We start from the raw sequence: 72,089 nt of genomic DNA, 5'->3' as shown, positions 1-72,089 counted from the left end.
TTGGTTGCCTTCAACTCATGCATTCCAAAACATTTTGGGTGTTGCCAGGTTGAGGAAAGTTAGTCTATGGATTTACCAGTCACCACAGTTTGACTTTTCAGTCCAGATTTGTACATTCTTTTCCATTCTGATTATGTACAGCCCAAATTTACTGTTAAGACTTAGCAGCAATCTCAGGCAAGTTTAATAGAATGGGATCCTGGCAGCTTACTTTAGGTGGCAAAGAACTTCCTACAAAAAAGTTGTGCCTGACCTACAACACAATGGCAATAGAACACTGCTGCTCTGCCATTATTTTAGAAATGCAGAACTCTCCTGTAGGTCTCCTAGTCCCTTTATATAGCCAGAACATGAGCCCACACTGGGCTCCCACTTGGGACATAGCCATACAGTGACCTGATCTGCAAGATACCATAGCCCAGAAAGGGTTAATTTACCCTTGAGAAGTTGCAGTCACAATTATAAATACACAACCCCTGAATGAGGGTTGTTGGGATATGTGAAGTGGACAACAGCCCTTGTATAACCCGAATTCTAGTGTAGGGTTATGTAAAGGTTGTTTAGCGTCAAATAACCACTGCCAGCCAAGTTTTTATGACATGACAACCCCAGGCAGGGGTTGCATATTCATAAGGGTGGCCAGTGCATACTTCTCAAATGAACCCATGATGGGCTATCATGCCATGCAGATTGAACCATTAGATTAACAAGGTGGCTTGCAGTGATATAATTTTATTTAAAAGCATCTGGAGGGTACCAGGAAGGCTGGTCTGTGCTATAACCCCCCCCCCTTTTTTTTTATCCCTTGCACACAGGGGTACCATTTTATTTATTTATTTTTTTAAAATTGAGGCTAAAATAGATGATACATTCTGGGTTTTCCAAAACGGCATAGGTGTTGACCCATATTCCAACTGTTGTGACTCTGAATTCTCACAACCTCTCCTAAATTCTCCAGGCAGGTATTTGAAAAGTACCCCCTCAGGCTTCCAATCTCCAGGCTAAACACATCCAATTCCTTCACCTGGGCTGTAAGATATCAGTCTCAAAGCAGGTTACTTGAAGACCCCCCTGCCATGTTCCTTTTCTGAGAAACACCTACATTCCTAATTTTCTATATTTTTCCTGCAGGACAGAGCCAAGCTAACAGCCATATGAAGAACAGAGAATTTCTTTTCCAATGGGAACTGAAAGGAAATGACCCAGCCTCCTGTGTTCCCAGCAGGATAGAAGTATCATTCTCTCCCTGATTTCTTCCTTTCTGAGAGAAGATGGGGTGGATATACAGGGAAGTAGACTGATGGTGCTGAAACCCTGGCAGGTTTGCATTTTGTCCCGTGTATAAGGAAGCAAGCGGTATAAAAAATGGTGAGTCACGATAGTGTTTAGTAACATGTTTCATGTGGCAGAGATTCCTTGTGGTTCAAACTGTCCATGTTTTAACTAATATAAAGAGAGTTACTAACTAGCAGAAAACAATGTCCAGAGAGCGCATGTTTGCTGAAGGCTGCTGCCTGAAATGGGATGTTAATGTGGAATGGAGTGTCTGAGTCAAGTGGGAAGCAGCTTCTTGGCCAATGTAGGCATGTTCAGTGGTTGCACAAAGGCAGTACATGAGAACAAAAGGTAGTGCTAAAAGACTAGCTTGCAATCTCATTGAATTTGGTGTCCTCTAGGAGCGATTTTTCTTTCATTACAATTGTTGCAGTGACTTCTAGAACCACTTGAGATAAATGCATTTTTAGATGTCTACGTAATATTTTGTTTATATCTGAATGAATTCAGTCAAGCAGGCAATTGGGAATCTCTGTATGGCATGAGAGAATTAATGCTTTAGCAACCTTGTCCTGATAGAAAAAGCAAAACTTTCAGTTGTGCAGAATCTAGCTTGCACATCTGTACTTTTTGTTGCTGCACAAAAGAGACCCCAAGAACTTCCCTTAAACTTCTGCTGTGCATAGCCAGAAGCCAAGGTTAAGGCTGCAGCACAGCTGGTATGAAAAAATGTAGTTACCCTCCAGGCATAGGTGCTAATGGTTTCTTGTCAGTTTTCTCCCTGCACACAGTGTAGATGGATGCTAATAAAAGCTACAAATACATCCTGGGGGTGTGCTATCAATTTGTGATACATTAGCAGGTGAGAGGCCTAGAGACAGCCTGGGGATATTAAATATGTGGAAGTAATGCCCTTAGGATGGGACTGTGATAAAGGCAGCTGCAGATTTGGAGCGAAATTTTAAGGCTTGGTCAAGCAGGAATGTTTGGAAGGTGCATAGAAGCTGGGAACTCTAGACAACAGGTGCTTGTGAACCTGAGAGGGGGAGCTAATGTAATAAGAAACTTCAATTAGGGATATCAGGTAACACCCAGCACCTGATGGGAACCTACACTGAGCAGGACCGTTAGTCTCCTTGTTTCCAGATATAACACTGAGAATGATGCCTACTGAGCTTTTGTGAACATGTCTGTTCATAACAGAAATGGGTCAGAAAAAATTCCATCCTTGCCCAATTATTGTCAAGCTGTTCAGAACAGCAATTGCTATCTCCTGGTTCCAAAATGTTTAACTAAGCCCATCTAGCCAAGACCTGTTTTACTCCTTGGTGACATGGATTATGGTGAAATTTCACTAAACCCTCCCAAGTATGAGGTGGTCCAGATATCTAAACAGAATTCCTTCATCAGCTTTTGGTAATTTACTTTTAATAATCTTCTGCAACTAGCTACTAGAGTCAGCAGGACAGGGTAAAGTAACTATGATTCTTCTTTTCTAGCACAGGCTAGTGTTGATCTACAGAATACCAAATCATGGCTAATTCATCAGCATTTTATGTTGAGCTCCTGAAGGTAAAACAGTCAACATCCATAGATTCTTGGCCTGGGTACAGCTGAACCATTTATACCTAAGAGTAAATTGGTGCCTGGCTGTGACAATGGACTTGGCTGAAGTTCAGTCCAGGCAAGAGTGAGATACTATTGGGGGATGGCTCTTCTGAATGGCTGGAGGGCATTCGACCTATTCTGAAAGGGGTTGCATTTCCCCTAAAAAGCAGGTTTGTGGCTTGGAGGTTCTTCCTGATCTTTGTTATTTGAGGCTGAGGTGGCCTCCAATGTCTTCTACTGGCATCTGCTGGGAGCCCAGCTTTGCTCCCATCTGGACAGGGATTGCCTGATTTCAGCATCTAGTAATCTCCAAATTAGATTAGTAAAATGCAGTCTATGAGGTGCTGAAGACTGTTCAGAAGCTAGAGCTTGGGAAAAATGTAGCCATCAGATTCATAACTGGGACTGGATGGTCCAAACATATAACCTGTTTGGACTCACTTGCTTTGGCTGCCTATATGCTTCTGAGCCCATTAAGGTGCTGGGTTTAACCTATAAAGCCCTACATTGTTTGAGACTACAATACCTGACAGAGCTCCTTTCCTGAGCTCAATATACCAAGACAAAACACCCTTCATCTGAGGCCATCCTCTGACTTCTACCTCCAAGGGAGGCCTGGAAAAAGTACACTAGGAGGAGGGACTTCTCAGCAGTGGCCCCTCAGCTGGAATGATCTCAGAGCCTGGCACCAACATTATCATCTTTCTGGCATCAAGTTAAAACTGCCCTCTACTCCCAGGCATTTAATGGCATATTATGGATATCTCAGCTGTTGTAACAGATCTAGTTTTGGAATTTCACACTATATTTTATTGTATCCATATTTTACTGTAACCATTATTGTTGTACTTACGAAAAATTGGTTTGAGCCACCCAAAGATATTTGGCCATTAAGTAATATAGAAGTGAGGAGGAGGAGGAGGAGGAGAAGAAGAAAGGATAGGGACGAGGCAATTTAGGAAAGTGCTTCTAATCCTGGAAGCCAGATCTCCCAGGTTTCTGTGGTTCCTGAGAAGGCCTCACGTTCTTTCCCCAGACACCAATTGTTTGGTGGACTCTCCAGTTTTTTCACATTTCCCCCCATTCTAAAATGCATTTTCTAAGGATTAGTTGCTAGCAATAACAGCTTTTTACCACACCCCCTTTTGGAGCATGGCTGTAGAGAGCTTTTCTGGGATAGAATTCAGCCTGAAGGCTCAAAGAGGTTCTGTACCCCGGCTCTAATCTGTTTCCATTTTTTCCGTGGCTGCCTTAGAACAGCTGGCAGTGCAAAGAGGTATAAAGCTAAAACCAAGAAGACCCAGATAGATTCTATAAAGCTTATGGGTCAGCATTTTTAGCTACCAAGCATCTGATCTTAGGATGGTGCCAGTTTTCTATTTACAGTCAAAGAGAGCAAATTCCAGTTACATCCAAAATGGTACCCTAAAGACTGTGAAGCATCTGGGCATTGCACTGGTGGAGCTTCAACATCACAGTTCTACATCATGAGTTGAATATTTTCTGCTGTAATATTTATATGGTGCTATATTTAATATATTTAATATTTATTTATTTAAAACATTTCTATGCCGCCCCCATCGCAACAAAGCCTATATATTTATATAGTGCTACCAATGTACTACTGCTCACATTGCAGTTTAGAGACAAAATATATGTCAATAACAGTTTTCTATATGAACTAAGCTGAAGACTGCCCAGTGTCTCTCAAATACAGCACATCCATCAACCGCATGCTCAGCTAACAAGCTTTTAGATAAACGATGCTTCTCTGTACACCCCATAGGATCTAATTAATTCTTTGCACCTTGCTTATGCTAGGAGGGAGGTACTGACATTCAAGTGTGAAATAAAAGCCATTATTAAAACTACACAACAAAACTGTATCATAGAAGCTAAAGCTAGATCCTTACTTGAAATGGTGCTGTCTCGGTAGAAGTGCCCCACAAACACAGCACAACAATTTGAAATAGAATTGTATACTATGTTATGATTCTCAGCAGTCACATGATGCTGGCTTGTCCCATGAGAATATTACAGGCCTAACACCTGTACCGTGAGATCAGCACAGCAGGTTGACTGGCAGCATACAAAAGATACACACATCCCTGCCAAGGCTGGCTCCATTCCAACAAATGCAGTGCGATGCCATGGACTACCTGGCTGAATGAACAGCCCACTGAGATATGAATACAACCCTTGGATGACAAAATAAGGATGCAGGAAAAGGAGAAGAGAATTGTCCACAACCTACCTCTCTGGAGGGGTTGCAGAGAGCATCAGCCACTGCCAGGGAAGCACGTTCCAGCACCTGTCAAGTGCGTAGCAGAGTGGCCTGCCTGGCTCACTTACAGGATGCCAGTTGCCTGGGAAGGAACTATACTGGATTCTTCTCTTTCTTTCTCAGCCTGTGCACATTGGAAGGAAGGTCATAGCAGATGGGGAGGGGGGGGTAAAGATCAGCCCAGAGATTAGAGAGGCATTTTTAGCCAGCCAATCGCTGGCTAGGCTCTGAGTAATGACTCGCTGACAGCACAAGGTGAAAACATTACTGCAAAGAAAGCAGAAAATAAGCTCAAGGGTTGTTTGTGCTCTCTCTTTCCCAGGATTCCCCGCTCTTCTACTTCTTATGGCTTTTCCCCTTGCACGTGCTATTTTATCTTCTCTATGTCTTTTCGCATGCTGGCTTCAGTATGCTGTCATCTTTCCCTGCACTCCTCAGATCTTCTCCAGTCTCTTCCCTCTCCTCTTTATCCTTTCTTCTCTGATTCCTCATTTTTTTTCCATTGGTTTTTTCCCTTTTTCCTTTCTTTCATGAGCCAAAGTAACTGGGGCAAAGGGCCAATTTGCCCATGCTTCCAGACCAAGTGTGAGCAAATGGAGGCCCTTCATGTATTCTGGCCAGGAATCTTCCTCATCCCAAACCATTAGCTATGGTGGCTAGAGCTGATAGGAACCGAAGGCCAAAGATCTGAGGGGCCTCAACTTGCCCACCCCTGTCCCGGATCACAGTCCCATTTCAACTCTCCTCCCCATGCACTAGTAAAGTGGTCTTTTTTAATCCATAGAAGGTCTAAAAACATGAATAGTGTGAGGTATACTTTGGTCCTCAGACCTCTGGCTGCTCTCTTGCCCACTGACTACAGTAAAAACAAAGTACTTGTGTATAAAAGGATATTTAGAAGGTCTGTATTTTGTTACAGATTCCTAGTGTTAACCATGCACTTCAAAATATCACTGCTAGATGTATATATGTTTGTTTATTTATTTTAATATCCTGCCTGTTTTAATTCCAAGGAACTCAAGGCAGCTTACATAATTCTCCTTTCAATCTTATCCCCACAAGAAGAACCCTGTGAGGTAGGTTGGGCTGAGAGTCTATGCCTGGCCCAAAGTCGCCCAGCAAGCTCCACGGCTGAATGGAGACTAGAACCAGATCTCCTGAGTCCCAGTCCAGCCATCTCAACCACTACATCACACTGGGTCTCTTGTGATGAGGACAGGTATGTACATCTGTGAAGATGTCAATGATTAATGGATGGGCTCTACATGAGTAGTGCAGCATGGATAGAAATCATGCTTGGGTTACCCTGTGTGTTTTCATAATCTGTGCAAACATGGGTTCCATAGGACACAGTCTGGGAGAGCACACTATTATTAGTGAACAAAAGAAACTGGGATCCACTGACGAAAATCTGCTCTGAAAGAATCAGGCCATAAGTACGCCCTCTTGTGGTAATTTTTTAATAGAGGAAATGCTTTCCTTGATACAATCTAAACTGGAATGGTATTAGGACACTTTTTGAAAGAACCAACTAATAATTCCAGAGTAGAGTTGAACCATATTTTATATTGTATCATGCCCTTGTAAATTTGGTGTGATATTGTTCCTGCATGGATTTTTTCATCTTCTAATGCTGCTTCAGTTTTCTTTTCTTGTCATAGTGAGCTCAGGATAATCCTGAACTCCTGGGAATACATCTCAAGCTTTGACTGGATAACATTTTCCTCTTAGGCATGCTGCTTTTAAATGTAGAATAATCAAAGTGCAGTCAGAGGAATTTGTTATGTAATATAACTGAAAAACAGCAATAACCTCTAGATGATAAGAAAATGTATTCTTGAATTCAGGACAAATGGGATGTATGAACAATTTCCCTTCTGAAAAGTGCTAGGACATCACAAATATGCATTTATTTACAGCCCCCAGAAATGTAGCACCTCAACAATATTTGTCCATGCCTTTGCATTGTGCGCAGCATGCAAAGGTTAAAGATGTAATTCAACCATTTCCCCTTTCAAGGATGATTTAACATTAGCTTGGCAAGTAAGGAAATGGTTATTGTTTATTCAGTCCAATGCTTATTGTATCAATTCTGAAATTGTAGTAGGATGTTCCTCAGAATAAGTATTTCTCTTTCCCCCTCCCTCCCATTCTGTGTGTGTGTGTGTGTGTGTGTGTGTGTACAACCCCCCCCCCAAAAAAAAACCTTGGTCCCCATTTGTATCCTGTAGAAGGTTCTGGTTCCTGGCATCTCCAGGTAGGGCTAGAAACCTTCCAGCCTGGAGCTCTGGAGAGCCACTGCTCGTCATTGTTAACAGTAAAGAGCTGGATGGACCAATAATCTCACTGATCCTAAGGCAGCTCCCTATGTTCCTATGGCTTGTGCCATGCAGAGAGGGTTTATTTGGGGAAGAAAATCCACCAGTCTGATAGTTCATGAGACAAAGCAAAATATTGGGGTGGGGAGTGGAGGAGACATCTTGATCTTTATTGAATCAAAGCTAGGGAAAATGTCCTTGCTATTTATGGTCGACCACCTATGTTCCAAACAAGAACAAGCCTGTTTAATTTGTGAGTTGTGGCTGCAGCTCTTGACAGAAATAGCCCGCCTACCCAGCAGGAAACATCTTTCTATGGCATCTACTTATTATCATAGTCCATCTGTGCAATAGCTGATGTGTAGTTTGCAGTTGAAGTGAACGACAATTTTTCAGTGCCTGCCTCTCTTTCTGACAGCTCCTGTATAGGATGAATGGAATGGGATTCTGTCTTTTCTGGCAACATGTACATAGAGAAGTCCTCTCCTTTCAATCCAGTCAGGAATTGGGCTGTGGAATGTACTAGAAGCCAGGTAAAAAAAATGCCTCTGTATCACAGCTGAAAGTCCTATGGGACACTTTCCATTGTGGAAGCCTTGAGATACCATTATGTGGAGTATGGCAGTAGCTGTGCATTAGTATGTTGATTCTAATTAACTGCCTAGACTAGCAACAATTAGCTGGGAGCAGGGTTCCAATACCCTCAATGTGTTGATGATTTGCAGGTTGATTCAAATAACTTCTTGCTCTCAAAATACTATGATGGGAAGTACTCTAAATGTGCCCTGCTGAAGAGGGTCTGGGAAGCTTTGATGCAAGTTTGGGGAGGGACTATAGCTCAGCAGTAGATGGCATGGCTTGCACGTATTCAGTCCCAAGTTTTATACCTGGCATCTCCAACTTGAAATGATCAGGGAGCAGGTGATGGGAAAGACCTTTGCTGAATGTTCTAAAAAGTTGCTCTCCATCAGAGCCGACCAGGGGAAAGCACTCTCTTAAAGGAGAACATCTCTGCAGGAAAAGGACTGCATGTTTGGGACACATATATTTACTAGTATGGCTGGTTGAATCATTCTGGGAGTTGTTGAACTTAAAAGAAATCTAACCATTTTTAGGATTGTGCTCTAAACACATGATGCATGTGGGGAGGCACTTTTTGGTTACTGCAGACATCACTTCAGTTGTACAGTTCACATTTTACTTTTTGTTCCATCACCAACATTCTATACTTTACACTGCTTTTTCATTTCTAATATTTTAGAGCAACATTAAAAAAAAACTATTTGCCAGTCCCAATGAAAAATACTCAGAGCATGTGCTGTTTTGTATTCTGAACTCACTTAAATTGTACCACCATCATGACTACAGGAATAAAATGTAGTTTGCTTCTACAAAAAAGCATTTCCTTGGGAATAAACATCACTCTGTTGTAGAAAAGGATAATATATTTTGAAACTAAAAAGAAGAAAAATAGCATCTATAAACATGTCCATGTTTGGCCGGCTGCTCTCCTAACTATAATTTTGAAATATGAGGAAGAGATTCCATGGCAACCAGTGTCAAGCCCTGGGGTGCTTTGGAATGAGCGCTGACCTCCATCATCTGCCATTCTCCAAGTGGACATTGGGGCAGGGGGATGGGCTACTGCCCTGCAGATTGCATAGTCATAAAAAGGCAGGGGAAGTAAAACAACGTTCATATCTTCCTTGCAGTTTAGCATGGCACATATACACAGAGACTACAAATTCAACCTGTCTGTATTCTCAGAGCTGCCTTTGTCACTGATTTAAGAAGTTTCAAACATCCCTTCCTTCACACTCAGCATTTAGTTGTGACATCGTGTTAGCTTGATAGTATGTGTACACCCTAGAAATAAGAGCATGGTTATTTGAGCTGGGACTTGCCGAAAGTCCCCTGGGAAAGCTATTTCCCTCTGCCTGCTCAAGCTAATCTGACGGCTTCCTTTATTATTCATTCTCCTTTGCACAGTCCCTGGCTGGTACTACTGAAAGGGCCCTGAGAATGAATATGATATGTTAAATTGGTGCATAGTTATGAAGAGACCAGGCTGATGAAGGAAGCATCCCCTTTCTTCACCCTCAGATTCAAATCTTTAGGGCATAATTGTATACATGATTGTGCATACAAGTTCCAGCATTCCCGTCCCCTTTCTTCACCCTCAGATTCAAATCTTTAGGGCATAATTGTATACATGATTGTGCATACAAGTTCCAGCATTCCCCTGCCAACATGAGGAATATTGGGAATTTCCTTTTAGAAAGGCCTTTTCCTTTCTAAACATGTGTAATATTGTACCTTTAGCAAGAACAGTAATGCAGCATTTAAATCAGTATTAGCTCAACCTTTAATTTGCCCCCTTGAGAACCTTACATTGTGCTTGATGGATTGTTCTGCTCATGTTATGCTTTGAGTAGAATCTGATGGATGAGACATTTATCTGCTTGTCCATTTTTAAAAACAATATAGGTACTTTGGTGACCAAACAGCTGAATATTTCTATCTTAAAACTTAATTTCATTTCCAGAAGCACAAAGTTATTTTTCTTCTTTCATTTTAAGGAAACAAATTGGCAGTGTTTCAGGGAGGCATGATGTTGTCATTATGGGGGACTTCAATTACCCTGATATCTGTTGGGAGTCAAACTCTGCCAAACATGGCCCCACTAAGAGATTCCTAAGATGCATCACTGATAATTTCCTCCAGCAGAAAGTAGGTACGAGATGTATGGTTTTACTCGACCTGATCCTAACAACAATGAAACCTACTACTTGAGGAAGTTGTGAGCATTTCCTCACTAGAGGCATTCAAAAAGCATCTGATTGGGATGGGATATAGGGGGTTGGACCTGATAGCCTTTTGGGTCCTTCCAACTCTACTATCCTATGATTTTATGAGTTTATAAACTTTCTGAAGCTCTGTCATCTCTGATTCCATGCTTTGATCCAGAAATCCATCATGCAAACTTCACTTCAGCTGAGAGACCTGATCACATTAATTATTTGATTCATTAATAATTAAACACCTGTACAAATGAGTAAATAATAACAAGCCCTGTCTCCAGGCTTATATAAACATTGGATCTTCTCTTTGAAAAATAGTTTAGGAACTTAGCAGCTCAACATAGTTATTTACATGTTACATCCATTCATACTCTCAAATACACTCGTCCCAACCTGGTGATCCCCAGATAGTTTATCTAATAAAAGTGCTAAACTTATATTAAGCAGAACAATAGAAGCTGATAGAATAGGAACAAACAAATGGCATGAGTTAAGGGCTTACAAGAAGTCCAGTGATGGATATTCCATTAAAAATGTTGGAAATCTTAATTTCAAGTTTGTTTTTTCATATGCATCACACATTTTTACATTTAGATACCAGAAATTTGTCTAAACCCCAACTTCATGAAAACTGCGGTATTTATTGTAAAAGCAGACCAAAAGCATCGCTACAGGGATGGGAACCTGTGGTTTTTGTCCCAATCAATGATGAGGAATCATGGGAGTTGGAGGGCACTGCAAGTTGCCCACCTCTGCTTATCTTGTACACCTTCAGTACCCAGAGAAAGAAATGTATAGAAAATGAGCATTGCACGTATTTAATAGGAACAGATGTAACTTTCATTTGTTTAATAGATGCTGTGCCTCTTTCTCTCTCTATGCTATCCACACTAGTTGTTCATGTGTGTGAAGATAAATGAACAACAAACAAAATAGCCATCCATCCATCCATCCATCCAATGCTGTCCAGGACTGAGAAGACAATTTCAGAGTTTTTATTTTCTAAGGGTATAAATATTCATTCTTGCTCTTGAGCCTCATTCTTTTTGGAGAGGTGGGGAAATGTTTTCATGTTGCTAAACCTACTGCTACACCATTTTAGGCCATGCAACAAACATGTATATGATTGGGCTCCCTTTTATAAAATGTACAAAATTCTGTCAAGACTCACTGATAAGGCTGAAGTAATGTTTAAACGTTGTTTAATTAATCTGCTTATCCCAAATAAAATATCAAAGAGGGCAGCATGCTTCCAACAAAATGAGATGCTCCTTATATGTTCTTCATACAAATTAAACAGATGGGGGAGATAAAGTACAACCTTGTTTGATGCCTTTACCTATAGGACCACCATTCTGTGTCCCCATATTCTGCTCTAACTGTAGTTGCTTGTCCATGATCTAGGCTATGCATCAGAACAATCACATGCTGAGACCCACCCATTCCTTTCAGGAGCATCCATAGCTTCTCACAATCCACACAGTCAAAGGCTTGGTTGTAGTCTATAAAGCATAGCTTGATTTTCCTCTGAAATTATTTGGTCCTTTCCAGTTACCAAAGTATACTTGAAATACGATCTCAAGTGCCTAATCCTTTTTGAAATCCATCTTGAACATCAGGCATTTCTTGCTCCATATAGGATAAAATTCTTTCTTGTAACACCTTTAACATAACTTGGCTTGCATGGGAAATTAGTGCAATGGTCCCATAGTTGCTGCACTCTTGCCTTTCCTTTCTTGGTGACTGGAATGTATATTGAATATTTCCAGTCTGTGGGTCAAAACAAGTAGGCACAAATCTGGCATGCAAACACATATTACTAGGAACCACTGGGTAAACATTTCCATCATCTGAAACAATCTACTGCTTATGAAAGTGGTCATTCTTTACTAAAGAAAGTTCAAAGGGAGACACTTTGTAATTCTGCTGGCTTAAAAAGTTATCAGGAAATTTGATTTTGGCCCAGATTAAGACAATGGTTTCATTTCTCAATACCACCATTAAAAATAGCAAAGCTAAATGTTTGTGTTACCATCAATTCTAATTCTTGCTCTTATGAACTGACAATGTTTATATTTTAATTATCACAACTTGAGACCAGACTACCTGAAAACTGTTTTCCCTTATAGGTCCACTTGGATTTTAAGACCTTCGGTAGAGGTCTTTCTTTTGGCCCCACAATCATCAGGACAAAAGAATTTTGGGAACAAAAGAAGTCCTTTTTGTAGCTGCTCTGGAACTTGCTCCTTAGAATTGCTAGGTTCACTCCCTCCCTGCTGTCCATTTGCCAGCAGGCACATTCATTCATACAGGCTTCAGCATGTTAGCTGGTCTGTTGCTTAAAGTGTTCTGCTGTCTATTTCTTTTGCTGTGCTTTTGTTTTACTGTTCAATTATATGTTGCATTATAATTCAGACTTTGTTTTAATCTATTTTATTATTGCTAAGCACCTGAGTGCTGGTTTTGCAGCTTTGTGTAAATAAACTGAATAAATAAAGGTATGGTGAAGAAACAAAGAGAAAACGATCAGAATATGTTATAAGGGCCTCCCTGATTTGAAATAATCAGGTTCTCAGTCTTCCTTGAAAACAAGCGAAGAGGCTAAAAATGAACCTTCCCAAGAAAATAAAGCTATGGCTGGTGCAATTAAGTAGCGATCTGAGCAGCAGCTTTCACCAGGCATCTTTCCTAGCACACAGCCAAATACCTGCCAAGTTGCTTTTCAGGCACTGTGACAGGCGCCTCTTGAAATACAAGGGACCACGCGAGGCAGGAAGTGATCGCACTGCGCATGTCTCTTCCTTTCCTGCGCTTGAGCTTGCTGCGACCGCCACGGTAAGGCCTTGCTCCAAGTTTTATATCTCTTTCGTATCGTCGCCATCCGACGAGTGTCCGGTCGACTTCCCCTCCTTGCTGCTCCTGACCACTTAGCCCTTTGCTTCTGCTGGGCTCTTTTAGGTCTAAGGGGGCGTGGGGGCCGCTAAACAGGGTGGGAGATGCCCTAGGCAACTGGTTGGAAGGCGCCAATTTATTAAGCCAGGCCATTGCTTCTGTGAAGTGGGGAACAAATGTGAATTTGAGTGACCGGTTTGAATGGTAACACATGAATCATAGCGTTTCCCGGGGAACACCGTGCATAGACCTTTCTGATAAATGGAAGTTGTGCTTCTCTGGGTGCATTTTACAAAGAGGAGGATGAAAGCAAAAGCCGATTGCGAAGATGGGTACTTCCCATGGAAACCTAGATCCTGAAACTGTATTGTGATTTTAGGCATTTTACTTAGAGGTAATTCCTACTAGGCAGGGCTTCCCCAAATAAGCCTGAGTAGGATAGGAATGTGGAAAGTTCACCTTAGCATTAGATATTTCTTCGTGATTGTTAACAGGACCTTTGTTAAACATTTCTTGTATGCCTCATCCTGTATTTGTTATGTGATGTTTCTAGGGGGTAGCAACCGTAGCCTCAAACAGAAGATCTTAGATAAGTTCCATCCTTTCCACTTGAGAGGAACAGGAGGAAGGTGATGAGAAAGACCTTCCAAAGAACCCCACCTAGTCAGTCAGAGCAGATACAGTGAGCTAGGTGGACAACTTGTCCGATCAGATATAAATCAGCTTATTAAAATAAGGCTTCTTTATTATTACATTGCGTTTATATCTTGCCTTCTTTCCCCTTGTGAGGAACCCAGGGTGGCTTACATTAGCTCTATTTCAACCCTGTGAGGTAGCTTCTCCTGAGTCTTGAGTTGTTGAGTACTTTGTGGCTCTCTTTGCTGTTGTGCTTAGCCTCTTTGCAGAGTAATAAAAGTACAGTTCTTGACAAACTTGGGAGTTGGTATTATATTGACCTGGAGAAGAAACTGCTGTTGACAATTCAATCTATGTTACTTGCAGATGTTGATGCCTAAAAAAAACCGTATTGCCATCTACGAACTCCTTTTTAAGGAGGGAGTGATGGTAGCCAAGAAGGATGTTCACATGCCTAAACACCCAGAACTGGCAGACAAAAATGTACCCAACCTCCATGTCATGAAAGCAATGCAGGTAAGGTGCTGTTCTTTAACAAATTGCACTTTGACCTTAAGCAGGTTGCAACAGTGGTTTTCATTTTTTTAAGTAGGGGAAGGGGTATGGAGAGAATTACCAGAAGCAAAGTAGGACATGGCCTCTATGCTCTTAGTAGTAATGGAATAGATTTCAGGAGGTAAAGCTTTTCATACCACTCCATGGTAAACTGTCTTGTATTTAATTGTACTTTCTACATATTTATTTAAAATTATTTTTAGGTTGCTTTTAAGGGTAGAACCCTTTCAAGGCAGTGAACCTAACTGTACAATAAGTGCAAAGATTTGTCTGTTGTTACACCTTGCTACCTTATAGAGAAAAAGAGAAATAGGTATAGCAAATAATTTTAAATTCGGTTGCCTATTGTGGATTGGTGTTACAAGTGGATCTTTGGTCTGAAAAAGTTGAAGCTAGGCATGGTAGTTGTAGTCTGTTTCTAATGGTCTGATTAACATGGAGAAAGAGTGATGTAAATCATCACCTTTCAGGATAATTAAATAATTTGTAATTGTTTTATACAATTTGTTTGTCCTTCTAATATCAGCCATAATCTTCTTGCCTCCTTCTTTCCCTTTTGACTTGCTGTCTGTGGTGGGTTTCACATTTTATCATTCATGTATAATAACACAGGCAGAGTTCAAGGTATAAATTTAGATTTGTTGGAATTAATAGTGATTTCTAAGACTTGCTGTGATTATGTAAGTCATAAAGTTTGTGAATATCTGCAATGGGATTAACTAGTGTGTTATTCCAGTCGCTGAAATCTCGTGGCTATGTAAAGGAACAGTTTGCATGGAGGCATTTCTACTGGTATTTGACCAATGAAGGCATTCAGTATCTGCGGGACTATCTTCATCTGCCTCCTGAAATTGTGCCTGCCACTTTGCGCCGCAGCCGTCCTGAAACAGGCAGACCCCGACCCAAAGGTAAGCCTTGGCTGGAAGAAATACCATTTTGCTCCAGAATTGTTGATGTAAAAGCAAAATTCACATTCCTTGCCTAAATTTTCTGTGAATCTAGCCTCTAGATCAGCTTTTATTGCTAAAGGAAGACATTTATACTTTGCCTTCTCAGAAAATTAACAGTTGAAAATATCATTTAACACAACATGGTATTCAGTGGTAAGATAAATAAACATTAGGGAGATTTTTTGCTGGAAATCTGTAAAAGTTGCACCCAAACATATTAATACTTACAGTGGGATGTACCTGCAGACAAGCGGCTATGCTGTCACAAAATGGTAGGAGTATTTGATGGTGAAGCTACAGGTTCATTTCCTTTCAGCCTACAGCAAGGAACTTAGATTTGAAGCAAACTTGTGCTCTTGCACAACTTAGCTGGTTGATCAACTGTATTTTCCAAACCTGGGTTGGTTCCAGATACAGACCCTATTTGCATGAAATAGCAACAAACTCTGGGTTAAATAATTAGCCAGTGGGTTAGTAATTGTGCGCTATGTGTATGCTGCTTCTTTGAATGTGTGTCATTCAATAGTTTGTTGTTGCATGATGTATAAACCCAGACAACATGTAAGGATGGTATGTAAGCTGCCCAGAGAGCCTGTGGCTAATTGGGAGGCATATAAATCAAATAAATAAATATGGGTAATTTCTGGGTTAAACAATCCAAAGCTAACCTAATTGTTGCATTGTTGAATTAGAGGCTGCCTATTCAAAGCAGCAGTTGCATGTGTACCATGATTTGCCATTGTCATATATGAGCTTTGTCACTGTCAGACGTAGAGTAGACCAACTGAAATCAATGGGACATGATTATGTGCTTTTAATTTCAGTGGGTCTACTGTTTTAAGTATTGCTAAATCCAGATCCAGTACTATGTTTTTCTCAAAACACTGAAAATTTTACCACTATTTTGCATCCTCTAAAATAGCTGAATTTCACTGAAGCTGGAACCAATGAATAAGTGTACAGACAAAATTAGTTGAAATGCATTTAACTATAAGAATAAATGTTTTTCCTGCTGTGAATTCTTGTATCATGGTAGCAGAGCACTCTTGCATCATTGAGCATTCAAACTTGGACACAATTTTTTAAACATCAAGAAGGATACAGCTACCATGTGGAGGCTCTTTCACACTGGGAGTGGTAGCTGATTCTTGTGACAAGCTGTTTAGTGTGGCTTCCAAATTTGACCTGACTGATCTGTCACTGCTAGGAATGTGGGACCATGAAGTGATAGCGCTGAACATTGGTCTTGACCTATATAAATGGGCAGATAATTATGGCCAAAGTTGATTCTTTCATGTATTATATGTAGGACTTTACTCATTCTATTCCCATCTTCTCTTCAAGTATGGTTTTAAAATGGAGAGGGATCTATTCAGGACTGCTTATGTTGCTTATGTTAGTTTGAAGAATGGATCTCTTTTGAGCTAATAAAGAGGAATTCTTTATTACAACTGCCATAGTGACCTTATTCACACTAATAGCCATTGCAGTTAGTCTGTGCCTTGTTGTTGGGTTCACGAGTCATGCTTCACAGCCTATGAAGTAGCTGATTGAGGGTTGTGCAGTAAAGTAGTGGACAAACTGCCAGTGGTGTACCACTCATGCATGTCAGCTCATCAGTTATTAAACCAATGGATTGTCATTACATGCAGATGGGGCCAGTGAAAATTTTTGAAATAGGTAAGACTGGCATGCATGCAGTTTTTGTAGAAGTTGCGGATTCTGGTTCTGTAGACTGAAACAGAATTTTAGCCCTTTTAATACAGTTGGTAAAAAGATTAGATGTTGTGTGACAAGGTAGATTTATATTTCTTGGTGGGCCTGACAATGCCTGCATTCTGCTATTAATTTTACTTACAGGTGTCTCCCATTGGGTTAGTAGTTGGCAATTATCTGTGTGATAAGAGTGTATGTGTGCAGCTGTCATCACAGTGTACTGTTTCTGAAACTAGAAACAGCAAGGGGCTCTCCTGGCTTTTACAAAGCTGTAAGGTTCATTTAGAATGCAAAAAGAACCCAGATAAAATGACTTTGGGCCACATTAGACATTGACACTGGGTGAGTGCTCTGAAAGAAATAAGTTTGGCCTCGAGACAACATGTTTTATATTAGACTCTAATGTATAGTGGATATTATCTGCTGTTGAGGAACATGAAGACAAGAAGGTTCACATTTAACTATGTTGTGGCATAAGCTTTAATCAGGCAATTGACTTTATGAAGGAATTATATTGTCGCCCAATTTTTTAAAGTACTGAGATCAATTTTAAATACTCCTTGAAGTATAATTTACCACCTTAAATAATTTACCACCTGCTTAGCTGAAGACTCTTTGACCTTTTTATTCAACCAGCATTTTAATGTTTAAAAGATTTTAATTATGTTTTACTTCAGTCGTGGGTTATTAGTCTTACTATTGTTTGGGGTATTATACGATCTTTTATACTGTTGTATTTATTGAATTTTGTTTTTAAGCTGTCCGGAGATGCATAGTGATTGGACAGGTTAGAAATATCCCAAATAAATAAATACATTTGTACTGTTTGATCTTTTTCAGGATTGGAGGGTGAGCGTCCTGCTCGCCTTACACGAGGAGAGGCTGACAGGGACACCTACAGACGTAGTGCTGCTCCTCGTAAGTGTTAAAATTTGGTCAGGTTTTAATCAGCCTCAGTTTTAGTTCCCCTGACTAGCTTTTTATTGATTAAAAATGCCAGTGCTGAAGATTGGCGGAAGTGTAGTGACTCTTACTGGGCCTTATTGGCTAGCCAAAAATTGGTTGCCAGGACTTGGCCCATTTCCTGGTAGGAAAAAGACGGTGGTTTTCTGTGTGTGAATATGATTGTATTGGAAACATAGCGCAGCACAGATAAGCCCCAGTCGTAGCTGTTACACTTTTTTGAGGCAGGGACCATCCCCATAGTTGCCCTGTATTTTGGAAATGTTCTGAGCTTAGAAGCAAAGTGGGACTCTGGAAAAATATTCAGACCAAAAACTATACATTGGGGTAGATGGGCCTTGTTATAACTTGCCAGATCAGAAGAGGATCCGTGCCAAGATTCAGTCATTTGTGGATCAATGGCATTAAATGTCTGTACTAGCAGCAATTGCATACTAATGAAATGCATTTAAAGATCATAGAAATGTCCCTAATAAAGCTGGTTTTTATGTTGAATAATACTTTTTTTTATCCCAGCTGGTGCTGACAAGAAAGCAGAGGCAGGTGCTGGGTCAGCTACTGAATTTCAGTTTGTAAGTATTGTGTAGAATATTTGATTTAACTGAAGGCTTTAAAAATATATGCAAGTTTTTCTGGAGGAATGGCACACTTATTGAGCTTGATTGTTGTTAGCTAGTAAAGTTATTGTAGGAGCAATTATAGATTGAAGGCTTCTTTGTATTTCCTGTTCGGTAATATTGAAAGTATATGCTAATAAAGTTATGGTTCAAGAATATAATTCCATAACAAGCAGAGGGACATGATGATGAGACTCCAGACATACTGGAGACAAGGACAACTCGTTACACATTCCTGTTACGTCCACTTAGTTTATCAAGGTTTACAAAAACATTGCCAATGCAAATATTGTATTTGATTTGTACCCTGCCTTTCTACTAAGAAAACTGGCATTCATGCTGGCTTATAGGAATAGATATAAGATTAAAACAATAATGAAATAAATGCATTAACATGTGGTTAATTCAGTAACCAAATGAATACAGCACTATGTACATACTGGAGGCCTGCTTGAATGAAAAGGTCTGTGTGCACTGGCTTGACTGAAGAGGTCTTTGTCTGCTGACATATGGACAGCATAGAAGAGTGAACTTAGCCTTCCTTGAGCCTGGGGGCAGTAACCAAGGAAGCCGTCTTTGTATTGCTACATAAGTGTAGGCAATATGCAGAAGTTACTTGCTTGATCATTGATCACAAAGAATTGCATTATGGTCAAGAATTGTACCTTAAAATGTTTAAGCTGAAAGTCAGCAATCATAACTCAATCTTCAAGCCTTGTTTCCTAGAGTAATGCATTTAAATACCCTTTGCTGTAGACAAAGCTCAGCATTTTGTTGTAGCATTAGGACTCCCAATTTCTATACTAGATTTTGGGTTCCTCTGCTCTTTCTCTTACATTTCAAATAGTAAAGAGGCAAAAGTAGCCATAGGAGAAATTTGGTGGCGCAGATGCACTAAAAATGTTCTTTCTTTTTAATTTGCAGAGAGGTGGATTCGGACGTGGACGTGGTCAGCCACCTCAGTAGAAATCTCTTGCTGTTTGGTTGCAACTTGTGTATAATAAATAGGTGAAAATTCCACTATTTGTATCCCTGAATCATTTATCTGAAGTACTGAAGTGTTGAAGAATTTGGTCACTGCTAGCTTGCAGTACTTGTTTCTGATGTAGGAGATAACACTAAAACACATAACAAGGAAGAGTAAGTTGGCTTAATGGGATAACTTGGCTGTCTGTTTTAGAAGGCAAGTATCAAATCCTTTTGATTTCCACAGATAAGATGCAGATTGAAAAGAACTTCTAGGTGTCGGGGCTGTTAACTAGTTGCTTGCAGATTTTTCAACCCTATGCTATGGCTGTTTTCCCCTGATCCTACTGTCCATCTAACACCAGTCTCCATGTCCTGCTCTTATTATCCTAGTCACTGAAAAAAATGTGACTTGGCTCCTGAAGTTGGAGTAAATTGTGTAAATTCCTTAGCTCATAACTTTGGAAGTTAGCATATCACTTACAGCAGGTCTAATACCTGGCCTTCCTAGTCCTACAAAAAGCAGTTATTCAACACTCCTTTGTCTGATTAAAACCCTGATTTTATACATATTTGTATATATAAGTCCAACTGAACTTCATAAGATTTAATGCCAAGTAAATGTGCATAGGCTTTCAGCCTTTGCTGGATAGCTGAAAAAACTGACAAGCATTTAGTTCATTTACCAGAGCATATTCAAACTACTGCCAAAGGATTGTGACCTTAATAGTTGAGTCTTCAATCAATGATACTCATTTTTGTCCATTCATCTTCATAAGAACAGAATGGCACCAGGTCATAATCTCCACTTTACTGATAGAAAACTGAAACAGAAGTTATTACATGAACAAAGATACCCAATGGACCATGCATTTGCTGGTGACTGCATCTGTCCATCTGTGGCTATACCATTGGAGAGAATTGGAAGAATTAGTGAGTAGCAAACATACAAAGATTTCTCTATTCATGAAATCAGTAATGTAAGATAGTAAAATGGAAAGTTCTTAAATGAGCTTGTCAGTGATTTAGATGCAATACATAGCTTTTGCCACCAGATGTTGCACTGATAGGAAAGTAGGATTTGAGTCCTTTGTTAATGCACATGGCTAGATTACAGTAATTTAAAAGCCTAGGCATGCTGGATTTGAACTGGTAATACCCATTTTACAAGAGAGGTGATGTAACATCCTAAAGTTAGAACTGCTTGGCCTTCTAATACTGAGCAGTGCTTTGCCTACTTTTCAGCCTTCCACATTTATTTTGAGAGTAGAGAGATCATCACTGCAAATGGATCTGGCAGCAAGCATTGCTTTTGCTGTGGATGGTGATGGTGTCTCTACAGGTGCTGCTGTGCACATTGGGTCCTTAGTACCTGGGAAAATGCCTGGGAATTCATTCTTTTTTGGTTTGACAATGCTTGGTTTGATGTTTAGCCTATGAACAGGTGGTAAGGAAGTCTGTATTAGATGATCGAAAGATACATTTTTAGACTGTATAGTTAGGCGTACACACACGGGCAATATCCAGAATTGTGAAGTAGGAATACTTTGTCTACATGCAATGAGGCATTGAGAACAGAATGTCTGATTTCCTTTCTCAGAGCAGAAGAAACAAAGAGCCGCCGCCTTCCCACCCCCAAAAAAACATACAAGTGTCTAGTCATAATCTTTAAAACTTGTATGATTTCCAGTAGACAAGGAGTAAGATTTAGATGTTCTTCAAACGTCATATTTTCTCAAAACTACACAAGCATCTAAATGTGCACAATATATACAGGTCATATGCTAAGTGTTTTTTTTCTCATTTTAAATTTATTTTCACAAGATGCAATAAGAAAGGAAAGGGATGAAGGAAAGGTGCCAAGTGTCAGTCCACAGATAATAGCATGTGACATTAACATTTAAACATTCCTTTAAAAATCGCAATGGCTATAATCCCATCAAAACAATTCAATTCTCAGTCAGACAATTTGTCCAATCTAATGCTTTAACTTTAAAACAGTAATTACATTTATAAAGGCTATATTTTCTTTAATGGTTCATCATTTAATTAAATTGCTCATAAATTGCTTTCCATCTTTGAGTAAATTCTTTGGCCTTCTGTTAATGTAGGTAGTTAATACTGCCATTATTACATAGTCCACTAACTTGTTTTTCCAATTCTCGACAGTTGGACGGTCTCCAGCTTTCCACTTTGAAGCAATTATCAGTCTTGACATTGTTACCATGTATTTAAATAATTCTGTCATAATCTTTGGGATCGTCTCTGGTACAATACTCAATAGCACATTCTTGGTGTTCTTTGGAAAGTCCAATTTAGGTATTTTCTGCATTTCCATATGTATCTGCTTCCAAAATCTTTTAGTTCTATCACATGACGACCACATATGGTAGAATGTCTTTATCTTTCTCCTTACATTTCCAAAGATATACAATTCTGTCTTTCAGGGAAATATACCACTGAAAATCCACCTTATAACAGTTTTCTCTTAACATTTGACTTGCAGTGAAATTTATATCTTTCATCCATTAGGCTTTCCATTGATGTGATTGTATTTCTTCTTCAAAGCTCTGCAACTAGCTCTTCATCGATATTTTAAACTTGTTGAGCTTCAGCATCATGTTTAAGCAATATTCATCTTAGGAGATACTCTTTTTGAAGTTTAATTATAGTTTCAAAATCAGTAAGATTCCTTATACTTTTTCCTGTTTGAGTTTCTTTTTTTAACCTTGAGACCAAGTGATAATAAACCGTCTATATTTTTCCCTTCATCTTTTCATTCTTGCCATAACTTGGTCAACCATATCTCCCTATGTAATTGAATCATTATTTTTCCACAAATGTTTCTTCATAGTATGCTTTTATTGGGAGACATCAAAGGAGAGATTGAATGACTAATTCTTCTCATAAGATACTAAATTTTTATTAGACCATCCCTAAATACATGATTATTGTTTAGGATTGGTGCTTTTTAAAAAGAGTCTTTGGTCCATAATAGATTATGTATTCCTTCTTCAAGATCTGCTCTCTCCAATTTTGCTAATACTTCATTGAAATTAAAGATCTAATCTGTGATCTAGACTAGACCAACTGCAGAATAATATAGCTTAATATTTGGTACTGCTAAACTTTCTCTTTTTTCATCCTGTAAAACTATAAATCTAATCCTTAGCTTTTTTCCTTTCCATATAAAAGCTTTCAATTGTCTTTGATTGTCTTTGCCAGTTTTGTAAAGTTTTTCCCTTTACTGAAATTGGTAACATCTGAAATTAAATAACCTTGGCAGTACATTCATTTTATGATAGAAATTCTTCGCAACCATGAAGCTTTCAGTTTTGACCATCTCTGTAAATCCTTTTAGATCTTTATCCATGTTGTTTTGTAATTATCTTGAAATAATGTATCATTCTGTCCTGTCAGATTTATTTCCAGATTAGAAGTTATTTTGCATCCTGAAATTTTAAAAATATGTTCCTCTTCTTCCTCCATTAAACATTTTGGTTTGATTTATTTATTAACCAGGGTAAAGTCCGTTTTTTATTTTATCTATTTGTATTGATAAATGTGAATTTAAGATGGTCAGCACTACATCAGCTGTATAACTTTCATTTTGTATTCTTTGTTTTTAGGTCATTTATGTCTAAGTCTCTTCTAATTTTTCTAGCTAGAACTTCTAATGCAAGTATACATAGAAGTGGAGGTTATGAGCATGCTTGTTGGAAATCAAGTGTTTCTTCATCTCTTCCTTCGCTTTCTTCTTTACACAGAGCACTTTTACTTAGCCTATTGTCTTCAGACATTTTGAACTACAGCTGCCTAGAGAACTTTGGCTGCAGGGTGGTATAGAAATGAAATGAATAAATAATAACTCCCAGCAGTTTTCACCCCTGACTGTGCTGGCAGGATTGATGGGAGCTAAAGGTGAACATGTGGAGGGCACTAAACTGGGAAAGTGTGGCATATGGCATAACAATCTGAGTTAACTTTCTCTAGTTGGCAGCTGATGCTATGCAACAGTTCTACAACCTTTGAGTCTTTTCAAACAGATTCTGAATTTCAGTTTAAAACAACATATTAATACAGGACAGTAACAAGAAGTGCAAATGTATTAGCCACAAATGTTTATACTTCTCTGTGCCTTTTGTAGTTGGGTTGTGCAGGCTTGTGACCTAGCTGGTATTGCTGCAACAGTGGTTTTCAAATGTCTTTGTGTTGCCAGCTTTTAAAATACTAACTCTCCTTAGTTTGGACAAGCTGGCATATTTTCTAGCTCTACTTAATGATGTTGGATGTCCAGAGGGCATTTCTTTGCTCTTATGTCAGTGATATGCTTGTGTTTTTAAGACAGAAAAGTCTCTATACACTTTGCATTTAGTTTCTTGTGCTCATTGAATGTATCTACTGAATCAATATTAACAAAGCACAGCACATTAGTAATAACTGATTTTGAAATATGCTGGTGAGAAATGGCCAGTTCAGGGCAACTGAAAAGAGCCTTTGGGTGCAAAGTTGGCACCCAAATTAAGTATCTTTTCTGCTACCAGTAGTGACCTCTTCTGCTACCAGTAGTGACCTCTTCTGCGTTATAACTGGCATTTTGAAGCTTAACTAAGCACTGCCTGTGATTGTCTGTGTAAGACCAGACCATCTTGTTGATTGTCAAATTAAGGAGTTTCCCCTCCATACATAATGGAGGGTTGGCTAATTTGAGTCTTGGTGCTCTATGTATTTGTATCCAGTGGCCGAATATTTCTATATTTGTATTATGAATGAGAATCTTTCAGTGTTGTTGGGGTGTGTTGCTCCAGAAGAGGAAATTGATGGAACTATTTTAAAAAGTAGGAAAACATTAGTAGTAGGGAGAAACAGTGACAGAATTCAGTTCTGACTCTGGGAATTGTGGTGCTGGCCCGTTCCTTGAGGTATGTTACAAAAAATGAGTGCTTGTTATACATACAAAGTAGAAGTATATGTTATCCATTTGGTGAATAAAAAGATGAAAGGATATTCTACAGTCTTATAGTTTTATTTTTGATTACTTCCAAAAGTGGATACAGATTGTTTTTAGATATCTTCCTACAGATCATATCTTTCTACATTAATTAAAAGTGCAGTCCTTTACTCATTTACTTGAGACTAAGCCTCACTGAACTTAATGGCACCTACATCTAAGGAGACATACATGGATTGAAGTATATGATGTGCATAGTATGTTCTCTGTACGCACTGATATATTTGTGTAAAATATCTCAATCGGCAGCCAATATAAGAACATAAAAACAGCATATAGAGCAGTATCACAAGAACTTCTACATACCAGTTGCTAAAAGATGTAACTAGTTTCTTCATCCTGACCACATCTGGTCTTACATGGTCTTCAAATTAGTTGTAACAATTGTCTGAATTTAACCCCTGGCTTCCACATTTGGGAGTTCATGAGCCTGTCTTCAAAATTTCAAATTTTGGCAGCTTTCATTTGTTGCAACTGCAGGCCAATAAATCATGCATCATCATAAATCTATTAGGTGCTGTTAGGTGCCTTTTATCCAGTGTGTGGGTATACCATTTGGGGTGTTCCAAAGCTTATTTTATACAAGGTCTGAAAAATCCCATGCACTTAGTACGCTAGATCATTAATTCTGAGGCTGGTTCCTAGGAAATGAGGAAAAATTAAATCATTCTTGTTCATGGCTGATGTCTAAAACCTAACTAAGATATTCAGCCATTTCAGTTAAAATATTTATGTAGATTTATACATATGTGTACTATGGTAACATAACACTTCATGGATGTTTGCCTTAAACCCTTAATGGAGAGACAGGAAAAGAACTTGCTGGAAAATCTGAAAATGACATCAAATGACCTTTTGGTTAATCAGCAAACTTCATTCTAATTTCCGTTATTTGCTGGTAAATGTTGAGGCACTTTTATAAAGCAAGTCTAGTGTCATTTCTAACTGAAATACTGCCCTAGTCCCTCCAGCAATTGACAGATTCTGTATTTTCAGCTTAACATCTGTAACTGCAGCAGTCACTGACACTCAGCCTAACCTACCTCAGAGGGTTCTAGTGAAGACAAAATGGAGAACAGAAAGACCATATAAACCATATTAGGTTTCTTGCAAGAGAGATAAAATTCAGGATATAAATGTAATATCAGTAAATACATTGGCCTGAAAAATCTTAATCTTGTTTTACGTCATCTTAAATCTTTGAATTCTTTTGTTGAGTGCTATTCATAGAATGTAGTGGCCTTTCTGAGGAAAGGTTAAGGATTATCTCTCCCCACCACCTGATGATGTTGGACTGCAATTCTCATCACCTCCCAGCTCCTAGCTCTAATATCCAAAGTGACAGATAATGATAGTTGCTAACTGAAGAGCCCCTGACCTAGGGATAGGGTACTGTGAGTTACACCAGTAATTTAGAGGTTGAACTAACTTCTTACTGGTTTTGTCTGGTAATTCCAGGTGAATTAGTGGGTCCAAGAAGAACTTTTTTCTACAGCATGACCAGTGGCTTGCATTGAGCCTTTTTATCAGGGACTGCCTATCATAATTATTTTTCACATCATTTCCTCAGATTGTCAGTTCAACCTGTGGACCCCAAGCCCTTTCTGTGCAGCCCTCCTACCTGCTTGTTTACTGTTACCACCCTCAGGGCATTTTCCCTCGGACCCACTTCTTCCTATCTCAAGCGGCATCATTACTGCTGTTTTTCCTGTCTCCCCCTTTTTTCTTTTTTACAAAAAACAACATTGTTTCTTCTGGTCCCCATGCTTCCTTCTGTCAGCCCCTTCTTGGTCTTACCCTCCATACTAGCATTTTGGCCATTCTGGATGCTTTCCCAGCCAGCAGGGCTTAAGTACCCATGCCACTCAGGTTTTTCACATCCCCCCTTCCATGCATTACCATGTTGAAGGCTCTATATGTGTGTAAGGAACATAAAGCAGCTGTGGAGATGGGTATAGAAGATGTCTGGCCTGCTTTTGCAAAAAAAGGCAGGAAAAGGACAGTACAAGGCCTCGTATTTTTGCAAAAAGGATAAAAAGTGTTTTGCATACAGAACATTGCTAGAGGCTCCACCCATCCAGGATCCTCCAATTGTCTTCCAAGGTTACTGGTGTGGTGGTTGCTGCAGGCAAAAGTATTCAGAAGTATTCCTTAACAAGAACTGGTTGCTCTGATTTTTTTTAATTTTTTGCCTTGCTTTCTTTTGTCTCATACCCCACTCACTCCAGCTAGGATTCTTCTCATGCATCTGTGATTATAGGAGCCAGTGAGTGACCCCTTGGGTTGAGAGGGAAGGAGTTCTCTCTTAGGGAAGCTTATGGGATTCTCCTTCCCACATCTCCAGCCAAGTTCCCTTTCCCCTGGCTGCCATTTTGCTTCTCATGATTGAGGCTTGGCTGTGATGTGTATGTGCACCCTGCATATAATTTGAAGCCAACTTAATAGCATATCCTCTGCTCCAGCTGGAAGGCTACCCTTTCATTTGCTCTCTCTCTACCTGCTCTTTTTTGGAGGGCCCCCATTTTTTCAAGTATTAGCATGCATAGATTTAAATCTCAAGGCACTGTGTTTCTTAAGAAATAAATCTCATAGTATTCAATGCATTTAGGATTACAAGTCTGCCATTTGATAGGTCAGATTAAAACATTTTTAAAAATTCTTCCTACTGTGTGCATCGGGTCCATTATTCTTTAGAACTGTAGAGACAGGGTTTTCTTCTTTGCCATAATCAATGAGAATCCCCAGCTAACAGTAGCCAGAATGGGGTGGATTTGATGGGAAAGGGAAGTGCTAGACCCTCTAAAACTATACTTCTCATAGTTTTATTTATTCAAGGATAATATTGAAACTGCAACTGCTGTTCTGCTAAAAATTCTGTAAGAGGATATCTACAAAAGAAAGTGCTGTTTCAAAGAAACAAAATATTGCAGATGAGCACTATGTCTTTAATGACAAATGGACTACTGAGTACTTTGTTTTAAACAAGGTAAAGCAGCTTGACTGATACCTCTTGAAACTGGCTCAGTGTTAAAAGAGTACAATGTTAAAAGGCGCTTTGAATCTTGTCACAAGAGTTACTTAATATATCAAGGAGAGGTGTGAGTGAACAAGATAAGTTCTAGTAGAAAAAAATATGTTTTTGCAGCAAAATAGTTTCAGAAAGCAAGATGAGGAGAACCTGTTGACCATGAAGGCCAGCTATCCTGTTGCTAAATGCATTGCTGAGAGTGCTGGCCATTCACTGATGGTGAATTTGTTAAGAAGTACGAATACATGGTTAAAGTAATGAAGTAAATGTGTCCTGATAAAGTATCTTGTGTTGTGTCAGTTTATCTACAATTACCGGGCATTTAGAAAAAATAGGAGAAAAGCTACATATGCCATGATTGTCAAGGCAAAAAGCTTTGATTCTTTTCATTTGGCACTGGATGAGAACAATGACATTATAGACACTGCTCTACTAGTAATATTTAGTGGGGGATAGATTACAACTTCAGAATTACAGAGGAAATGTGTGCACTGCAGAGTTTGAAAGGCACTACAACTGCAGAAAACATATTCTTGAAGGTGTGTGAATCAGTAGAAAACCTTGTTCTGAGTTGGGATAAATTGACATCTTCAGTCTTCATCATCATCATCATATGCATTTGTGTACAAACTTTCCAAGATGAAAATTGTGAAATCCAAGTGTAGGCTAGCTTACAGAAGAACATTTACATGTCATTTTAAGGGTGTCTGTCACAAACCTTGACCTGGACATTAATGCCTTGGATGACAGTAAACAGCCACAAAAATCTCACTGATTAGGTAAGCATGTGCAGCTGGATAAAATGTTTCCACAGTAAAATATCGTTCCAAAATGGATTGCATTCAGGTTAACACTTCTTCGTTGACCACGGTTTACTTTTGATCTAAATTGGTAGGTTAAAAATTTTGTTACATTTTGATTTAATATGTGGCCCTCTTTAGGTATTTGCCTCCCATGTTCCAGAAGGTTGCAGGTCACTGACCTAGATGGATATAATGAATTGTACACATCTGGTGAGATACAGGATGATAGATAGTATGAAGGTTGTTAATAAAGCTCGTATGACTGTTTATAACAAGCTTTACTTACAGTATTAGGTAAGGTTTCTTCATGTCATTAAGTCCAGTTGTGTCTGACTCTAGGGGGTGGTGTTCATCTCCATTTCTTAGCCAAGGGAGCCAGCGTTTGTCCACAGATAGTTTCCATGGTCATGTGGCCAATATGACTAAATGCTGAGGCTCACAGAAAGCTGTTAGTTTCCCACCAAAGTGGTACCTATTTATCTACTTGTATTTGCATGTTTTTGAACTGCTAGGTTGACAGGAGCTGGAACAAAACAATGGGAGATTACCCCATTGTACAGATTTGAATTGCTGACCTTTTGATCAACGAATACTTACAATATTAGTTTGAGACAATTATGATCTATCGACTGGCACAGCATTGCAAAGAGATGCACTGCTAGCTTAACTACCTCAGTATTTATTATTTAATTCCATTTCTATGCTGGTCCATAACCCAAAGTTTCTCTCAACGAATAACAAACTCTACAGAAGTGATTTCCTATCTGGTGCATTGTTTTAAGCTAGCCAGGACACTTGGAATGTGTTGTAATGAACTATTTCGCAAATAAAATACACAGAGAAACTTCAGTTTCCCACAAACTTGGCATAAAGAGGTACTGAACCTTGTAGAAACCAGCAAAGTAATGTGGGAAACAATCATAAATACAATGATACAAATGTAATCTACAGAAATTTCAATATGAAGTTTTCATTTGCTTCATTAATTTTATTTTCAATTTTGCTTTGGGGGAATTTTCAGCAGAGCCTGGAAAGAAGTTATTTTGCCAGCTGCGTATCTTAGCATAAAGCAGGGATCTCAAACTCAACTTACCTGGGGGCTGCTAGAAGTAGAGTCTGGATGAGGCTGGGCCGCATCAAGTATTCCACCACCATGGTGGTGGTGGGCCGCTTATCCCACAGCCGGCCCGGGCGCCGCTGGCGCTTTGAAGGCCGCAGGGCCCCTCCCCCGTGCCCCGCCTGTCCCGGCAATTGGCCTGCGGGCCGCAAGTTTGAGACCCCTGGCATAAAGGTTCATCAGAGTGATTCTGCTCCATTCTGGATGTTTCTGAACTGTACTAAATAAACCCACACTTACTATGTTCTGAGTCTAGCGGATGAAACTTGCTGCAGTAGAGACCCCCAGCAGATCATAAATAAACAGATCATAGACTGGTATCTAGGAGTTCCCTACTAACAGTAGTGCCCAAAAACACAAGGTGAAAGGGGCACTACTTGTGAACATTACTAGTCTACATCTCACCCTGGAAAATACTTCTGTCACAGGTTTTCAGCAGTAAGATTGAGCAAAAAAGAGGACTATTTACTTGAATGCAGAGACTAAACCTGCAACAAAACTGGAATCCCAATTTTTTTCTCCAAACCTGTTTTAACAATATTGCAAGTGATGTTTGCTTGTTAGCTAAGATATTCATTGGAGGCTCTAAGGATTCCCATCTTCAGAAAGGTAAAGACAGGACCTTCTTTGTACTCCCAATACTATAAGCATATTTGCCTGGCACCAAGCTAAATCTTTGTAGAAGAGGTAGCAACTAAAACCATCCCAAAGAAAAAGGAGTGCAAGAAAGCAAAATGGCTGTCTGAGGAAGCTTTACAAATAGCTGAGGAAAGAAGGGAAGTGAAAAGCAAGGGAGAAAGAGAAAGATACACCCAACTGCAGAATTCCAGAGAATAGCTAGAAGAGATAAGAATGCCTTCTTCAATGAACAGTGCAAAGAAATAGAAGAAAACAATAGAATAGGGAGGACCAGAGATCTCTTCAAGAAAATTGGAGATAGGAAGGGAACCTTTCAGGCAAAGATGGGCATGATAAAGGACCAAAATAGCAGCGACCTAACAGAGGCAGAAGTGATTATGAAGATTACACAGAAGAACTATACAAGAAAGAGCTTAACGTCTCTGATAACCATGATGGGGTGGTCACTGACCTCAAGGCAGACACCCTGGAATGTGAAGTCAAATGGGCCTTAGGAAGTCTGAACAACAACAAAGCTAGTGGAGGTGACAGCATTCCAGCTGAGCTATTCAAAATCTTAAAAGACGATGCAGTAAAAGTGCTACACTCAATATGCCAGCAAATTTGGAAAACTCAACAGTGGCCACAGGATTGGAAAAGGTCAATTTACATTCCGATCCCAAAGAGGGCAATGCCAAAGAATGTTCAAACTACCGCATCATTGCACTCATTTCACATGCTAGCAAAGTTATGCTTAAAATCCTACAAGCTAAGCTCCAGCAGTATGTGGACAGACAGGATTTCGAAGAGGGAGAGGAACTAGAGATCAAATTGCCAACATACGCTGGATCATGGAGAAAGCTAGGGAGGTCCAGAAAAACATCTATTTCTGCTTCATTGACTACGCTAAAGCCTTTGATTGTGTGGATCACAACAAATTGTGGCAAGTTCTTAAAGAGATGGGAGTACCAGACCATCTTATTTGTCTCTTGAGAAACCTATATGAGGGTCAAGAAGCAACAGTGAGGACTAGACACGGAACCACTGATTGGTTCAAAATTGAGAAAGGAGTTCGGCAAGGCTGTATACTGTCGCCCTGCCTATTTAACTTATATGCAGAACACATCATGAGAAAGGTGGGGCTAGATGAATCACCAGTTGGAATTAAGATTGCTGGGAGAAATATTAAACACCTCGGATATGCAGATGATACCACTCTAATGGCAGAAAGTGAAGAGGAACTAAAGAGTCTTTTGATGTGGGTGAAGGAAGAGAGTGCAAAAGTTGGCTTGAAACTCAACATTAAGAAAACTAAGATCATGGCACCCGGTCCTCTCACTTCCTGGCAAATAGATGGGGAAGAAATGGAGGTAGTGACAGAATTTATTTTCCTGGGCTCCAAGATCACTGCAGACGGGGACTGCAGCCAAGAAATTAAAAGACGCTCCTGGGGAGGGAAGCTATGGCAAATCTAGACAGCATACTAAAAACCAGAGACATCACCCTGCCAACAAAAGTGTGTATAGTTAAGGCTATGGTTTTCCCAGTTGCAATGTATGGCTGTGAAAGCTGGACCATAAGGAAGGCTGAGCGCTGAAGGATTGAGGCCTTTGAATTGTGGTGCTGGAGGAGACTCCTGCGAGTCCCTTGGACCACAAGATGATCAAACTGGTCAGTCCTAGAGGAGATCAACCCTGACTGCTCTTTAGAAGGCCAGATACTGAAGATGAAACTCAAATACTTTGGCCACCTAATGAGAAGGAAGGACTCCCTGGAGAAGAGTCTAATGCTGGGAACAATAGATGGCAAAAGGAGGAGGGGACGGCAGAGAATGAGGTGGTTAGATGGAGTCACTGAAGCAGTTGGTATGAGCTTGAGTGGACTCCAGGGGATGGTGGAGGACAGGAAGGCCTGGAGGAATGTTGTCCATAGGGTCGCGATGGGTTGGACACGACTTTGCAACTAACAACAGCAACAACAAGCTAAATCTATTTGCTTAATCTTTTAACTGCAATTAATATTAACCTGCTTTTAGTTGTCTCCCATTTATTTAGGTTGGTGACCCTTTTTCCCTTGCTATTGAATTCATTTTATTGTTGGCATTACATACAGTTTTAAATGATGCCTTGATGCTGCACTGAGTTTCCATCTAGTAGAAAGGTGGGATGCATATTTTTGAATGTATTATAGCATTACCTTCCTATCCTCCAGTGTGATACACTGCATCATCTAACATTACTGCCCTTTTCTAACTAGACAGAGTTCAGAAAACAGTGGCAAGATATTTCAGTCTGTTAACAACCTGTTGTTGATCACAATGTTACTATATTCATTAGACCTAAAACTGAAGAAGTCTAGTGAAACAATAAGAATCCAGTGATACCTTAAACATCAACAAATTTATTATGGCATAAGCTTTGTATCTCCTTAAGTGCCTGATCCTGCCTAATCTTGGAAGCTAAGCAGGGTTGGGTCTGCTTGAAATCTGGATGGGTGACTTAATGTTGTGAATCCACAACCCAGAGAGCGTCAGTTACAGGCAGACTAGAAATGTAAATAATAATAAGCATGTTCAAGCAAGGCAGTACACTCAGACATTCCATATTAAACAGTTGGAAAACCACTACTCAGTATGGAAACAAAAAAGTGAGAATTGTATTTCCATCTAGGTTTTTTCATGGGTTATGGTAGTTTTTGGGTTAATGTCTATGCAAGGCAGAGGATGGTTTGTCTGTGAGCCTGATGAGTGCCAAATAAGGAGGTGCCTCTTTTTATCATGCTGTGTAGGGCTGCCAGAGTTTAAAACAACAAGCTGCCTTGTAGAGTTGGTGTAATTCAAAATAAGTGATGTTCCTCCAAATGCAGGAATGAAATGGGAAATGTCCATTGCAATCTTACATGCCACAGAAAAATGCATCCCTAAGTTCAATGGAGGTTACTCTTGCTGCTAGGTCTGTACAATGAATTTTATATTGATACAGCACATTCTCATACTTATTCCTAGGAAAGCTTGCAGTAGACTGCAGCCTTAAAATGGAAAAAGTATAGACAAAAAACCCTCTCCCCCCCAATTCATGCTCCTCAGATGTAGACAATTTCACATGACTAACTGGTCAGGACACATTTTAAGGTGGTCATTTCACAGATGTGAGTGGACCCCTTGCATTCAAAATTATTTCTGGTAGTTAAGTTAACCTTAGCTTGAGTCTTAGTTCACCTAAACAAATCAAGGACATCTCTCATGGTATAATTAAAAAATACCAGGATGAGGATAGAAGAGTAGTGGGAAAGCTATTTTTTTAATGAGGGCTTTTAGGTGAAAGCTTATATATATTGATCTTGTTACTAGTTTATTCTTCTTGGGGAAGACTAGTTCTGAGGCCTCTAAGAAACGCATTCAACAAAGCAACTTAATATTCTTCGTGGTAGCTAGGAGCCAGTGACAGGAACTATTATCTGACCCTGTGTAATACAAAGCAGTGCGTTCACTTCTCAGCAGTGAAATTCGTTTGTAGTAGACATTTTGCAGTCAGACTTGGATCTCCTGTCTCTGAAGTAAGCTGTTCTCTGTCCCCATCATCTATGTCGCTTACCTAGCAGGAAGACAATGATGGGATGAGCCTCTGAGGTAGGGTGCGGGCAAAGGAGACAACTTAGCTCAGTCGCTTAGGACCACCCTCCACAGAATACTCGCTATCGTAGTATGTGTGCCAGCGGGGGGAGGTACACCACACCGCAGCTTCAGTGCTGGGGAAATGTGATTTCCAAACAAAAGGGTCACGAAAGGGCCAGTAGTTTTAATTCCTCGCCAGTGGGTTCCAAGTAATCGTTCCTATGGCTTAATGCGCAGGTGCGACTTTCCCCATTCTCCTGTCTCCACAGAAGGGAGACACCTTTTTTTCTAGCCTATCTGAAACCACCCTTCCAGCCCCCCCCCCCCCCCCGCTTTATTTCACGCTTAAGCCTGCTAGAAGACTTCTTTTTTGCTACGCTTTTGGCGTGCTGCTCCTCCTCACGAGATGGGCATTGTTTCTCTAGCGGTGCGCAGTTTACGCAGTCCTGTCAGGCCGGCAGCCATGAGCAAAACGCTACGCCAGATGAATGGAATGGTTCGCTGTGGTTTTCGCGTACGGAGATACCGCAAGTGTGCGATGGGAGCAGAACGCGTAAAACACGCCCTCCCTCTTATTCTCCACACCGTTGTACTAAGTGTGGCTGGGCGAAAGCCTCGCGCTGGGAGACGCTCTTTAACGAGTGTCCGGAGTGGTGATTCCCGATCCTTGGTTACGCTTCTTGCGCAGCAGTCGGAGGAGGAGAAGTACCAGCCAGTTCCTTTCTCCGCCGACTGTCTCTGCGCCGTTGGCGTAACATGCCCCAAGATGGCGTCGCGGTCGTCGTCGGTGGCGGCGGTGGCCGGAGCGCTGGCAGAAGCTGCAGTGCCGACGTGGGAAGAGCTGAGAGGGGAAATGAGGCGGCGGGTGGAGGGTGGCAGCATTAGTAGCGAGTAGCAGCTTCAGAGAGGGTCTCCCCTCCCTCGGCCAGTGTGTGAGGCAGAGGCTCTCGGGAATAGCGGGTCCCCCGCCCCCTCAGGCAGGGAGACCCCGACCTTCCCCTGCGTGGAGCCGACACCCTTTTTTCGGCCTGTCCCGCTGCTGCCTCTCTGGTGGGTTCTCCCACCGCTTCCCCAGAGCGGAGGATGATGAAGCTCAAATCCAACCAGACTCGCACGTACGACGGGGACGGATACAAGAAACGGGCAGCTTGTCTCTGCTTCCGCAACGAGAGCGAGGAAGAGGTTGGTGAGAAGCAGATGGGCTGGGATTGACCGGGGCGGTAGGGGGTGGGGGGCCGGCGGCTCCTGAAGGGGCGAGCGGGAAAGGTGGCCCTTGAAGCTGGGGCGGGGGGGGGGCGAGGAAGAGGCGAGGAGTACTAAAAGGGGCTAAGTAATGGGACACTCGACATGCGAGAGAGGAGGTGTGGCAAATCGGAGGCTCTCAAGGGGAGAGAGATGGGGGAGGCTGCTGAATGGTGCTGAAAGAGGGACAGAGGATGAGGAGAGGGGTGGAGCTTGTGAGCTTGTTGAAGAATTCGTGTGTAGGGTGGTGGACAGGAAGCAGTTTTTAAGAATGGTGCCCCTTTGATACGATCTTGCTTAGACATTCCTTTTTGCCGATACAGTAGTTATAATGCATGCTGCCGTCAGTAAGAGCGTGAGGGAAGGGCTTCCTTCGTGGATAGTAGCGTGAGAACATGATAAAATATTGTTACTAGGCGAGAAATTGTCCCCCTCCCATGCGGTTCTGCTGTTTGTAAAGCTTTTGTGCTAGGGAGATGACAATACTTTTCGAACAAGAGAACCTGTTTTCCACTTTAAGGGATGTGCGCGCGCGCTTCTTACTCTCTGAATTAGAGAATACCTTCAATGGAAGCAGTATTAATTTAAAAGAGTAAGTTACTGGCTAAACGAAGGGAGTCAGTAACGAAGGTGGATAGAGAGCCCTGAATTCTTTCGCATATAAATATATTTACATATATAATTCAGAGTTTTCAGAAGCACAAAAGAAGTAAGATTAGTAAAGTGCAATAGGAAGGAAGGAACTATGTTGACCAGAACTTTGTAAATTTATCTCACACAAGTGGGGATGGTTCAGGGCAATCTTTTGTATGAGAATCCCAGTGTTCAATAAGGTTTATCCTCAAGTAAGTGTGTAAGATTGTAGCCTGAAGGGTGCTGATGCACACAAAGAAATTATGGATAAAGGAGCATAATGTATTTTGTTGGTTATTGCAATTGCTAAAACAAGTTGTAGTATCTCCTTTATATAAGACTGCAACAAGTAAATTGCTTGCTTAGATTGCAAGCTCTTTGGTGTCAGGGAGGAACCCTCTTTTTCTGCTTATAAAATATTGTGAAGTGCCATGTGAATTGTAGACCTAATATTTAATAATGAGTGTAAAAACCTTTTGCAATCCTTCCTTAAAAATTAGAAGCATGAGCAAGCAGAATCTACTTTGGAATAGAGTAAGTGTAATATTTTAGTATGAGAATAGCAGGGGAAATAAAATGATTGAAATCACCATTTGGTTTGTAGAATTTTTACATGTAGTAATAGTTTTTTCAAAGCATAATTAGAAAATGAGAGCTCTGCATAGTGATGGAAAATAACTCCTCTTTCTCTGAATGAGGAAAGCATGCAGAAAGAAAGATTTGTAACAATGAAAGGTGACACAAACTGGTGTGGCATAGTATGTTATGGGATTTGGCAGTGGTCAGCTGTTGCCATGCTCAGTTGAGCACATCATATGACATGGCAGAAGGAAATTTGATTCTGAATTTATAAAAAGAAACTGGGATAAAAGGGGCTGGTTACCTGCCAGAATTTGCCATTAGGGTACTTTAGAGGAAAGTGGGATCGATTTAGGTTTGTTTATACTGACTATTATCTTGAATACTGTGTTTTAATTCAAACTAAATATAATTTCAGTAAAGACTGTGCAGCTGAGGAAATTGAGGTATGTATACATGGCATGTACAATGTCTTAATGTATGTAAAACACTCTGTACACTCCTGTTTTATTACACCTTACAGTAACTTTCTAAGTTAGGTCAAGTATTGTTATTTTCATATTCCAGCTGATGAGTTGAGATTGAGAGAGAGCAGTTTGCCTTGGCTATATAATGATTCTACAACTAATGTAAGAGTAAAGACTTCCTGGGAGTCCTAAGTAAGCTGTTGTTGGGGCTTTGTTACCAGTTACATGGCACTACTTATTTACCATTCCCAAATAAATGTCTGTCACATTTTGCAGTATTGAGAAGGTAGGCTGTATTGAGAAGGTAGTATTGAGTACTTGCAGTATTGAGAAAGTAGGCTGAAGTCAGCAGCTGTATAGGACCATACCATTCTTACTGACATCTTCAATCACCTCATACTGCTGCAGGGCAGAGATCAAGAGCAGCAGTTCCTTCTCCTTCAGATTGTCTTGGTGGCAAAGGAATAAGTTGGACTACATTGCTTGAGTCTTTATATGGGTTACAAGGCAACATTGTCACATCCAGTTTGGTTTACTTCATTTACTATTTCCTAGACCATTTCCATTACATTTGGAACTGGAAGAGAATAATTAGCAAGGGATAGATGAATTAAAGTACAGCCTTGATGACATGAGAAAGCATCTCGTTTTTCTACCATTATGTTTGCCTGTATATTGGTGTGCTTTATATTATGTATTGTAGGTTGCAGCTATCTGTTTCAAAAGTAGTGTAACCACATTTAAAAATATAAAGCAGTTCATTTAAAATTACAGAACAGTTAACAATAAAAGCAGTACAATAAAGTCACCACATCACAATCTAAGATAACTTCGGTAGTTAATACATACTAAAAATTGCAGCAGCAATAAAAACAAGTAGTGCTTTTAAAAAGTATTTTGACAATGTTTCTTTTGTTTTATTTTCAGTGAACTCAAAGTGACTTGCAACAAATCATTAATACAATAAACATCAGACTACAGAAGGATAAGCCAAAAGACAAACTGTATTAGAAACAGAGTACTTAAATCAATAAAATATCCCCAGCAGACTAAAAGCATAAAAAGGGGAATAACTCACACTGCAGCAACTAAAAATCAGTAAATATAAAATCAGTTAATCTAAAAGCATTTTGAAAAAGGTGTTGCCTGATATCAGAAAGCATTTTTGGTATTAGGGCTGTCTGGGGAGGGCATTTCAGACTACTATGGGGTATCCTAAGAATGTAAGAGCCATGCTAGATTCGACCAAAGGCCTGACTGGCATTGGTGTGGCCTATCAGATGCCTTTAGGAAGTCCACAAGCAGGAGATGAGTGCAACAACTAATACATACAACTATTTGTGCTCCCCAATATCTTGAATTCAAAGATCCTCCTTCCAATACTGTAGGTAACATATAGCCATCATGACTAGTAGTCACTGATAACACTGATGTATTAAATCTGTCTAACCCACTTTTGAAGCTGTTTAAGTTGGTATTCATCAGTATATTGTGGGAGTGAATGTCATAGTGTTGTGTGTAGAAGTAGTTGTTTTTATCTGACTTGATCCTGGGTTCTAGTATTATGAGAACAGGGGAAAAACTTCTCCCTACCCTCCCTCCATGTCTACATCATATATAGTTTCATATGACTCTATCATATCTGTCCATGCTTCCCTTTTTTAAAAGTGTTGTTAGATGTGGTAAACTATCACTTGATGTAAAACATTTATTTATTTATATTATTACAAGAAAGACCTGTTCTTACCAGATACTAGATACATATCGGTTGGCAGGTGCACACAGAACAGGACCTCAGATATAGAATTGAGTGCATAGACTGGCGCTTACAGGAGGAAGTGGCCTGAAGTCTCAGGTTCTGATAATTATAAAGGTAAGGAACAGCACTTAAAGTGGACTATGCAAACAAATTGCCATTTTTTGTAGATCTGAGATTTAAGGAAACTGTACAGCTAGCATATTAGATGATTTTAATCAGATTTCACTTTTTTAAACCATCATTGTTAAAAGGAAGGAAGTTAGTATGATGGTGCAATGATTTGGAGGTGAGGTCATTTGTATATCAGGAAATGATATTCTTTCAAGAATCTGCATGCTTTCTGCATACAGATCAGCATTTGTAAAACAAACTTGGCTATTAGTATGCTCTGCACACTTGCACCAGTAAAGCTAGATTTCAGTAGGCTGGATATAACATTTTTAGCTTCATGGACCATGTTTATGAAGGCAGGAATGCCTGTGTGCTATTTCTTTTTCCTTCTTATCTCAGTTACTGGCTTTGACATGGCACTGCTGTCTTGTTAAAGACTCTGAACTCTGGTTTAATGTCTGTTTACTATCCAGACATTAATGTAGGACTCTGCACTACTAACTTGGTATGTGAAGGAAGGAAGAAAATCCATGCTTGGTCCCCTCATGGAAGCCGTGACAGTCTGGAGCTGTCCAAGGAGGAGAAAAAACCTTTCATGCTAGAAATGGATAACTAGTTTTATAATTGAGAAGTTAGTAACACATCTGTGATCATTCTTAGCTATGCTTTGTCCCAGTAAGAATGTTTTGAAAGTCATTGAGTTGCATAGACATTTCTGTGTTTTGAGTGGAATGCTTGCTGACAGAGTTCAGCAGATTATGGTAAATTCTAATATACCTGCTAAGATTTATTTATTTTAGAATGAGGAGGTATATGCTAGTGCTAGTATTTTTAGTATTGAATCTTAAGGAGAGGTTGCACATACTTGTTTTCCCAAAAGCTATGGTTTTGAAGAAAATGGGATTGTAAAATGATTTTGTTCACAAATCTCTATTTTTCCACATACAAGTAAAGTGCAGTTTATACCCCCCAGTCATGTATATGGATATTACCAGAGATCAGGAAAATTCTTGTAGTGCACCACCCAACACTTTCAGTACCAGGTGCTTTGGTGGCTAAATGGTGCAATGCTGCTGACATGGACAGCAATTCTAAGCATATTCACAGGGAGCTAAGTTCTGTTGAGCACAATAAGACTTACTTCTGAATAAACTTGTTTGCTATTAGGCTAAAAGATAAAGGTTTCCCCTTGACATGAAGTCCAGTCATGCCTGACTCTAGGGGGCAGTGCTCATCTCCATTTCCTAGCTGAGGGAGCCAGCGTTTGTCTGCAGGCAGTCTCTGTGGTCATGTGGCCAGCATGACTAAACACCGAAGTGCACGGAACGCTGTTACCTGCCCACCAAAGTGGTACCTTTTCATCTACTTGCATTTGCATGCTTTTGAACTGCAAGGTTGGCAGGAGCTGGGACGGAGCAACGGGAACTCACCCCGTTGTGCAGATTCGAACCAGTAACCTTTCGATCAACCAGCCCAGCAGCACAGCGGTTTAAACCACTGCGCCACCTGCAGTCCTACTATTAGGCTGTAAATGTACAATTTTGTTCTGTGCAAAACATGCTGCTTGAAAGATAGTGATTTGGAATACTTCCTAAAGTATGAGTCTTACATGTCTTTAAGTTTATTTCAAACATAGAAGCTAAAATGTACTTTATCTGAAACTGAGAAGTGCAGTTTTAGGTAACTAGGAAGATTACACCCAGTAGAGCACTGTGAGAAGTTGGATTGTCTGATTAAAAATTTCAGGGGGCAGTAGTAACATCTTCCATGGATGGTAGTACTGTATTCCATTTTGTTCAATAAAATGGTATTTTATATTTACCTAGCACCCCCATTTAAATCTAGTGACTTCTTAGCAAGTTTAAATGAACTTTAGTTTCAGTGTTTGAATCTACAGTTTAAACACACATTGCAATAGTCTTGCATGTAACAAAAATTACTGGACTCTGCCCTCTGCAACCCCCCTTCCCCATGAATGCAGTTACTGCATTTGGAGACAGGTGAGGGAGAGTTGTATTTTTGTGCTGGGTGTAGAGGAGAAGTTCCCTCCTCTTGTCATCTGTAAGTTTTTATGCTGGGTACTTAGATGGGTCAGAGCTTTCAATTTTATCTTCTCCCCTCTGCTCACTTTCTTGCTTTTACTTAATTCTTGGTGCTGCTCTCCATAGTTATCTCCTATGAAAAATGAGCAATGGAACCTGGAAATACAATCCAATTCCTAATGCTCACATAGCATTTTACACGTGTAAAATCCTTAGCCTTGCTAGCTGAAGTTCTATTGTGGTATATTTGTTGCCTTGTCCATGTTTCTTCAGACATGTGATTGAGGCCTGCAATATTGCTGTAATTTTGAGAGCTTATAAGAGCTTTCTAAGCTCTGCCCATGAGCTGAGAAACAATATGTGATGTGTATGCTTTAAAAGCAAGAACACAACTTTTAAACACCACTTCAGCAGCATGGACCTTTGCTTATGAACTTCATTAATTTGTTTGTCATTGTGTCTTCTCCTTCCTATTTTGTTTGATGCTTCTTTTTGAGAAGGACAGCATAAAAATGTAAGCTCATAATAACAAATGCCTAAACAGATGTTTCACTTAGCTAATAACCCCCCTTTTCAGAATCAGAAACTTACTGTTTCTCTTCATTTCTGTGTTGTAACCACCAAGTGCAATCCAAACTGGGATGTAGTGGGATTGAAGACTGCTTGCTGTTTCTAAAACACTTTATACTGCCCATAGTGTGTGAGGGGTTTGTTTTTTTTTTAATCCCCCCTCCCCCAGTGATAATCATTGAGGGACCTGATCATCAGACCTCTCACAGGAATGGAGTGATTTTGGATTCAGTGAATATAGTCCCCATCCTGCTTTTGGAATGTTCTGTTCTGGGACCTGCTGCTGAATGTAGATTTAAGCCTATGATCTCTGTTTGGGGCCTCCATTGGAAGAGGGGCATGTCAATCCCAGTCTGACTCTTTCAGAAAGTAAATCTAGTGTTAAGATTGCTTGTACCCATTGTCTTCTTTTACCTACAATGAAAATGTATAGGTGACACTATATTCTACTATAAAATGAAAATAAAGATTTCATTGCCTGCTTGTGTAGCTTTACATTGAACTAGAATGTGGAAAGCCTCTCCAGCCTTTGCTAAGTTGGAAAGATATGGCCTGCAGCCAGATGGGTGACCTCATGTGAAAGTTTCACGGGGGGGGGGGGGTTGGATTTGATGACCTTTATAGGTCCCTTCCAACTCTACTACTAGTCTATTCATTAATTATTGTGACTAGTCAATTTGTGTTTTTTTTAAGGAATGTATCTTTTAGTGACTATCAAATCCCAAATTTGCATCTTTATTTCAAGCAATAAGGCTGTGTTGCTCAATCTTACAAGTGTTTCTAAAGGAATGTTGCAAAATTGGGTGCTATTCAAATGGTGACAAAAGAACTTGCCAAAGGATGATAAAAGTATTATTTATTTGTGAATTATATTTCTGTGCTGCTGAATAGGCAAAGTTTATAACAATTGAAACCCTAAAGTACATAAGAAAACATACTATAAAAACTTTAAAGTTTCAGAACAAAATCTGCAACAGAAGATCTAAAAATGTAGCACACTTTTAGAAACAAAATGGAAGAACTTAAAATCCTGGGAAAATGAAGAGCTCTTCATGTGGCCTGAAAAGACCACAATGTAGCAGTCAAATGAATCCCTTGGGTTATGGTATTTCACAACTGGTGTGTCTACCAAAGAGGGAGAGATACTTCCTTCATTGTCAGAACATTGTCAGCAGTGACAATGCTGGATTCAAGTGAAAATGCTAGATCCACGAGCACCTCCAAACTACAAACCAGATAAAGGGGATGTGCTAGGAGCATGGAGAGGAATAGGTTGGGGATACAGAATTTCATTCTGTACTCAAGCGTCCTTCCTTCTTCCTTCCCAATGCTAAATCTAGATGGCTGAACACAGCAGTATAGTTAAAATAAAGCATGCAAGGCTACATGGGGATTGCTGCTGCCACACCTCACATTGGATGCATGTAAGCCTCTGATTTTGGAGACTTTCCATCATCTCCCATGGGGCTGATAGGATTACAACCTTAGCATGTTGGTTGAATCACCAACTAAGAGCAGACCTGTCATGTCTGGACTGAGTCTCGGTTTATTTGCCTGAAATTTTGATATAGCAGTTGTTTGCTTTTTCTTAGATATTACTTAATGTCTTGTAGTAACCTGTTTAAATGTCTCCTTTTCAATGCATCTACTTCCGTGATGTTCTTCATTTCAGTTAGGACCCAAAGCCTACGAGTAACATTGACTGGATTTATACAACATATCAGCCCATCATGATTTGTTGTGTTATTGAGCTGCTTGGAGAGGCAAAAAAAAATAAAAATAAAAAACCACTCTTGACAAGCAGATCCTGTGTGACCACCAGTGTCAGCCACACCAAAACTATCCAAGCATTTCTTGGGAACAGATGGCACTGCTCCCTCTTGCTGCAATCACAAGCCATTTTGAGCTCACCATGGCTTTTTACTTAAGAGATTGCAGTGCTCATTTTGACAGCCATTGGTGGCTCCTTCAAAGTGCCCGAATGGCTACCAAAACTTAAAACAAAAACAAAAAATCCTTTGTGCCAAAAAGATTTGCACAGAAAGGCAAGCAATGTTTTAACTTTTTTAATTGCACTTGTACAGCTGTAAACCTTTGCAGTTCTGTGAATGCAGGGATTTGAAGCTTCAGCAGGAGCAACGAGAACTGGTATGTCTGCTGCTAAGTTGCAGCAGGTATCAGCCCTGGACATTGCCCAGAAAGGGCTAAAGATTGTTGGTTTCATTTGGCAACAGTCCAAAGATGAGCTGTGAAGGGAAATTGAAGGCACATGCGATTTTTGGTTACAAAAATATGGTGGTTTGATTTGAACCCCCTTCACAAGATCCTCCATCTCCCCCATTCCACCCCAGTAGTTGATGTGTTGGTGCACATGTTACACTTTTCCTCAATTTTGTAGGTGCTTCAGAAGGTGTTAAAAATGCACCCCCATCGCTTTTTCTTGAGTAAGGGAGTTTTGATAGTGTTGTAGGTGGATTTTTTTTTTTTTTAGATTTTTATTAGGATTTTTAAACTACTAAAAACATCAATCATAAAATACATCAGACATACTGGGTCAGCCCCCTACTACATCTTTTTTTTTCAAACATTCTAGTCATTATCAAATTCATTTATAACAACTTAAAAACATCTTTAAGTCTAAGCCAAGTCCTGTTTCTCCAGCCAGTAATAAAAAAATTCCCAAGTTTGATAGAAGTCAGTATCTTCTTTCTCCTTCGGTGATAAAGTCAATCTATCCATTTCTGCACAGTCTAGAATCTTTCTTAGAATCAGTTTGTCGGTGGGTAATTCCTCACTTTTCCAGTGTTGAGCAAATGCAATCCTCGCCACAGTGATTACATGTAACATCAAGTACATTTCTTGTTTGTTAATATCTTCCGGTATAATGCCTAATAGGAAAACTTCAGGTTTAAAAGCTAAAGGTTTTTGTAGCATTTCCTCAAGCCATTTATGTATTTTAATCGAATACTTTTTCACACTGTCACAAGTCCACCACATATGAGAGCCAGTGTGGTGTAGTGGTTAAGAGCATGGGACTGGGACTCAGAGGATCTGGGTTCGAGTCCCCGCTCGGCCATGGAGCCAACTGGGTGACTTTGGGCCAGTCACAGTCTCTCAGCCCAACCTACCTCACAGGGTTGTTGTTGTGGGGATAAGATGGAGGAGGAGAGATAATGTAAGCTGCCTTGAGCCCTTTGTAGGAAAAAGGCAGGATATAAACTAAAAAATAAATAAAAAAATAAATATGATAAAAGGTACCCAATTTATGCTTACATTTCCAACATCTATTTGATATATTTGGAAACATCTTAGTTAATCGATTTGGCGACAAGTGTTGTAGGTGGTTTTGACATTAATATATTCTTAGTCAAAAACACTTATTTCCATGTCAATTTTGGGGGAGGCTGTCAAAATTGAGATCTCTGAAAAAAATGGAAAGGAAGAAACCCTTTGAAATGGCTTGTGGCTGGAAGTGGAGGGACAACTTGGTCCTCTCAGAGTGTCCCTGGGATACCCATGAGAGGTCCAAGATGGTCAACAACCCACATGAGCCCAGCTGTCAGGTGGACATACTGTGAGTTTTGTCAGCAACCAACCAATTGTGACTTATTGTCAGGGTGCGTTGGTGTGATATGCAAGTGGGCCCTTTGCATCTCTCTGTAAATCGTTTGCCCTATGCTGCAGTTCTATACCTAACAGAGCATACTTTGATTGCACTGTTAGTGATTTAAACAGAAAATATAGATGAAATCGCATGTACACAAGGTCTTCCCCTGTTCTTCTGTCAGGTGGGGAATGTTCCTTGTATGCAATAGGAAATTCTGTCTTTCAAAAGAATGGAATTCCCTTACAGGTCTTAAAATCATACCTTTAATTATACCCTTTAAATATACTGTACTTATGTATACAGTAGAACCCCCATATCTGCTGGTTCTGTTATGGTGTTTTCACTTGGATCTCATTCTGAAAGAGAAGTTGTAAAGTGCCATTAAGTGAAAATTCTCTTTAATTTAATAGGGAAAGAAAAATACATATATTCTGAAGTTGCTAGGATATATAGTAAGAACAAATCTTGTGTGAAATTGTGAAAAAAAGGAAAGCATACAGTGCGGATCATGTTCGCTATAATAATAAATATTAGTATTACATTTCTGTATTCCCATAGTTGAAGCTCTCTGGGCAGTTCACAACATTAAGTCACCCATGCAGATTTCAATCAGGCCTAACCCTGCTTAGTTTACAAGTTTATAGCCACTTCAGGCTATATGGAAGATCTTCCCCTAAATTACCTTGAAATATGAATGCAGCCATGAAATTAGAAGACCATGACTTAGAACGGCAGTAATGGAGGAACTAGAAAAGATAATCAAAAGTAAGCATGTTTTACTGGAGATGAGGCCAAGATTATCTACACGATTGTATTTTCTATCACTTGTGTATGAGAAGAAAACTGATGCTTGTCAGACATGGTGCTAAAGGGGAGTTTTGCAAATACCCTGGACCAACAGATGAACTAGGTCCTAGGTCAAAGTAAGCCAGAACTTTCTCTGGAAGTAAAAATGATGCAACTGGAGCTGTAATTCTTTGCACACATCATGATAAGGCAATGCTCACTGGAGAAGACAAATCATGCCAGGCAGAAGAAGAGAAAGACCAAATATGGGATGGCTTGCTTCCAGAAAGGAAGTTTATGACTTTAGAAAAGTTGAGCAGAACTGTCAAGGACTAGACATTTTGCAGAGAATTCCTTCATAAGGTTGCCATAAGTTGGAAATAACTTGATGACACATAATAAGTGTTTTCATTTTCCACGTGCAGTCTTTCAGTGCCTGTTTAAATGGCAAAGTGTTATTAATGTTATTAATAACAATGTTATTAATGGCAAAGTGTTATTAATTAAAAATAAGGCCAGGGCGGCTTATTTTATAATGTGTGTTTTAATTAAGATTATTTTATATGGATATTTTAACTTATTGTTTTATCTATGTTGTAAGCCGCCCCGAGGCTTCGGCGAATGGGGCGGCATAAAAATGTTTTAATAAATAAATAAATAATGAAGATAGTACTCTTAGTTGATATTAATGTGGCTAGTGTGACTTATTCCTCTCATTCAAGTAGTACCCTCCTTTAATGAAGACAATGCAAAATAGACATGTCAGTTTTGGAAATCTCTAGTAAAACATTCTACAACACAATAAAATCAAACTTGGCCCCATTTTCAATATTTTTAAGTTGGACTTGTAAATAAGTTTATGACGTTTACAACACAGCAAAAATGGTTATTGTTCTCACTACTCATATAGATTTGTGTTAGTCACTTCTGGCATCTTATTAGTCAGACAGAAGAACAAATTAGCATCCTGTTCCATGTTACAAATGGTCAACTAGAGCAATTAATTTTCTCAGGCAACCCAGGAAGATGGCAGCTTTCTCTCTCTTGAGATGTGTGTGTAAGTTTATGTCAGGTAAGTGCACAAGCAAAAAGCCTCTATGCTAGTTTCTTAGTTTATGGCTGTGTAGGGGTGACATAATAAAAAAGCCACATAATAAAATGTCTGCATAAAATGTTCTGTCAGATGTTAATATCCTTGGATGTTGAGTGTATTGTCACTTTTTCAGAGTGTGACATGCTCTTTTTAGGAAATACAGGGTTTCTGAGCTTCTTACTGGAATGCCTCATTTTGTTGCAAATTCCAGAGGGCTCAGGTATTCAGAATGAACATCTTGGAACAATTCAACAACTTTAAAAAAACTCAGAAAAGCTGCTTCTCTGTCCAACATTCTTATTGTCTATATACAATGCATACAAAAAGTTGCTTATAAATCTTAACACATATAAGTAGATCATACAGATTTCTTTACTTTTTCTTCTACTATTACTCTTGGCAGTTCCTCATATTGCTGTCCATAGAACCAGTACCTGAATTGGCAGTGAATTTAAGAAAGCAAAGAGAAATGATGGTGACATTGTTATCAGTGTAAAATATTTAATGAAGATTTTCCTGAATAAATTGCATTCATCACCCTTTCCTTCTATATTAAGTAGAACTGTTAGAAGGGGCACAGCAGGTTATTGTTACTAGTTTCCCCAGGGTGTGACTTTCTTTCCTCTTTCAGTAAATAGAATTATGATCTCAGAGCTATGAGTCTTTTTCTTTCTGCTAAATCCATGCTATTTGCTTCTTAGCTTTGCTAGAGAGATTCCTCTCCTCCTTTTACTTTCTCTGCCATTTGATCACTTTGTTGACAGGTCATGGGAGCGAAGTGAGTATTCGGATCCAATTCCTAGTTGTGTCCTCACAGTCACTTGAACAAACTAATGGAGTTGTACCAACTGTAGAAAGCCTTTCTCCCTTTTCAAAGGGTTTGAAAAATGCTTTATGATTTTTCCATTGAAATATTTCAGTTTAAATGATCCTCTAGGACTTGACCTGTGCAAAATTAATCATATTTAAGTAACATTAATTTATGTGGTTATGCTAAGCCCCCACTTAAATAATTCCTTTCAGTTAAAAATCAATTGTATTTAAATGCTTAACTTCAGCTGGATCATACCCACAGTTTTTATTAAATTATTTCTTAATTAGGATATTGGTTTCATCATTTAATTATTCAATAGTTTCCTTTGAGAAAGATCATACATTTTAAAAATCTTGATTGCACTCATTGATTTTGCTTGTTTTGTCACTCTTATGTGGCTTTCTTGGTTGAAGTGCCATTGGAAGTGTTCCTATTATATCAGATTGCTCTTGGTGGATTAGGACACAGGCTGGTATCAGACCTCCTGGTCATATAGCATTTAAAAGCTTGCCACATTTTGATAGCTTAATATGGTTTTCTCTGCTGTAGGCTTTCATTTTTTCCTAGCCAAAATGTAAGGGAGCTTCTTGTGTTAGCATGTCCCCTTAGAGGGCTGTACTCAGAAGGGTTCCTTGAGTAACAGATACCTCCCAGGAAATACTTTCCTGTGTAAATATAAATGTTGAACAAAGGTCTTCTTCTCCTTTAAATGGATGCTGTTCTGTGGGTGTGATCCAGTTGAAGTTAGTACGTTAGTATGCTGAGAAGAGGCCATAGACTGAGTGCCAGTGCAGTTGATGGTGAGTGACAGAACTGAGAGTAGGAATGAATTATGGATCTTTTGATTTGTAGATCTGGAATGGCAACAAGATAATGGATACTTGAGTAGTTGGCCTAGGACTATATCTTTGAACTTTAGTCAGTTCTATCTGTCAAGGCTGTGTCATTGTATTACACAACCAGTCTTCTGCAGAGTGTACAGTGTCTTCTGGGAACATGAAAATTTGATAAACCTAGAGAATTGTCTGGCGTGCTGCTGATACTAAACAAATGTCTAACAGTAATTGAATCTTTATCATTTTTAGCTCTCAGGTTCATGTACTTAGCTTAGATGCCTGCATTTACAAAAATTATTTGCATTAAATGCTATGTTGGTTGAGGATAATGGAAATCTAATAGAGGATGGAAGGATCCCTCTAGAACACCTAGGCAGAACATTTTAGTGTTTTAAATGGATTCAGAAGCAGAAGAGCTGGACATCCCACCAGGGTTCCTTATAGGAAGATGGTGCCTGGTTTCTCCCTTTCCTTTTCCTCAGAATGCTCCCCCCACCCCCAACTGCAACCAGGCATGGAAGAACTGTACCAGCTGTGAAGCTGGAAATGCATGCTTTTTTGAGGTTGGAGCTGGGTCTCCAACTTTTCCTGTGCTCATCTGAACAGTATCTAATGGCCAAAGATCTGTGCCCTACGGATTTAAAAATGGTTACTACTAAAATAACTATGTGGTAAAAGGAGAGGGCTTTGCTAAGAGCAATGTGCTGTGCTTTCTTAGACACTGGGGAAACCGTGAAATTGAGTTCTCGTAAATTCTCCAAATCCTTTTCCTACTTAGCCAATAAAGGAGGCATAGTTATTCTACCTAAGTATGAAACAGTTTCTTACAGTGTAACAAATATTTCATGATGTCATTTCATATCCCATAAAATGGGGAAAGTACTAGCTAGGCTTATCACTGTTTGCTTCATTATTTGAATGTCTTTTTCCTTTTAGTGTCTTCTGTCATTCCTGTTTATTCAGCATTTATTTTAGTTTATTCATTTCCTGTTCCATCTATTCTTTTTCTCTCTTTACCTCCACACTCTCTATCCTTTCCTTCCTGAGAAATCTCATGGTTCTTTTAGGCCTCTTTTTTACCTCATTAAATTGTCAACTGTATTTTTGTGAGGTCTCCTGGGAAACACTGATCTTTCTGGATTGTATATAAAATAGACCTGTAGGGAAAACATTGGGTTGTATGGGAAGTATATACTTTGAGTTCTATGGGAAGTGTATTATTGTTGTTTGGGGTATTATATAATATTTTATATTGTTGTATTTATTGAATTTTGTTTGTAAGCTGTCCAGTGATGCATAGTGATTGGACGGGTTAGAAATATCCCAAATAAATAAACAAACAAACATAGATTACATTTTTAAACATTAAAATAAAGCTCCAGTGTCAGTGCTTTAGGTCTATTAAGTGGCAACTGTTCACACAGAACCATAATTCAGTAGCTAATATGGGGAACATAACTACCTTGCTCTCAAGCTGAAAGTTGATCTAGTTTAGTAGACTATGCTCATATCAATATGGAAAGAGAGTGCCAGAACATGCACAAAGGTGTTAGCTTGTGTCATAGGCCACAAGGCACCAAGTGGTTTGTTTCCATAGCTGGTATTCAGTATTATACTTCCAAATATGAAGGTACTATGTTCCTTAGGGTCATTTGCATAGAAGAATGTTCACTGTGCATTAGAAAATATTCTGATCCCCTAGAGCAGGGGTGGGCTAGTTGTGGCCCTCCAGACATGTTGTGCTGTCTCCCTTCACCTATTACACTTAGCTATGCTGTCTAGAGCTGATGGAGAGCCATAACATCAGAAGGGAAACATGTTGCTCACCCCTGCTGTAGGGAAATTCAGAGCACTGTCTATTGGCTGCTCATATTCCTGCAGTCTTGAAGGATGGCAGGCATTCAGTTAAGCAAGGGAGAGGTGTGGATGCAGGAATTGTCTCTATGTTTTTTCTGCCCTCCAAAAGCCATTAACATCTGTGTCTTTTGCCCTTCCTTGTGAGGAGTGACTGAGACATCATTAGGATTATTCATAGCCTGGTGGAGTCTATAAGGATTGGTCCCAGTCCTCCTGAAATATGGACTTCACGGGTCATTGACTTGTATTCTAACTGAGAAGTGGAGAAGGTGGAAGGGTTAGAATTCACTGCTAAAATACCAAAGCCCGTGGATCCACAGATTAGCCAGTCGATTGCTGAGAACCAGCCAGATTCACCTGTGGTAATAAACCCTAGTAAGCAAGCAGAGATGGATGTGTGTGTGGGGGGGGGGGGGGTGGAGCACTTAACATAATTAGTCCAATCATACAGTGTCAGGTTAAGAGAGTAGCCCAGTTGAGAAGTGTCAGACATTCCAGGTGATTGGCCATAAGCAGCATAATCCATCTTTGAAGGTGGAGTCACCTCTTTTTGGTTCGGAAGTGAGAAGAGGTATTTGGTTTGGAATAGGCTCTGTATCATTAAGCATCATTTCCCTAATGGCCAGTATTCTGACTTAGCTTGTGTCTCTTGTTATTGATTTTTGAAGAAGACTTATGCCATTTCCTCATCTCTCAGAATATGCCCCCAGTGCTGGCTCTGAAGTTCCACTTGTGACTTTAGAGTTGCAACCAGTACAAAAAGAACTGTGCTGGCTGCAAGGATCGACCATAGTCAGAGTTGTAGCTCCAGCCTTGGAACACATTTCTGAGGTTGGGGGTGGGACCCCAAACTATTCTATGGCTGTCTAGATTGTATCCAGTGACCACAGGATTTCACCCTAATTTAGCGCAGTCATTTTACTTATGTTTAGATTTAAAAAGCTTTAAAAATGTTCAGTGCTGTTTTTTCCCCTTTATCCCACTACACCAGCAGCATTTAATCTGAAATATTTGAAAAAAATTAAAGTGCATTTAATGTGATTTTAATATGCATTTGTTAAAGAAATAAAATGTGAATCGTTGTAAAAATTGAAAGACAACAATATGTATATCCCATATGTTGTTTAAATATAAGAACAAGAAGATACTGAAAACTGTTGACATGTTACTTAATTTTAGCATCTTAAAGAAATGGGCATGATATATTGACAATCACTCGTCTAATTTGACAGAATTCAACTCTCTTCTGCTAATGTTTTTGGGGCACCTTAAGTTTTGTTGTTGCTATTTATTATTTCCATTTCACTCTGAGACATTTATGTATACAGTGACATATGTGTGTGTGTATGTGTGTTGTCTCACATACTTGTTAAGGATGATAGCCTGAAAAATGTTAATTATAATTTTGAATCTGTCAGGCTTTTCTGCTATTGCGTTATAATCATTATATATTAACTTTGACTAACGGATGTATGAAACTGAAAATTTTCCATGGAAAAATAAGGTACTCTCAACATTGCTGACTTTGATATCAATTGTATAATAATGGATAAGAAACACTTGATCTCTAACTTAAAGCTTGAATTAAAGTTATAGAATGACTTTACTAGGAGCTGTTTCTTTATTTACTTCCCATTTTATCCTCACAACAACAACCCTATGAGGTAGGTTATACTAATAGTCTGTGACTGTGCAAAGTTACCCAGTGAGTTTTATGATTAAGTGGGAACTAGTACACCACACTGAATCTCAGTAGCCTTTGTTGTTGAACTTTACACTAAGTTGAGAAGTATTTCCTTCTAATTATCCTGAACATTTTGCTAATCCAATGCAGAGGGAACAATTTATTATGATTAACTGATGAGTCATTCTCCATCATACATAATTTTAGAAACCCATATGGAATTTGGTCTAATTTGCCTTTTTAAAACCAGACATCCCAAGTTTCTTAAACTTTTATTAATAAAGATGCCCAGTTTCTTTGTAACACTATGTTGGCATGTGAAAAGGGGTAGCAGTTGGGGAAGGGTGGGAAGAGATGATAGATTCTGCTCTGGAGGATATGTGCTAGAGCTGGTTGGATGATTAAGGGGGAATAAAAGGGGCATGTCTGTCAGGTACACTGTGGATTGTTCAGGGAATCACCAAACCACTATGGATTAGTTGTGAAGTGGAATAATAAATGGAATAATAAGCCACGGATGGCAAGCCACAGAGCACCTGATTTTCCCTTTGGAGTAATGTGGTTTAGTGAGCAAACAGCCAAACCACAGTAGCTTATTTTCAAGATGGTTTATCATGATGTGCAAACTGACCCAGTGTGTCTTTTTTTATGAGGAATACTGAAAAAGGAGCTGGGTTTGTTTCTGTTGTTCAAATTAGTTTTGTGAACTCTGGGTCATCCTGGCAAGCTTGTCTGGCCTTTAAGGATCTTTTTGTCTTCCATCTGTAGAATTTTGTATTAGTCCACTTTCTGGGACCAAACCTTTCTGGGACCTTACTAGCCACCCCTTCTCAAATGTGGTCATTCTTCCACTATTGGCAGCTGTGATGGGAAGTGCTTGATGTATTATTGTTTAGCAAGGCTTAACATTCAGTTTTTTTGTGGTGGCCTCATTCTTCTAGCTGCCAGAATCCAATGATTAGTCAGGTAGTATCATCTGGGGATTATTATTTTTTTAATTGGTTATTTCATCAGAGATGGGTCGGCTAAGTTTGGAAAGGGAGGGAAGCAGTCTCATAGCAGCAGATACCAGACCACTATATGTGAATAGGGCTGAAATTCTGCTTGCTGATAGTTCTGTGTCATTCCAGAACTTAATTCTTAATTTTAATCTTTGTTTACTCCTGTTTTTAAACAAGTACCATACCTATTGGTTTTTACTGTTTTTTTTAAAGGATTATTTCCAGTCCAGGTTGCAAAATTTCTGCTGTTAACTTGAATCAAGTTCTATAAATTTAATCAGTATTGTGAGGGCTAAGAACAGATGGGCTTAAAAGAAAAAAAACTCAGAACACTCATAGGAGCTTAATTAATCCCTACCTCATTCTCGCCAGTTAGCACGATTTTTATATAGCAAGGTTATATTCTGAGGTTGTGTACCCATATCATTAAATTATATACAAGTGTTCTGTTCTCATTGGTAGGTGCTGCTAGTGAGCAGTAGTCGTCATCCAGATAGATGGATTGTCCCAGGTGGTGGTATGGAACCTGAAGAAGAGCCCAGTGTGGCTGCTGTGCGGGAGGTTTGTGAAGAGGTAAGTCCTTAAAATCTGCTTTGTGTTAAGATAATGGTGCTGTTTATCACTTTCTTCTCAGTGATTGTTTGCCTTCTTCAGTAGTCCATCTATTGTGTCCAGCCTAATTGCATTAGTAGTCCTACATATTTTTAAGTATTATATAACAGCACCTTCATCTCTGAGATAAAGTGGAAATTGTGGTAAAATTTTTCCTCTAGTCTTCATTTTTATAATGTGCTTATGACCTGGAATGTGGAATTTCAACTAACTGATAACAATGTTGTGCTTCTTTGGGAATAAATCACCTGATTTTGCCTGTTACCTTAGTTGAGGGAACATTTTAGTTGAGTTGACAGTTAGATCCTGTCAACAAAGTAGAACTTGCACTGACTGCAGATGGCCTGCCTTCTCCTTCAAAACTATAGGTTTAGGAGGGGTAATGCAAAATAGTAGCCCATGTGTCCTCCATCCTACTTCCCCCTCCTGCCCCATTAGGTTCAGAACACTTAAATGTTGTCCCTTCACAAAGCTGTTTAAAAACACACACACAAGGTTGAGTTCCATTTACGTACTACCTGTACTTCAGTATTTATGTTCATTGTATTTAATCAAGAGTTACATGATTATGCAAATACTATTTGGGTGTTCTCTGAGTGAAATTAAGAAGTGTTTCCTAGAGCCCTTTTGTACAGATGTTAAAGTAAAACATGTGTATGTTAGGGTTGGGACAGATCCTAAAGTAATCTGTCCCTCTGTTTATAGACTTCCCCCCATGTTTGGCCTGGTCTTGCAAAGTAAGCTGAGCTGAGAAGAAGTCAGTGTGGGATAAAGATTGTACAACTGTCAGTCTTCTTCCACATCAGGTGCAGCAGCAGCACAAAAGCATGGAAGAGGGGTACTGCTTTTGTAGCAATTGTCTGGGGTTTTGTTCCTAGCAAGCCTCATGCCTTTTTCTTTATCAAGTGCAACAGAAACAGCTGCTACATATGACACAGAAAGGGTCACTTTAGTATCCCTTGAGAATACTTGAAAAAGCCTCCCAAGACTTTCCCTGTTGGGGAGCGGTGGAAGAATTTGAGGCTGCAGGCCAGATAGTCAGGGGTTCCTCACTCATGTATTAGCATTTTAAGTAAATATCAACAGGTACCTTCATGGTGAAGGTAGAGTAATAATTGATAGGGGGGGAAATCCTATCTGAAGATTACAATACTTATAAATTAACCATATAAATAATTCCTCCTGTCAACAAGCTTAATAGATATTAAACTTAGTCCCTACAATATTTCTGTTACACAAGTATCTCATTGCTTTAATCTCCAGTCTAGAGTTTTTTGAGCTTAATTACGTTCACACACCAGCATTAAAGGTGCTAAGACTTGAACAAAGAAGATCATAATTATTCTTCAGACTGTCAAACAAAGTTGCTGTATTCTTACTGAAAACATGAGCAAGGAAATTACAGATCAGGTGAATTCAAAGGTACCTGTTAGTTTGTAATAAGCAACCCAAGTTGCAGATGCTGAGTTTACCTCACCTTGAGTAGTACTCACCATCAGAAAAGCAGCAAGTGATAACAGAGATCAGAGAAATAAGAAGAGATACCAAAGATAAAACTCTTGGCCAGAATAAAGCCCCCCAATTTTGCTTTTTGGCTTTGGTAAATGGTCTTGCTTAATGCCTGATTTCCTGAAGTGATGCTTTTGTTGCTGTTGGTGCTATAACTATTGAAATGCTTTTAATTCTCCATACCTGGAAGTGCAGTAGGATGGCCTTGATAGTAAAGTTCTAGATCTAACTTACCTATCCTCACTCCATTTCTTCTGAGAAGCATAAGCAGACCACAGTGCCTGCAACTGTGGTTACCTAGGATGTGGATAGCATCCACTTTCTTTCACTGCTGCTCTGAAGCTGAACTTTTGCTTTAGATATAAAAAGAATCAAGTTGTACTGAAGGAACTGAGCCTTTCCTTTTCCTGAAGCAATTATGAGATTGAAGAATGGTGGAGAATTCTCTATACTTCCCCCCAACAGAGAAGTATAGTATGGGGAAAGGGTGGTTCAACCCACTGATAGAGCAAATGAGAGAAGAGTTTGGGAGTAATTGTGCAGCAAGCTGCCAAGCAAGCCTCTGGCCCAACAAGTACAGTGAGAGAAATCTCCCCTGCTTCCCCACAATCAAGCTGTCTTGGAGAGTTCCTTCATAGGTGGCAGTAAATAGGCCATTCCAATACTCATTGTTTTCAGTGTCCTGCTCCTGTAGGAGGACTTTGCATGTACATAATGTTTGGGTTTTTTTAAATATATGTGTCTTGGTAAAGCATTATTTTTCCATAACCTTGGGGAGTACCCCTGAGGATATTGAAATACCTGTCTTTCTAGGGCATGACCCAATTTTGCTATCTTACTGGTTAGCAAGGAATCACCATGTTTGGTCCAGTGGAGCCACCAAGGATTGATGCTCATGAAAGAAATTTCACTTCACATGTTATGGAAGCTACTACATTTGACTTAAAATGGCATTCTAACCTTTGGAGCCTTTTTTTTCATCTGACAAGCTGTTGCTATATTCTAATACTTGAAGTGCCTGAAATGTTTCACTTCTATTAGAAAAACCCAAGATTAAATAAGTCACCAAAATATATTCTGCAGAGCTCTCACATTCCAGAATAGAGCTGGTGTTTGATATGGCAATAACAATCCATTAGAATGATTGTGGCTTCTCTATGAGAGTCTTCAGAGTGCTTCATATGTGGCACTTCAACCTGACATTACATCAGTAACAGTTATTTTCCCTTCAGCTCCTATATTTGGAAAGATTGCAGAGAATGTCTCTATTTTATGTCATTATCCTTTCCTGTGGACACCAGGTATTGAACACTGGTCCAGGCAGTCCCTGAGTTACAAACATTCAAGTTACAACCTGCATTTATAGAATCATAGAATAGTAGAGTTGGAAGGGGTCAAGAAGGCCATCTGGTCCAACCCCTCCCTGCTGTCGTAGGTCACCGGTTCATACCATCCTACTCAGATGACTATCCCGTTTTTTAAAAATGTCTCCAGAGTGGGACAGGCAACTGGTTCCACTGTTGCATTGCTCTGACAGTGAGGAAATGTTTCTTGATATCTAGCATGAACTTGGGTTTTAACAACTTGAGTTGATTATTCTTTGTCCTACACTCTGGTATCAGTGAGAATTGATCTTGACCTTCCTCTCTGTGACAGCCTTTCATGTACTTATAAAGTGATATTATGACCCCCCCCCCCCCACTCTTCCCTTCCCAAGGCTCAGTTTTCTCAGAATGTTCTCATAGGCCAGTGTTTCCAAACCCTGGATCATTTTTGTTGCCCTACTCTGGATCTTTTCTAATTTTTCTGAATCTTTCTTAAATCTTGGTGCCCAGAACTGGACACAGTATTCCAGATGAAGTCTGACTACTGAGGATTATAGGGGAACTATTACTTCTCATAATTTCAAAGTGATGCATCCCAAAATAGCATTTTCACTTTTTGCAGCTGCATTGTGTTGTTGGCTCATATTTAGCCTGTCATTCACAATAAATCCAAGGCCTTTTTCTTTTTTAGTTCTGTTGAGCAACGTATTACCTATCTTTTATCAATGCACTTGATTTCTTTTTCCTAGGTGGAGGACTTGGCACTTGTCCCTGTTGAATCTCACTCTGTTGCTTTCAGCCCAGCATTCAAGTTTATCAGGATTGCCCTGGATTTTCATTCTGTCTTCTAGGGTGTTTGCTATTCCACCCAGTTTTGTAGTGTCTGAAAATTTCATTATCTTTCCTTGTACGTCCTCATCTAAATTATTGATAAAGATGCTGAAGAGCACTGGGCCCTGCAGCACCCCACTATTTACCTCCCTCAAGTTTGAGAAGGTGCCATTGATGAGCACTCTTTCTGTCCAATTTAGCAGCTAATTTTGGATCCACCTAATAGGTTCTCAAACTAGTCCACTTTTTGCTAATTTGCTTATCAGAATGTCATGGGTCACTATGTTGAAAGCTTTGCTAAAGTCACGGTAGATTATGTCCACAGTGTTCTCTCTGTCAGTTTTGGAGGTACACAGTCTGCCTACCTGCCATAAATAAACTGCCATAAAGCCTATTTTTTAAAAATATTGTGGAAAATCGTCATCACCTTAGAGAGAGAGGATGCAAAAGGGTGCAAGGGAGGCCTCCATGCGTTCCTGCCTTTCCCATCTAGAGATGGAAATCTCTCTGGCATTTTCTTGCAGCAAGGAGGAGGCACTGGTGAGTTTGGGTGGGCATGATGAGGCGGGGTAGAGCTATTTGTGGTTTTACCACTTTCACAGGAGGCCTGTGCCCCTAACCTGCATGAATGTGGAGGGCCAACTTTATGTGATCTGACTTACATGCAAATTTGACTTAAAGACAAATTTCCATTTTCTCAGGAACAGAACTTGTTCATAACCTGGGGACTTGCCAGTATTGAGCAAATTTTCAGGTTGTATTGTTACATTTCCCATCAGTTGTCAAGAATCCTCAGGACCAATATTGTACATACTACTTTATATATATGAATTTATTTAGTTATCATTTTTTTAAAAGACCTTTCCATTATGGGGTAAAATATGGCAGGTATTCTCAAGTAATTTTTCAGTTCTGTTAAATGGGACAGATTTTGACTTCTGCCCAAACCATGTTAAAATGCATGGAAGCTAGAATAGTGCAGTACTATGACTTATATAGCTCCTATTAATTTCAAGAAGACTTGCTTAGGATACTTTTTTAATGGGCTGTACCTCATGTTAGTTTTGTTTTGTCATTTTTCTAATATGGATACCAAAATATCCTGGGTGACCCCACTTTTATATGAGCACATTGAAGAAAAATTTAAAGCTTTAAAAAGTAAAAGTGGAATTCGAAGTTGGCGCAGTTCATTTTCATTTGGTTTTCCATTTATTTGATGGGTACTAATGCATGGATCTTCCATTTAAAGTCAGTTCCATTTAAAGTCAAGGTTTGTCAAGTGGTAGACATTCTTACTATATACATTTATACTGTAGCCCTGTTATTAGTATTGTTTTCAAACAAACTCACACCTGCACCATTTTTCACATTTGTTGATGAACAAGTTAGTCAAAAGGATGAATTATGTGTGACATTGGATGGGAAGTCATGGTTGAACCTCTTATGTCTTTTTTTTTAAATGTAAAGGTGGCCAAGTGCTACTTAGAGCAGTGATATTGGAAGAGGAGATTAACTCATTCCTGCTACACTGGAGAAGGGGGTAGTTAATCCTTAACAGAACCCTGCACTAGTTATTCACTCATCTAATGGAAAATACAGTGAAGATAGAGATACCTGTTTCTTTTTCTATTGTGGGACTAATACCAGCTTTGGGGAACAATTCTTATTGTATATATTGTGAAACACTAATGCTACAAGATAAGTTTTTACCCATAGCTGTATATAAGCTTGAAAAGGTGTTGCAAATCTGATCTTAGACCTCATATGTAGTTTGGCTCTTACTGAATTAAGGAAATAATCTGAATTAGTAAATGTGTGTCTTTCTTCTCTTTGTACTTGTCATAGGCTGGAGTGAAAGGGACATTAGGAAGATTAGTAGGAATATTTGAGGTGAGTATAAAAATGGTCAGAGTTGGTAAAACACTTTTCTCATTCATTCATTCGTTCGTTTATAAAATTTGTATGCCATCCAATTACTAACGTCTCTGGACTGCTAACAACATAAATAAATTGACGACCCACTCTGGCTGCAAGTTAATAAAATACAATAATAAAAATATTAAAACATATTAAAATATGGATTAAATAAAAAGGTCTTAACCTGGCACCGAAAAGCATATAATGATGGCGCCAGGCGGACCTCTCTGGGGAGCGCATTCCATAGTCGGGGCGCTCTTTGCGATATGCATGTTACATGATTAAAGTTTAAAAGCTTTACTTGTTACACTGAGACAGTAAGATTATTAATTAAATTCCCTCTGATTTGTAGTCTTTTAAAGACTTGACTCTAGAAATCGCTAACATTTTCCAAGATTCAAGGTTGTAACTAATATGTATTTTGAATTTGTGCCTGATGTTTTCATCTGTAGTTTCATTTTAAAAATGTTTTTGAATCTTCATTTCATTAGGTAAACTTGGGAGGGACTGCTTTAAGTTAGGCTATTTTTAAAAATATTCCCATCGGTGCTTCACTGAAAATAATTATTTTTGAAGACTTGGGGCAAGCTCATGCTAAGGCATTCCTGAGAATAAGCCATGGTGGCTTGTCCATTATTCTCAACTTGTTGGCTTGCTCTGTCTTGTTTCTACCTCAGTCTCTCTTAATTTTCTCAGTCATTGCCAGCACACATCCGAGGGGCTTTCGTGGCAGAAATCTTCATGTCCTTGTTCCATTCGTTGTAACATCATTTTTGCTATTGGTCTACTGAGGTTGCAAGGGAAGAAGTGGGGGGACTTCCTCCCCACTTCCCCTCCGACCATGGGAGCGCTTTAAATTTCTGAGTACTTGTGAACATGGGGTTGTATTAGCAATTTTTAAAATTTTTAGTTGAGTGGTCTTCTGCAAGCACACAGGCCCACAAGTCCAGAGGTCCATTATCACACCTAGCATATAACCCTTTCATCCTCCACTTCCACCTTCACAGTTTTGGGCTGGGGAGTGGTCCTGAATGAGACTGCTTATCCACTAGTTAGTCAAGCATACTAGTTAGTCAAGCATACTTGTCAATAGCCTTCTACATTTCATCCTCCAGGGCTTCTCTTGCACATGACCCCCCCTCCTCTTTAAAGGCTGCTTTACATTCTACTGAGGTAATAACATTCACCCCTAAAGTTCCCTTTCTTCTGCAGACACAAGCTGCTTTGAACTCTTCCCTGAACCATTCCATGTTTATCGTACCTCCACTAGTTTCTGCTGTTTCCTGTCAGAAAGGTTACAGAGCAGCTGGAAGGATCACTAAACATATGTAGGGACTGAGTAGGTATGCAGATTTCAAAACAGACAAATGAGACAGTTTACTAAAAATATGCACATTTCACAGCAGAGCATTCAAATGCCAACTGCCAGTCATGCTTGTGCATTTGCACAGAACTGACCAAAATTGTAAATGTGTTTGGGACACTCTCTAGTTTCCTTTTTTCACAATGTATGAAGAGAAAATGAAGGGCACTAAGAAGGGATGAAAGAGAATGGTGGTGAACTAGCCAGATCATGGAGAGCAGCAAAGGGTTTTGCTATATTTGTAGGGAGGCTCTCTAGCTGTTTGCAACAACACATGATGAAATTGTCAGGTTCACACACCATAACAAGCCACTCAGAGAACAAGTCACCCTAAACAATCTTTCTACAAGCCACAGGTTCTCAAGGAAGCTTGTTTGTGAAAAACAGAAAAATCACTTTATGTTAAGCTACCCTGCAACCACCCATATTAAAAACCCACCACATCTTAGCATGATGTGTGAACCAGGTATCTTGTATGCTTGCAGCCTAACTTTAGTGTTGCTCCTTCTCCTTTCAGAACCAGGACAGGAAACACAGAACATATGTTTATGTATTAATTGTCACAGAAGTATTAGAAGACTGGGAAGATTCTGTGAATATTGGTAAGATGTTTATGTGCATCATTATTCCTGATTCCTTGTAGGAGGAGGCAGCTGAATCATCTTCTCTGTGTTGGATTAAGTTTGTATACTTATGTTATTTCTTTAGAAATAAAAAAGTACCACACTAGGTGGTTTTCCTACTTTTTTTGGAGGAGAAAAACCTTCAGTCTATGGACTGAACTCATCTCCTAAAGCAGTCTTGCATGATTTGAAAACTCTTGTGATATACCTGGGAATTCCATCTTTTTCAGAATAATCAGTCATTCATGTATCTCCCATCATCCTTGATCATTCCTTTATGTACCAGTATATTCTCCCTGTGTCTATCATTCATCCATCTCTCTCTCTACCATCCATCCATCTATTACTATTTGGTAAAAATAGCGGACAGTTGAACAAAGGTGAAAACTGAAATTTGTTGCATTTTTATAATGGGAGCGAGTATATAAGCATATTAATTGTTTTTCACATTGAAAAGTTAGGCTGTGGCAAAATTAAGCAGCAGCCTAACCTGATATGCTAGAAGGCAGGAGCTTTACCCTACATTACCAGGGTTTTTTTTAGAGGATGTGCATGTTTAAGTAATAAATGGTTCATATTTTGTGTGTGTTTGAAAAGGAAATGCACTAATTACAACTCCAGTAGCAATAACAGAGTGTCACATAATTTTTAAAATGGTATTATTCTTTCTAACATATACTTCATCATACCCATAGGGGGGTTTTTGCCTTCAGTTCCTGGATTGCACAGAAACTCTTCATTTTTATAGAAAGTTACACACCTTGTAGATAACATATTACTTAGCAGATCGTTTCTTACCAAGCTATTTCCCTCTCAGCTACAAATTTATTTCCATGCATATTTTTATTTCACAGTAATGCTTCACAGTAACACAACAATATTTTCCCTATAAATCTCCTACTGACTTTTCTAAAGTGATTGATTGCATTGTATTTGTTTCAGTATTTTCCTTACAAAATACATTATTTCCCATTACCTTTCTTTCCTTTAGTATTAATAAAGTTGATTTCAAAAATGTGGTGAGTACTTGTTACACTACAGCCTTGCTGTTGTAATGTAAATCTATTTAATGAAAAGTTGAATAATTGGTTGTTTGTTTCTTAAGAGGTAAAAATCCAGTCAGTGAATCATACATATCTTGGCAGCTATCACCTTGCTGCTGAAGAATAGTTATATTTGAAATCAGTAAACAATTTGTCTAGACATTTTCTATAGAAGGGAATATAAATCCTTCAGTTGCTTTGCTGTATTGCTAACTGTCCCCTCCTCTCTTTTTTGTCTACAGGAAGGAAAAGGGAATGGTTTAAGATAGATGATGCCATAAAAGTTCTGCAGTATCACAAACCTGTGCAGGCCTCATATTTTGAAACCTTGAGGCAAGGCTATCTGGCCAACAACGGCACTCCTGTTGTCACTACATCCTTCTCAAATGAGAGTGCACTGTCTGACATCAGATGACTGAAGACATCCCTATAAGAGAAATAGATTTTGAAAAGTAGACTGAAACTTGGATTTCCCTTCTTCCCCTCTTTTTGCCGCTTTCACATGCTTCCTCTGTCAAACAAGACATGTGCAGAAGCCTTTGGCAGTGCAAATGTTTGAGTGTTGCATTCTAGTGCAGAGTGGGGTTTTCTTGCTTTTTCTTGGATATGTATTTTGTAAAACACATCTTGTGCATGAAGTACCCCTTCCCTATTAACAAAGTTTTGGCAAGCTAAAGAGCAAGGCCGCTAGCTTCACCTTCTGAAATGTTCCTGTGTGTTGTCCCAGCCATAGCCAGATTTCTTATATTTTCAGTTAAAGAAGGCTTCAAATGTAAGATCAGTCTTTTAAAGTCTTAGATTTTGTACAGTAAGGTGCTGTTGAGATAGCTGTGGTGGCCACTTTCTCAGCTCATGCATGTAACTTTTTTTTAGATTGAGAAGTCTAACACTTTGATTTTGCAAGATTTTTTAAAAACATGGGCTGCTTCTATAAAGGAGGTTGTCATAATCTTTGTTTGCCTTGGTTTTTTAAAGAAACTTTTTGTGACAGTGCTAGTGGCTGGGCCAGATTGTCTCTCTGCACCCCACACCCTGACCCAAATTTAGTACAGTGACACTTGGAGGAGAAGGCCAAGTTACAGTCACTTGCAGGACATCCCTGGTGCTCCGTTCTACTACAGTTTCAGCCAATTTGACATTTAACAATGGACAGAAGCACAAGGAATTGGTCACCACTTACTCAAAAGCATATGGTTTCAGAAACTAAATGAATTCCAGCCTCAGTAAATAGGAATCAGGGATTCGAAATCAGTTTAAAAGTGAATGAACTGGAGCATCATAACCAATGCTTTTTGCTGGTGTGGAATTCTTCTCTTCCTGCTGCATACTGCTGATACCTTTTCTTGTCCACATGCCTTACACCATAATGAACTGGATATTATAATTTGTGCTAAAGCATTGGATTATTCTTTGAGTGTCACTGCATGGTGGGACAGTCACTGCATAGTGAGACAGTCGCATTGGGTCACTGAAAACTGCTCCCAGGGAAAACTGTCAGGTGTCTGACTTTTTTTTGTCTGTAGCATTACAGCACTTGTAAATGCACCACAGAGCATGCTCGAAATTGTAAAGCTTATCCCTAGGTGGCAAAGGTGCAACTGGCTCCTGAGCAGAAATGCTGGTGTGGAGAACTGTGTCATTTTAATAGGATAGTTAACCTGATGCATTGGCACATGTCACATTTTTGTTTCTATTGATGTATGTTTCATGCTGTCTTGATTTGCCAACAGTGTTGTCTAGTTGGGAGACTTTGGAAAGGGCTGTGGGAGGGGGTGGGCTTGGGGAAGGTTTGGGGGAGGGCATTAGTTAATCCCTGGCTTGGGACAGGACCTAGTTGCTATATTTGGTGACTACTTCTTTGTCAGAGTATAGCCAAGATGTGAAATTAAATCTGCAGTACTCTTATTTAACTGATCATTCTCTGATCATAAAAAATATCTTTAAACAGTTATGCAGCCTAAGTAAAGAATGTTTGTATCCTTCCTGCTTTGGAAAGTTGCTGTGAAATTTGAGATCCAGTTTTATTTCTTTGCTTGAATTCCCTACTTTCAGTGAATGGGATGGCATTCCATAATATAGGCTCACTAACACCAAAAGCTTTACCCAGGAGAAGGCTGAGAGTAATAATTCAACAAGTGGCTTGAACTTGATCATCCAGAACAAATCTGAAATTATGCTGTGCCACTTCATTGCCCTTCATCTTAAAAATCAAACAATAAACAATTAACTACAAAGGGCTTGACTAGTGTCTTGAAATGTATAAGATTTCCTCTTACTAAAGTGTATGTGGCACTTGCCAATATAGTGAACTGTTGCCTTCAGCTAAGGGTTTTATGTCTCAATGAATAGATAGGACTTGAAAGTTAGTTTGAAAGTGAACTAAGCTTCCTGAAAGGGAGACTGCAGTTTTAATATCTACAGCATGCTCACTTTTTAAAAAGCTCTAAAGTGTTTTATAGGGCTGTTAAACTGACAGTTTAGAATAGAATATTGTTAATGATTTGCAAACAGCTTTTTGGGGTGGGGGTGGGGGAAGGAGTCAGGAAAAATAAATTGTGCCAAGAAAGTAGTTTAAAGTGGGATGATTGATGCTGTTTATGCAACTACATAGAATGGTTGATGTTTGCCTTCTAAACTGGAAATGGAGGATGCAGCTCTTGGGGTACAAACTGTCTGGATTCTTCACTTGTGTATTTTAACCCAGTCCTTACTCCTGTTTACTAACCCCACCTTTTCACCTGCTTTTAATGCACTATAGAGTTCACAGCTTTCCCAATATCTCAGGGTATTCTGTAATAAACGAGTCATGAAGCTACTTAGTAATATAAATGGAAATGTCACTGCATCAATTCATCTTTTCAGAGCATGTATAATTACACTGGAAATTCCTGCATTGGCAGACCGTGCATCTAACATAGTATAAGGAGTAGGGTGTTTTCTATTCAAATGTAAACCAGTGCTAAAGAGGTAGACTGAGTCTCACTTTAAGGTTATGATGTCTTAAACCTTCAGTTAATTTAGACTTCATGCTGGGCTTTAACATGCATGCTACATGCAAAAGACTTTAGATTATTTAATGTAATCAAGGACTGCTGGAAAGGGCAGTAGAATATGCTTGATAGTCACATATATCCTTATAGCAATCCAGTGAGCTTCTGACATTGTCTGGGGTGGCCATAGGATTATTTGGAAGTCCAGCTTGGAGGTTTTCCAACTGCAAAGCTGGGACTTTGAATGTGGAACCTCTGCCCAATTCCCTCACCATTGGTGGAGAAAGAACCTCAACCAGCTGAATTTCTGAGGTTGGAAATCAACCTTAGAGAGGGCTAAAGAAACATGATGGGGAGTGAGAGCAGAGATGAGGCTGAGGACCAAATGATGCTCTGTTCTCCTTCTCTTTTCTATGATGCTTCATCTAGACTGCTGAAACAGCCATCTAGATAAAATACAAGAGGTGAGGTGACAGATAGTGCTGCTGCCATGTCTCACACCCTGCCTTGGATGCATATAGGCCTCCATGTTCAGGGGCTATCATGCATTAAAGAATGAAATAGGATAATGCTCTCTGATTCATATCAAGGCTGGGCATCCAATATTGTGGAAACTGTATATGTGCCCCCCGCTCACCTCTTTTGTATATCCTATGGATCTTGGGAAACCCAGCTTTTACTTTTATATTTCTGGTCCTTGAGAGGGCAGAGAAGAGGATGAATATATGATTCATTGAAAAAAAAAACACTGAACTTGTGCACTTCTTTATTTAAACAAATTCTGGTACAGAATGAATGGTGCTTCAGATTCATTGGTATATAATTTACAAATAATTTGTTACAAGTTCAGATTTGGTGTTTTCATTTAGATAAGGACTAGATGAAACCTCACATCATGTGTACAGTATATCAGCCCTATTTCATTCAGAGTTGATTGTGCTGCTTAAACCTGTTTTTGACATTGAGTTTTCACACAGCTGCTGGGTAATCTTAGTGATTCTGAAATGTAGCATTGTGGGTGAGAATGCACAACCTCTGCTAGATTTTCCAAAATGGAGAGAAAATTACTTTCTTTGCTAGGAGGACAAAACCACTTCAAGCTGTCTGCGTTCTATGTGCCATCCTGTTGCATAAATTGCAGTTATAATTTTCCAGTGCCAGGCAAGCGTGGCACCCATACAGGCAAGCGTGGCATCCCATACATGTTTTCAGTGTCATAGATTAGATGTGTGATGTACAGTAAATAGAATATCCTGGAGTATTTTGATGTAGCTATTAACATTCTGGGATTTAACCCTGAATTAGTTTGTAATAGCTTTTTTGAGAATGGAGAAATCAGCTTTGTATGAGGAATTTAGTCTGAAGTTACCTTATGATTTTAGATGCAGCATAGTTTTTATTTTCCAAAAGTATTCCTACTCATTGTTAACCATATTCTTATAATTTCAACCATCTCTCTCCATCCTCTTCCCTTCCCACCCAAAGAAAGCCCATTTTGTTTATTAATTTAAAAATCTGCCAATAAAAATAATGGTGTGCCATATTGACCTAGTTAGTGATTTCTCGGAATTTGGGGAAAGAGGCAAATAAACAAGCCTAGTTTGTGTTGCAGAAAACTGCAAAGGTATTGCAAGGGCAACCTGAATTTAGTCCACCTGTTCCCTCCTCCATGAATACCAACATTTCTTCCCACATACCAGTCCCTCAAATGCATTTGTTTTATTGCTGTTTCAGGTGGTTCCAGCAGGGTTGCATGGGGCTCTTCCCCTTCCCAGCTTCTTCTGTGTTGCATAGCTACCAAATAGTTCTGGAACATGTAGCTTTTTCAAAGGTTATCTGAAGGAAAAGTAAGACTTCCCTTGCTTCCATCATCCAATGGCTTCCCACATTTAGCTGTACTAATGTAAAAGGGGTTGAAGGAAAGAAGGTATTTGGGGGTGAGTAGATTACTGAAGAACATATGGATTAAAATCTGAGCCAGAGAAATTAAGACTAAAACTTGAGCCAGGGAAGAATTTGGGAGTCATAATATTTACCTTCTAATTGAGGTGGTATTAGCTTGAAGTTCATACTTTTGAGCCTGGATGTATAAATTTCAGCACTATTTGCAAGTGGGTGATATTTTTTAATGAAAGTAAACTTAATTCCAAATATTGCTAGATCATTATCTAAATCTAAAATTGAGCTTCCCATAAGCATGAGAAATAGGATGTCTACCTGTAAGTGTGCTGATCAGTTTGAATTTGCCTGTTTTCTTTTGTTAAAAGTGCAACTTGTTTTGAGGGGACTAATGGTTTCAGTCAAATATTGTGAATTTTTCTTAATCCTTTGCCTGGTTTTGTATCTGTCAATATAGCTGTCTCCAGGCACTGGGTGTGGTACTCAGGAGGGACGGGAGGAGTGAGCAAGAGATGGTAGTGTTGTAGGCCTATTTCATACTGGAGGGCTATGTATGTATTACTTTAATCTCTGTAATAAAGAAGCTACTTTTGAGTACAATTTGCCACTTTTCATGACAACAGATTTTATTAGGAGCATTAGCAGTTAATTTCCCCAAAAGTACTGTTTTCTCAGCATGAATGCTGGTGTTTAGTATTTCATGTTTATGGTTGGTAAATAATGCAAGTAGATGTTCCAGCAAACTTGATGTGAATTTAGTCTCCTACTAAAAGCAAGCTTTCTCGGGTTTACCTTTTATTAAAAAGCCAACTCTTAAATATTACCATTAAAGCAATTTCTTTATGTTATAATTCTGCAAGAGAAGCTACCATTTTGGCTTTAAAGCTTATTAATTTGATGTGCCACATTACTAATCAGCTATGGTAACTACTCACTTTTGTTTGACCCTGTTAAGGAGCAGGAGGATAATTCAAATGTCTGAATTTGCATGAAGAAAAGATTATTCTAAAACCCTTCCATATCACCTTTTATTTACTGTTCTCCATCGCCTCCTGTCTATGATGAAGGATGTAATAAATGGAAGGACCGCTCTCCCAAATGTTACCACTGTGCCATTTCATATGGAAAAAGTAAGCTTTTATATCAACTCTGCAAAACTTCCAGCTTTATTAAGAACAGTATAAGAAATGGGAATGGAGCTTGTGCATTCTGGATTTTTTAGATATTTGCTATTCATGTGTTGGTTTAAATGCATACTTAATAGAGAAGAGTGGTACTTGAACAAGCAGGGATTTCTTCTTATGGATTACAGCTGAATTCTTCCAAGCATTTGTCTCATGTCCAGATAATATATTTTAGTGTGCCCTCTGAGAAATGAAACTGTGAAAATGGGCAGCTAACTTGAGAATGGCAGGGTGTTGCTATTTTGGGACATGAAGTTCAATAACATATACGTCAAATGGCAACTATGGGATTTGGCCCGAAGATGAACTCTTGCCCCTTCTTAATGCTGCTGCCTTCAGCAAGGCAAAGGCAAGAGATGTGACCACTTGGGACCAAAAAAAAAAGAAGTGAAGAGGAAGGAAATTAATTATTTCCTAATGACTATTAATAATGGATTTTCTCTTGGAATAGTTTGTTTAAAAGTAAAGCCCCTAAACATTGCTGGAGATAAAGTAAGCAATTCTGGTATGTTTTTATGCCACCAAATGTACAGTGCTGCCAAACTGCTCAGTTTAAGATGCACTAAAGTCTTCTTCCTGCTCCTAGGTTTCATGGGACTGAGTTCCAATCCCACATTTATTGTGATGCCATATAGTTGCACAAGTATGGGCAAAACCTGTATCTTAGTGATAAAGCATACATGTGTACTGAAGTTCTCAGTTTCAGTATAGACGTGCTTAGTTAAAGGAACCTGGGCACTGCAACTGTGAAAGACCTTCACCTGAAACCTGCCACCAAAGTAGAGAATATTGGGCTACATGTACCGAATGTACATCTGTGTTGTGTGATGCATCATATGTGCTTTGACTCACAATTCCACATGTAAACTACAGTTAGCGGCTTAGCCTTCTATAGAGTTTGTTCCAGCTGATATAAAATTTCCAGGTCAGTTGTTGTGGCATGTAGTTTTATAGTTTTGAGTATTTTGTAATACAAAAGCACAAACACCTTCTAGTTTTAAAACCCATATAGTGTAATATCTTCAGTAGTCCAGCTGAAGGTTCACAAAAATATGTATCCTTTTGAGATCTCTAGATTTCTTCAACAACCAAGATCATACAAGAAAAGGTTGGCCAGGGGAGTTGGGGGAATGGGCAAGGGAGAGACTGAATGTTGTAGTCAGAATGTCTGAAAGATTATGTAAGCTTGCATAGTTTTGATAGTCTTCCAGTTGGCCTGGTAAAGATACTACCCTATATGGATTTTGGTTTTTTTTTTCTTACAATGAACATGATGTTTGCTTTTTAAAGTTCTAGTTTAATACTGGAAGGAATATGCTTTGATACCATCTCTTGCAGACACAAGAGAAAAACAAACATTCACATCTTAAACTGAAGTGCTCCCCCACCTTTGCCTTCAACCCTGCCTACCACTGGAATGTGATTCCCACCCAGAGCTTCTCTGAAATGTTTTTCAGCCCTTGAGCTGAAAGAGGCTTGGCACCCTTGCAATATAGGATTACAGTCTTTGGTATGTGAGAGTTAGAATCAGTTCCCTTGCAAGAACTGGAAACTAAACTCTTGAGATAATTAAGAAACCTCCTTAGATTGACTTGTTTATTTAAAAAAAGACTGTAGTAATCTACCCCATCCCATCCCCATCCCATTACAAAGACATTTTAGGTGAGAAAGTTTCCATTTTAAATAGCAATCTTGTCAACAATGGGCCTCTCTTTAGTGTAATAGTGATGATCTGGAAATATTTAAGATTTGATACCCATGTGAATGAATACGATTCAGACAGCACATGTATGTGCTTACATTTCTGGTGGCTTTGACATTATGCAAGCTACCCACTTCATGAGCTTGCTTTTGGTACTAAATTCATTTGTAAATAACTTTTATCCATCAAAGCTGGTGTAGAATATATAATACTAAATTAGATGTACATTTTTCTTATTAACTGGAGTGGACAGTCCTTTACTTTGGATGTTAATATTTTTCCACTAGTGTCAGAAGTCTCACTTTATGTCCGTAGTTGACAGACCCCACTAATGATAAGACAACTCTGAAACTTGTACTCTGGTCAGAATAACATTAGAGAGTTTTCTACTGAATTTAGACCAAGACATTATGAGTGGGGTGTATGTGCTAACTTTCCCGAGGCTGTTTTTTTAACTGAGCCTTAATGCAAAAATGATACCAGCAAGATGCTAAATATCCAGAGTTCTGATCTTGTGAAATCTCTGTTAAAGTGCCAAATGATAGTAAAAGGCTCTTAAAGCTACACATACAAGCTTTCAGTGAACTTGATTTGAGCACAAACATTGAATATGTTCATCATTCCTTATGAAACCAAGACCAAAATGTGTTTCTCAGTGGCTGGAAATCCATCTTTAACAATTGAAAGAACTGGAAGACTAGTGTACAAAATACTGTGCGTTTATGTGTGAGGCTATCAAGAAAAAGTTTGAAGTATGTTACCTATGAAGGCCAGCTTATAGCTAAAACCTGTGTTTTAAAAATATCTTGAACACTCAACGTGTGTTTAATGCTGCATTTTGGTTCTGTGCACTGAACAGACAGGCTTACTTGTGTGTGTGTGTGTGTGTCTAACTACCCAAGGTTTTCAGTTTTCTCATTAGGTGTAAAAGCATCCTTTTACTATAGTTTCAGCCATGAGTTTGTGTTTCCATTGAACCCTTTAAACAATACTTTGCCTATGTTGGGCCAGTTATCCAGTCAGTGTGAATCATTGTAGAACAGGAGCAGGATGGTGATCATTTCCTTAAACTGAGGAGCTGGGCCCTGTCAATCTATATCAAGTTACTTTCTTCCTCAAAATCCGTTAGATATAAAATATGTAAGCTAAAAGGAAGTTACTAGGTTTTTTATTAGCACTCTTTAATTTGACACATGCAGGTTATATTCAAATGCTGCCAACCAATAAACACACCCATATTTAATATACAGTTTTATTTACTGTGTGGCCTCTGTTTTTTTCTAAAGCTCCTTCCCAAATGTGTGAAATTATGCACATTGCACAGTTAGAACTAGTATCTTACATGAAGGGTGGGACATGAATATGGAGGGACAAATTTGTGAATCTGGTGAGCAAGGAACTTTATGGGGTTCTGGCTGCATGATAAGTTAATTATGTATTTGCATATTTCCAGGCTTTCATATTTCCAGGTGGTTGTGTTTCATATTGGAGTTAAACAGTGGTCTGGGGTTTGAAAAGATTGAAGGTAACTAATGTAACTTAAGTGGGTATATTCGTGGGTATGTTATGGCCTTATGCAGACTTTTGAACTGCACTGCATTAGCAATGGGAACTGTAATAGTCCGCAGTGATAAAGCTTCCAAATGGTTGAATATTTCGTACTTGATTCTTAAGGTCACATTTTCTTAAGGTTAGGACTGCAAATCATGCTTAATGGAAATGTTCTGCACTGAACTCATTAGGACTTACATGTTCATTTCAGAGGAAGGATATGCTGTGTGTATGTGTGCAGGTGCACAACATCCATTGAATATGAACTGCATGGATGATTTTACTGTGTATGCATATGATGAAAAGGATTTGTGCTGCCATTGCAGACATCAGTGGGTGCTCTGCCACTTGCGCTCTGCTTGGAAAACCCCCCCAAAAAACAAAACAAAAAACACTTTGACCCAAAGGAAAACTGAAAACTGGGAGAGAAACGAAGGACAAAAGCCAAGACAATTTGGAGGTGGGGGGAAGCAATCACACTTTAATGATTTTCACTATTATGGTTATAGGATTTAGCAGCTTACAGCATGGAATTGTCAAAATATGCCCTCCTATAACTCTTTCCAGTTGTATATGGTTAGATAAAAATAATGGTGTGTCTGTGGCCTTTGCCTGGCAGATACAATAACTTTGTATGTGATATTGAAGTAATGCATGATATTAAATAGAAATCAGTGCCTTCCCTGGG

General features: G+C 39.2%; 2 protein-coding genes across 2 annotated transcripts; both read left to right on the top strand.

The window, feature by feature from the left end:
* Nucleotides 1-13,070: 13,070 nt before the first annotated feature.
* On the top strand, nucleotides 13,071-19,635 carry RPS10 (ribosomal protein S10). The gene is made up of 6 exons (XM_044444417.1): nucleotides 13,071-13,121; nucleotides 14,181-14,330; nucleotides 15,106-15,277; nucleotides 17,876-17,953; nucleotides 18,515-18,570; nucleotides 19,540-19,635. The coding sequence occupies exons 2-6, from the start codon at nucleotides 14,181-14,183 to the stop codon at nucleotides 19,579-19,581; spliced, it is 498 nt and encodes a 165-aa protein (XP_044300352.1). The 5' UTR covers nucleotides 13,071-13,121; the 3' UTR covers nucleotides 19,582-19,635.
* A 14,880-nt stretch (nucleotides 19,636-34,515) lies between these two features.
* On the top strand, nucleotides 34,516-71,099 carry NUDT3 (nudix hydrolase 3). Its single transcript, XM_044444403.1, has 5 exons — nucleotides 34,516-34,953; nucleotides 53,315-53,425; nucleotides 58,975-59,019; nucleotides 60,927-61,011; nucleotides 62,318-71,099. The coding sequence occupies exons 1-5, from the start codon at nucleotides 34,855-34,857 to the stop codon at nucleotides 62,488-62,490; spliced, it is 513 nt and encodes a 170-aa protein (XP_044300338.1). The 5' UTR covers nucleotides 34,516-34,854; the 3' UTR covers nucleotides 62,491-71,099.
* The last annotated feature ends 990 nt before the right edge of the window (nucleotides 71,100-72,089 follow it).

Source organism: Varanus komodoensis, unplaced genomic scaffold, assembly GCF_004798865.1.
Source record: "Varanus komodoensis strain SLA01 unplaced genomic scaffold, ASM479886v1 scaffold1, whole genome shotgun sequence".
Taxonomy (NCBI): domain Eukaryota; kingdom Metazoa; phylum Chordata; class Lepidosauria; order Squamata; family Varanidae; genus Varanus; species Varanus komodoensis.
This window is presented reverse-complemented; position numbering and strand designations above follow the sequence as displayed.

Coding starts and splice junctions, on each gene's coding strand:
- RPS10 (XM_044444417.1), top strand. CDS start 14,181: ATGTTGATGCCTAAAAAAAACCGTATTGCCATCTACGAACTCCTTTTT. Junction 15,278..17,875: donor AGGCAGACCCCGACCCAAAG/GTAAGCCTTGGC, acceptor GATCTTTTTCAG/GATTGGAGGGTGAGCGTCCT. Junction 18,571..19,539: donor CAGCTACTGAATTTCAGTTT/GTAAGTATTGTG, acceptor TTTAATTTGCAG/AGAGGTGGATTCGGACGTGG.
- NUDT3 (XM_044444403.1), top strand. CDS start 34,855: ATGATGAAGCTCAAATCCAACCAGACTCGCACGTACGACGGGGACGGA. Junction 34,954..53,314: donor GCAACGAGAGCGAGGAAGAG/GTTGGTGAGAAG, acceptor TCTCATTGGTAG/GTGCTGCTAGTGAGCAGTAG. Junction 59,020..60,926: donor GATTAGTAGGAATATTTGAG/GTGAGTATAAAA, acceptor TTCTCCTTTCAG/AACCAGGACAGGAAACACAG.